The 72,089-nt window shown below is 38.0% G+C and overlaps 2 long non-coding RNA genes across 3 annotated transcripts in view; both read left to right on the top strand.

Annotated features, from left to right (window-relative positions):
* The window catches only part of LOC112848282 (uncharacterized), a 15,972-nt gene extending 9,336 nt beyond the window's left edge, over nt 1-6,636 (top strand). The window contains exons 2-3 of the long non-coding RNA XR_003222326.1: nt 4,653-4,788; nt 6,536-6,636. This is a non-coding gene — a long non-coding RNA (uncharacterized LOC112848282). The remainder of the gene's footprint in view (nt 1-4,652; nt 4,789-6,535) is intronic.
* Nucleotides 6,637-22,576: 15,940 nt separating this feature from the next.
* On the top strand, nt 22,577-32,832 carry LOC109204060 (uncharacterized). 2 transcript variants are annotated; one of them, XR_002063640.1, is made up of 2 exons: nt 22,577-22,613; nt 31,913-32,832. It is a non-coding gene; the product is annotated as an uncharacterized LOC109204060 (long non-coding RNA). The 2 variants fall into 2 exon arrangements; XR_003222083.1 differs by lacking the exon at nt 22,577-22,613 and adding an exon at nt 31,098-31,404.
* The last annotated feature ends 39,257 nt before the right edge of the window (nt 32,833-72,089 follow it).

Below are 72,089 nucleotides of genomic sequence, written 5' to 3'. Positions count from 1 at the left end.
TCTTGCTGATTGTACGGGATTACATATGTCTGGTTATCAGTTGTCAGAATTCCTTTGAATTTTTTGCATCACCATTCTTTACAATGTAATCATGACGTAAAAAGTTAAGAAAATACCATAAAGTGTATATAGATTAGACATTGTTTGTATAAAACATTTTGAAGTACTAACGCCACACAAACAACATCTGCACTAAAAGTAATGGCACACACATTTTCTTTCACTTCCCAGTTCCAAAAAGGAAATTCTAAGTGTCTTACTTTCACCATTACGATGAAGTGAATGTTTGGTTTGCTACTTTGCTCTCACTCCAGTACTTTTACCTTTGGCAGTCATCTAAGACAGTATAGTAAGCACACTCCACCACACTCAAATATTCTGACACATTATCTGAACCAATCTAGGCAAAAAAATAAAAAATAAAGGTTGTATGTGTGCGCTCACAACTGGTAGACTGCAAAGTTGCACAAGAAAGTCAAGTTGCAAACTCTGACAGAATCTCCTTAGGTAGTGTTTTTACTCTCCACTGTGATATCGGTAAAACAGCATTGCTACAGACCCAGATCAATTTTTCAGGCAACACAGATGAAAAGAATGTAATTTAGATCCACTGATTAAGAAAACATTTGATATAAATGAGAATTGGGATGAGCACATTAGGTATTTTAATCCCTGTTATTAAGTTTGAGAGTGTAAAAGAATAAAAGTCTTGACCCTCCCTCTCCTACCAAAATTGCGAGACCCTCAGACCCTGTGTGAAAGGTGAACTCCAAAATTCAGTTACAGGTTTTATCCCTACAAATGGTGTGGACCAAAAGATATTTGGATAAACTGCCATAAAATATGCAACAGATTTGCTATTTGCTATATATTAGATAGACTGGATAGATAAATGATATCTGATTCAGGCACAAGATCTGCCATCTGTTAATATATCACTTAGTGTCATCGTCAAGCCAAGTTTTCACTTGTTGTATTGCTTGCTTAAAAAGAGAAAATTAGAGAAAAAATGATGAATATTACCTGCTAAACATTAAAATACCGACAGTGAGCATCATAAAAGGCTGACATTGCTTCAATGCTAATATCATTGGGCCTAAGTACAGCTTCATAGAGTCATTAAGTGGGCTGTAGTCTGGTTAGAACTATTTCAATTTCAGCTATTCCATCTTCTTTGTTTCCAAGCAGTATAATTAGTAATGTCTGTTTTTAGTAATGCCCCGTTATAAAGTCCAATAAAAATCAAATAGACCACACAGTGTAGCAGGAATAACACTCAGTTACCACTAATTATGTCCCTCTTTGACTTTCTTAGTTGCTGCCTTTATAAAATCCCTCCCCCTTAACTCCTAAACTACCCCTGTGTAGCTGGTGGGACATGGTGGTTGCAGGGAGACACTATTGACAATGATGGATTTGACAAGAGGAAAGTGTTAATGATATTCCCGCTTTGATGGCTGGGGCTACTTCACACACATTTGCATTTCCATTCATCATCCTGGCATTTATCATTATGGGGTTGCTGCCAAATCTAATTACAGTCCTGGGCAAACGGGGGTGACACGCCTGATATGAGGGCCTCCAGCCCCTTACTCATCTTTATTTCTCTGTGTTTGTCACTTCCTATCATTCTCTCATTTTTCCTTTAATTTTTTTCTCATCTGACTTTCCATCTTTTTTATTTGTTACTTTCTTCTCAATCTATATCTGTTTGCTTTTAGATTGCGCTCTCCCTTCTCTGTGTTAAAATCAGGAGGGAAACATAAGAAAGTATCCAGGCAGGAAGTGTAGCACCAAACCCAATTAACTTCACTCTAAATTAAGTCATTTGAGGCCTCTTCATTAGAATTACTTAGAGAAGTGAGGCTAAGCATGGAGGGAAATAAATAAATGAGGGATGAGATTCGGTTTCATAACTCTGTTCCCACATGCCTCCCTCCTCTCTCCCCTCCTCTCCTGTGGGGTGATTTAAGCAGTGATCCAAAGAGATCACATTAGGAGGTTGGTGATTATCCCCTCATAAGTTTATCAACACTAATTATTCGTAACGAATCACTTGTTACAAAAAAGGTGTTTGCTTCGTTTCCTTTAGAGGTAAATCCAAATTTCTGCCTTTTTATTTTAAAGGATGAATATACAAACTTTTTTAACTTTTCAAATGTTAAATAGTTTCCATTTATCTGCCCTAAACCTACCCTCATCAAAAGTTTCATGCACAATGTTATGATAGTTTTGTGTTCCAGGACAAAGCCTGGTACTGTGCTACCACAGGGGTAGCGAGGTCATGGTTGGACCTCCTATGAACCAGTATAACCATCTCTCTCTATTCATCATGTGCACAGCGTGATGTAGGCAAACATGGGAAGAGTCATCCTTCAATAGTCAAGAGATGTTTACACACAGACACAAGCACACAACACAAAAACAGACTGTTAGCCAAACTGTTACCTTGAGGGTAGCTCAGGCAAAACTGAGAGTCCTTCGAAAAATCACTCGAGTGTCTAAATCGAGTGTCTAAACTTTTGGTTTTTAAGGAAAAATGGTACAGCTCATTGGCCAGTTTATAAAAATGACTGCATTCAGAAGATTTAATTAGCGACTACTGTTTTAAAGAAGAAGCCAATTGCATAAGGATTTAGGGAAAGCAGGAACAGTGGAGAGAAAATGTGATTGTCTTGGATCAAGCATTACTACCAAATAAAGACAATCTATAATTAACAAATAAAGAAGTCGATAACTGTAGGACCAAATAAATAAATACATCATGTGCTGAAGCAGAATTGTAAAAATAAACTACAATTCAAAAAATATACATTCATCCTTTGACTCTATATTTTCTACTACAAAAGAAAAAGACACAGTAAATGTCGTATATTAAAGCTGTGACATCCATAAATCTGACTCTCATTCATTAGGGTTTTAAGTCAATCAAATATAAGAAGCAAGCCATTTAATAAAAAATTCCTTAGATAATAAAATGAGGGGTGGTTTAGGTGCGGAGGGTGGAGCAGGAGACCTTTAGTAAGCCAACCCATGCTGGACAAATTGCCAAAAGACCTACTAAAAAAGATAACGGCAGCATGAATCGAGGAAAAGCCCAGCGTGGAGGAAATGAAAGGTGCCCTGTACAGAGATAACCATCATGTCGACTTACACAGCAAATTACTGAGCTGGCTGTTATAACTGGCACTGGATGCTCCATCGTTAGATGTAACATGGCTGGGGGAGGAAAGGAACAAAAGTCAAGTTCTGAAAAACAACTTCAACTAAGTTGTTTCCTTTTGCTGTTTGGCCGTCATTGCAGACAGGGCTCTTTGATAAGAAGCTAGTAACCTGAACAGCAGATAAAACGATGTAAGACAAGGGCACACACTTACACGCGGACACACACACATGCAAACACACACACACACACACACATACAGCTGCCATATGTTTCAGGAAGCCAGAGACCCTTCAAGATGAGAAGGGGGCTCTGAATTATTGATCAGTGATTAGCAAATGCAATAGAAATGTTAGCCTTGATGTTGGCTGTGTGTGTGTGTGTGTGTGTGTGTCATCACTAATCTACTGTTTGTTCTGCCCTTGAAAAGTGCATATACCTATGCTATTTGTTTACCAAAGTGAACATTTAAATGCACATTTTATATTCTAACATTTTATAATTACAGTTCCAAATGTTTGTGTTTGTGTGTGTGTGCATGTGTGGGTGTGAGTGTGTCATTAGAGGCTACAAAGAGCGTCACCACTGCATTTGAAGGGGGATCTAATTCATTATTAAGTCAGGGACAAAACAGGCAGTATGGGAGGCGGGTAACAGTAGGTGATTGCCGGCCTGTATTGATTACTAGCAACACCAGGAGCCAAGTGTAGTGTGACGGGTTGAACAAAACCCGCTATACCAGCCACACATACACATACACCTACACACACACCAACAAACAGATCGTGATGGCAGAATAGCCATTGTCATTGCCTTTAGAGCGTATTGTCCTGGCTGATGATGCTCTTTCACAGAGGTGACTCATTTGGCTGAGGAGGGTGGTAGGTTACCTCAGTCAGGAAGTTGACATCTAGCTAATGTGGTGCAGTGTTTTTGTTTGCTGTCAGGTGACTAATTGGTGTCTATTCTTACTGTTAGGTGGGTGGAAGAAAAGATAATTTGTACATTCATACAAATGCTTTTTCGACTAAAGAAAATGTTTAACTGAAAAAGCATGGACAAAAGCACTGCTTGGACCTAACAGGAAAGCAATGATGATGCTCAAACTATGTAATCTTGATCTCCTTAAGATTAAATACTATAGATACTGTCCATAAATGACAGTTTATAAACCCTAATCAGAGTCCTATTGGTTTAGCTCTCTCTGCCTGTGCAGGGAAAAGAGAAAGTCATTGAATGTGCAGGGTTCACTTGCATGCAGTCCTCCAACAAGCCAGCAGTGCAATGTCTTTGGGGAATGGTGCTGCGCTTACTTTGAATTCTAATTGGCAGAAGGTTGGCTTGAACTGGAAAGAGAACAACCACAATGCAGTAATATTGAAGATGCAAGTAGAGAAGCACAGACAGTTTAGACTATTTTTAAAACTACGTTAGTGTACAAAGAACTTTTCCATACACAATGACAATGAATTTCTTTTTTTCACAACAGGGGTAAAGCAAAAGGACCGGGAGCTGCACAAATGTGAACAAGCAATGTCTACCTTCTTGATGGTGCCTCTGTCCAGAAGTGGAAGCAGACAATCTCCAAGCTGACAGAACGATAGACATTTGTCTGCAATCTCTAGGTGCCCTTTGACGTTATTCTTTCCTAAAGTAGGAAATAAAAGTGCATTTAAAAGTTGAAATTCATGCCACATAAATTGAATTTTGTTGAAAACAGAACTAGGAAGTGATGCTTACTGTGCATGCAGCAGGCATAAAGTATTTTTCCGAGGTTAGTGCCGAAACAATTATCCAGTTAAGTGACTGTTAAATCAATAGAAAGCTGATCAGAAAAAAGTCACTTTGTTTAGGCCAAACTGTCCTGGGTCAAAGTTTTAAACTATGAAAATTAGTGGTAACCTTCTGCAATAGATGGAATATAATTGAATTCTGGATTTTTGCTGAAGCAAATTTTAATAGGAATTTTACACTTGCTTCAGACAATAAATAAATGAATCAAGGAAATAAATAGCAGACTTACTGATTATGACATTTCCTCCAATTTAGTAAAAATCCAGTACATTACAAAACCCTCCAGTGATCACTTTTGGTTTGTCATTCACCACAACCAAAATGATACGCTAAACTGGATTACATGTGCCCCAATATCTGATAAGTGTGAAACAGTTTTATTGCATTTGTGTGCCTTTTCGGAAGATGTATTAGACATTAACAAAATTTGATCAGTGCGTTTAGAGCCAAATTGAATTATATGTGTGACTTGATAAGGGCTGACATATGTTTCAGTATCTCCCAGAGAGGGATACATTATTCTGTGGCCAGTATAAAGACATAATGAAATATAAATATCCATTAATCCTCACATTTCAGTCACCACACAGTCCAGCTCAAACTGTTAACGTGATGTGATGCCTGTGTGTGTGTGTCTCACTTGAACAGAGTACAGTTGTGTTGTTGTAAGTGTCCTGCGCTTGCTCTGTTTCTGCGTCTGCGATCATAGTTGTGAGAGAGCAGTTCACACTGTGAAAGAGTCATCTTCATTATAATGTGCCAGAAGTAGTGGGAGCTTGGGAAAAGAACTGCCACAGCTAGGTAATCGAAAGCCGCAATGCTGGGATGCAACAAGGGGCACTTTTGAGACATACCAGCACAACCCATATGGCATATTGGCTTGGCAAAACTGGCAACTCTCCTGTCTCTATCCAAACAAATGTTGCAAGCCCACACGACAATTGAGTTATTTTGTCAGACTGACAACTTGAGATTACCAAGTGAACAATTCTGTTTATTTTTTCCTCCTTTTTTTGTATCTTTCTCATTTTACTTTGGCTTCTCCGTTCTTTGTTCTCCAGTGCTGATATAGCTCAAGAATCACTAAAACTGTGAAATTTGCTTTAATATCTCAACACGCACATGATCTCCAATGTTATTTAAGCATGTAGTTTTCTGTAAGCAAACAGAAATCAGGGGAGAGAATTATATGAAACTTGATCACATTAGTTAAACTGACTCTCATTTGACCCCAGCGCATTAGCTGTAAACACTAGGGTAATGCAAACCAAAATAAATATTAGCATAATGCTGGGGGCAAGAGAGTGATTTTCCCATATAGTGATTAAAATATGAGACCACAACGCAACACAATGTGAAGTCCCATGGCATGATTGCAGTTAGTGGAGAAAAGCTAATTTCATGATAAATTAAAAAATGATGTGGTTTTTCTCATGAGACATCACTCCCTTGTATTTACTTCATGAAAAGGAGTAAAATTAGCCTCATCAAGTATATTATCTTAAACATAATTAATAAAACATTAATTTCTGGGGGAATTCTTTATTGTAATATTGTCTTTCTTTTTCTTTGCTGTAGGTTCAACTCGCTTAAGGTCCAATTTGCATATTCCACAAACACAAAAGAACAATAACTTGATGTACTGTACAAGAGGATTTGTGCTGTGCTAAAGAGTCAGCTGAAGAGTCAGACTGATAACCAGCATGCATTGAGTTTTATCAGTGTTAAGAAAATCACTCTTTTTTTTTATTTTTTATTTTTTGCCTTATGTGAGAAAAGAACCTTAAAATGTATTTAATTTATTTTATTTTATTGCTGGTGTTGTATATAGTAAATAGAATTACTGAATTTTATTTTTCTTTTCAAAATATCTGTTCACATTTCAACAAACAACTGGGCATCTCGTGTTATTTAATTCCCCGCTTTTTTTATGAATTATGTCTGCACTGCATTCTGAGCCAAACTTACTGTCTTTACCTACCAGGGTAGAAATGCAGTGAATAAAAATGGAGTCAATAGATCATGGGGGATACTTAACTGCAGACAGCCATGATTATGAGGTGCGGGGATGTGCCACAAACTTACTCGGGGCCAATATGTATTGCTTACGCTTATAATAAATGTTATCTTTCTGAGGAGAAAAAAAGCTGTCAACTTGATGAAAGACACAGATGAGCATCTATATGGCTGACCAACCATGCATAGATATGCACAAATGCAGTTTTCACTGAGGGAGCGATGGACGGGGAAATTGTGCTGCTATATCACCCCTCTCAGTGAGCATGAATAATTGTTTTGACTTGTTTGGATGTTAATTCGCTTAGTTGTGAGATAAAAAAAAAACCAAGCATGTGGGAAAAAATATCCAATGATCAAATAATACAAGTATGATACACAAATAATTTTTTATCTTAAGATGCATCCCAGTTTGGACAACTGTGTGCTCCCACTGTAACAATGTTCAAACCCTATGATTCTATTCTGTCCTTTCAAAACAGCAAGAAATCTTTTTCCCGGTCCATTATCTGGGCCCAGATCTTAGCGAGGCGTGTTAGAAGCTGTACTATTTGTTTGTAATGAATATGTCTACTTTGCCTTGCGTATCAAATAGCAGTGTTAACATGACGTAGAGCAAACATGAGATGGTCTGGAAACTAAAACCTGTGTCGGAATATCAGCGTTGTCCTTCTCTCTCCTCACCTGGCTTAAAGGATCATTCATGTAACCTCTCATGACTAACAGGAATTAGCTGTCCTCCATGTCTTAACCTCAATAGTGGAAAAAGTTTTTAAAAACCCCAAACAAAACGAACAAACAAACAAACAAAAAAACAACAACAAAGAGGCTTGATACTGCTGGATTCGATCATTCTGGACTCAGTGGTGTAAAAAAAAAACAAACAACAACAAACAAACAAAATAAAGCAATGCTTCAAAGACAAACACAGGCCATTTCACTTTAAAAAGGACTATTTGGGGTTTTAATTTATACAAGTGACTTGACCACAGTGTTCAAGATGTCGATTGATGCCATGTTTGACTATGGCCTTATCTTAATAATAAAAATGAGTAATCATATTCTATAAAAACCAATGTGATAAACTAATATCAGAATGTTGAAAAAGTTGTAAATCCTGGAAGAAGTTCAAATATATCTACAAGCATTTTTTGTAAGAGCTTCCTTGCCCCCTGAATATGCTACTGGCACTGTAACAAGGGAGTCCCTGTCCTGTTGTCTGGTACCAGGCCCCAGGCCAGCCCTAGAGGAGCCCTTCTTCCAACATCAAGAGATAAATACATTGTTCCCTGTTGTATTATTTCTGCCTGAACACAGAATAAATACAGTCTGTACTCCAGTGATGACAGTAACTTTAAAAGAAAGTAAAAACTTAAAAGTTCAAATCTCCTGTAAGCAATGGGGACATTGAAGAGACAGATCAGACAATGTATCAAGATGTAATAGCATGTTGATACATGAACATGCAAATGTAAACGTCTTAAACTGAAACACCAGTCAATGGGTATAATTTTATGATGATAATATGAATATAAAATATCCATACAGCAACCTAAAGGCTAACAAATGGACCACTTTGAATATTTCATAACTAATCAGTGAAATATTGGTGGAGAGTTATCTAAAAATCACTCAAGATCTTTAAATGAAAACATGTTGGTGGCAAACATGGTCATCAGCTCAAGTTAAAAAGGGCACAGCATGTATGATACAGTGCATACTGCGGTTTTTAATTTTCATAAAAATTTCTTTTTTGGAAAAGCCCTGCAATACCAAAATAATTTATAGAGATTCTATTACAATAATTAACCAGAAGAAAACTTTTCCAAAGCTTAATGATGTAATAATGCATCGCCCAAATACCGTTTTATCTCAGTCTCTTTATATTTATGTTTATTTTAGTCTAAAACCAGCTACTCCAACAATTTCTTCATCCAGATAACCTCAGGGAAGAGGATAACATGTCCCAGTGGAAACATGTTTCTTTGCTTTCTCCTTAATTTGAACTGAAAGGAAAATTGTGTTGTCTCTGTATTTGCACCCATCCTGCATCGTGAGTATTTGCATTTTTGTAACAACAAAGCCTGTCGGTGTCAGATCACTCATTGCTGGATATTGTTTGCCGATGTAATGAACGTGCTTCTGAAGTTCTCAAATAAGAATCAAATTCCCATTCAGGGAGATTCTAATTTAACTCATGGAGAACAATTGTATGCAGATTGTTAGGCTGCCCTTGTCAGACAGTTTGACTGTATACTGTTTATAATGTGATATTTGATCATGGACCGCAGGGAGGAAAAGAAAAGTCTCCTTTGTTTTTATGTAAAGCTAATTTGATGAACTGAAAAAGCAAAGAGTAAACTCGAATTGTTAAAAATATGTTTAGAAGATTTAGAAACCTCCTTTTTATGGTTCTACATTTAACTGGTAAACATGATATTTTCTTAAAATACATATGCTTGCCGTTGTAAGTATTTGATAATAGACAGGCAACAGTTTATCTTGTAGTTTGTTAAGAATAAAAAGGTATATACACCCAAATTCCATTGAATTATTTGTTGTTATAGTTACTTATTTTAACAGTAACTTATTTTAATTACTTGTAACAAAATGAAATGGAACATTATGGAATTGAAAGGAATTCAGTAAAATCTGTATGTTAGGGTTCCATAATGGAAATGCAGTGAGAGTGCCTATATATAAGTAAAAAAAACAAACAAAAAAACAAACAGAGAAGCAGTGGAATGAAATGTTGCAATTTGTAACAACATTTGCAGTTGCCAAAGACATTTCTAAATTCTTTGGAATTACCAGTATATTGGCATAGATTACCCATAAAAAGTGGTCTTCATCTCAGTATTGATTACTAATTCTGTCTGAACTAAACTAAAACAATGGAACGCAGTTTATGTGTGTGTGTGTGTGTTTACTTCTTTACTGAACACCTGTCACAGTGTGGGCTGAAAAAAATAAATAAGCAAATTTTGGTGCTATTGACCTCTCCATAAGTTTCTTGATATAAGATGTTCCAGTTAAGAAGACGGGATTGGACGTGAGGTGTAGAAGTGCCCCTGCCGATAAATAAAACACACAAACTGGTTAGTGTGAATCATACCTTAATCACAATAATTTCCATGGGACCTTACAAGAAACAATATGCAAATATACAAGGCGTAATATGGTTATAAAATAATTTCTAAAGACCTGTACATAAAACCATAAAATGATGTGCAAATGTTGTTAACAAGAGCACAAAGTGCTGTGTTTAAAGAAGAGTAAGTTAAAACAAAGGTTATAGAAAACAGCTGGAGAAATCTTTACAATTTGCTAAATTATTAAGTGCTGCATGTGAAAAATATTATGAAAGAACACCACATCAGTCCAAAGCAAAATAAATTAGATAAAAGAATAAATAACAATAACTGATTAATTATTATTATTTTTATTATATTAATAACTGTATCAAGAAATCTTACAGGTGAAAGTCATTGGAGCAGTGTAGGATGAGAAGCTTAGAAGAAGCCGAGTAATGTAGCACATGGCATAAGATTTTTCTGCTAAATTGAAGATTTTTTTTTTAGTCAACACTGGAAGTGGCTCATTATGTCCAAAACACAACATGTATAATCATTTGTGTGTTGCATTTGTGTAGCTGCACTTATAAAGAACTGGCTATATTTTATGATTAATAAGTGCAGAAATTCTGGTAATTTCCAAGGATTCATAAATGTTTGCATACAATTGTAGATTAGACAAAGTGGGAATAGTCGTGTTGGACCAAGTCAATTTATTAACATTTCCACATTAAAGTTAAAAGACTGCAGTGTTGGCTCGTTTCAGGAGCTAAATTAAGTATTAAGGTTACTGAAAATTGTGATCAACCCTTACATACTGATAGAGGGATAAACCTGTTTGAGCATGTTTGTTTGTGAGCAAATTATTCCCCTCTTACACAAGTTAATGTGTTTCATCGGTGTCCCAATTCCAAAATATTAAGATAAGGTCCCACTCAACTCATCACACAGGCTCTGTGAAATCAGAGATAGGATTAAGTTTCATGGACACTTGGTTTCAGATTTGTTACTCAGCTGTTGTATGCATCTTTACAAAAGAGGGCTTTATCAATACTCACCATGAAGTGTTACCATATACCTTAAAATGAGTTTCTTACCTCATCCTGTCTGTCACTGTAGTTTGACTCATTTGGCTGGATAGTTTCAATTAAAGCCTTGTGAGTGAGTGAGTGAGTGAGTAGCAAGTAGAGCATTAATGTTTGCATTTGCTTCTAGCAGGAGTTATAAATCTGAACATGTCAAGTTAAATTTATTTGATTTCCGAAAAGGCCATCCTAATAGGCGCAGTGACATACTACTTACTTGCATCCTTTATCCATTTAACATTTCAAAATGCTTTGCGCAGCAGAATTTATTTGCAGTTTGAATAATAACCTCAAATAACTAGCCCAGGTTTATTTCCTGGCTATATTTTTATCAATTCTTTCAGATGTACAAAGGTTTCTTGAGTGTACCTGTACTTTAACCAGCCTCTTTATCTCAATAATGGAGATAGTGCCTATGAAATCGGAAAGCATAAATAAAACAGAAGTCCCAAAGCAAGAGAAAAATATTACATTACTTATAACCCACAGTTTATAAGACCAATCTCTCCATTGATGTTCATGCTGTGATCTATGCCTAAGACAAGAGTCTGCACTGTACATACCGTAACAGTTCTTAATAAGTCTGTCTGAGTCAATACTGATAAAGACACTTTCTTTATATTCCCATTTATTCCCTAAGCAGCCGTGAAGGAAAATGCTATAAACTCCAAGCAAACGCAGCAATTTCATTTTGAAGATGATAAATATTTCAGAAGCACCGAGAGCATATTTAAACTACATTCAAGATTTCCTTCGCTTGGGAGATGATGATCCTCCTCTCGCCTTTTAGAGATAATCAATGACTCCTGTTATCCCTCTCGCTAGAGCCTTCTTTGAGTTTTGAATGGTAAAAATTAAATGTGTGTGTGTGTGTATGTGTGCCATGAATGCCCAAGATGTAACAAGCTGTGAACACCATTAATCTACATGTTCTGGAAATATAACCAATTGTCAGACAGGCACTCACAGACATTCCATCACCTATCCAATTGGCTTGTGCCGAGCTCTACATTTCATTTGCAATGTAATGCGCCCAATAAAATGTAATTCCGGCTGCTGCATTGATTGAGAAAATAGCTTCATCTTTTCATTGAGAAAGAGATGCATACCACTCAATTGGGTACATTTAAATTATTTTTGCTCAGATGTATGCAGCTCTTTTCACCTCTTCTGGTTTATTTTTATATTTTTGAATGTTTAGAAAATTAACTGTACATCATGAAAAATTCAACAGTACGCATTGTTATAGTATGCTGCAAATGAGCATGATTTAAAATCAAAAACAGTAAAATTCAAAGGACAGCTCATTCAGACAAACCATTTTAAGACTCACTCATTATTACACTACAGGTATTAATTGTATCTCTGCATAACCAGATGTGAAAGACTGATTGGTCTGTGGATGGATCTATGCTAAAGTTTCTGTATAAATGTTTATAAAAAAGAACTTATTAATGACATGAAGATCCACTCTTTGTCTCTCGTTTTTCCTGCTCTTTTAATCTCTCCCTTGACTGCTGCTTTATTCACTCTTCCCTCTTCTTTCATATCAACCCTTCCTCTCCCTCTGTCACCCTGCCTTCAGTATGTGTGTATCATTAGCTCCTTTTCTCCATTATCTGCAGCCATCTAGTGTCGACTTTGTGCCCTAGAAATTATCCTGCCTCTCTGCCAGCTTTTATTGCTTCACAGTAAAGATAGTAGACAAGTACTCTGTTCAGTCCCATTTTGAAGCTGGTCTGATTGTTAAAATGGGTTAATCCAAGAATAGTGAGCAATTTTCGCAATAAAATCTGGGTGTTTGTTAGCACATAAACATTTGCTTCATAATAAGTTAAGCGGGAGCAAGAGCTATGGAAGTTATGGGTTAGTTCAGAACAAGCATTAGTGTGTGCAATACTCCATATGTAGGTGTGTGTGTGTGTGTGTGTGTGTGTGTGTGTGTGTGTGTGTCTGCGTCACTGGGTGCGAAAAGTCAGAAAGAACAAGAGCAAAAGCAGAAAATCAGTCAGACAAACTTGACAGACTGAGAGCACAACCTGACAGCGAACGCAAACATTACATTTACTGATATTGCTGTTCTCTCCCCAGCCGGGACAGACAGTCAGTAATAACAGTGAGCACCTGGGCAGCCTCCAGGCTCTACACCCCAGCCCCTGGGGCTCTTCACCTGGGACAGGAGGCCCTACGCAGCTTTCCTTCCTGCTCGAGAGCTGCCTGGAGCAAGCAGATTATCGCTCATCGCCCAGAAGGGACATGAGACCTGGAATTCTGTCAAATTCTTTTACATTAATCATCAGGAAAGAGTGACAGTGAGGCAAGAATACAGATACATATCGTAAACGTAGCATAAAATTCTTACAGTGTCAAAAAGTCAACTTCCTCAAAAGTTGCAGTGAAAATAAAGTAACCTTAACTATTCATCTTACACTTTTTTGTTTCCTTTGGTTCATCTATCATTATGATTCAACAGAATGTGACCACAGAAAATTAACCCTTTAACCATAGCGTGTCATAAAACCATAACCATATTTTAACCATAATATATAAAGCACAGAAATATGCAGATATATGGTGAACATCCTTTAATATTGCTAAATGTTTTTAATACTGCTGCCATGGAGGGCTTTAATAGCAAAAAACATACACACACACACAAAAAAATCAATGTACAGAATGTATGTTATTCGAACTGCTTTCAAATTGTTTCAGGTAACTCTGTGCTCTGGACATCCATTCTTCTGCACTGACTGTTTGTGATGCCTGTAGAAACAGACTCGTCTCCATCTTGTCCACTTTGCATATGCGCCATCTGCCCTGTGCATTCCAGGTAACAAAGACTGGGAAGTGCAGAACCAGTAGAAACAACGCCAAAACATTAGTAAAGTCATAACTTTTGGCTTATTCAACAATAAGAGTGATAATGATCAGCATACACTACAATTAACATGTAGTTAATCCTGTGTATTTCAATCCAAGCAGGAACTAAAAAGAGAAAGAGATTTAGCAGCATTGCAAATGGGACGACAGTCACATTTCAGGGTACATTAGGAAACAATGAATTCTGTCACTTAGGCATGTGGAAGTTTTGCACTGTGTCAATTCCAGGAAGAGCATAAGGAACAAAAGTTGTTCTACAGACAATCAATCAAGTCAGTCAGATAACTGGATGACTCTATTAAAAAAATATGTTCTGTTGTTGCAAAACTAATACAGCAACCAGTCACTGAGGCCATCATTACCATAGTTTTGTGTTCACTAATATCTTGGTGGTCAATATTTTGACAAATTAGGGCAGGAGAAAATCTAAGTGAACACATACTGTGCATTTGGGTGTAACTCATGCACACAGAAAATTCACTACACTAACTTGTCTGCCCATATTGACATAAGGCATTCAGGGCCAAATGAAAAACTAATTAAATGAAAACATATGCTAAGCTCGGGAGTGGATGGACTTCTACTGTACACACAGAGCTCTGTTAGACACTTGTAACCTAATTCTGTTATGTTTTAATTATCATGCACACCTTTGGAGTCCACAAGAAGGTCAAGCAAATATGACGCAGTATATATACTTAAGCTTTAGGTGCACAAAATTCAGGCCTAAATGCCCCTGTCTTTCTATTTAATTAAATTAAGGTCCAGACTTGTGGCAAATATGAGTCTGGGTTGTTTTTGAGGCAACTGGTAATTTGTGTTGTGGCCCAAAAGGTTCAAGGTCACATAGAAGCCAGACTCGCTATATCACACATCATTTGTTACTTTTTTATCAATGCTGTTAATGTCAACTTTGCTCATTAAAACTACAAATTCTTAATTTTATCAGTTCCCAAATATGGTTGTTATGAGCCCTGTGATTATAACATTTTTGGTCCAAATCTTTTCTAAAGAATTCATGTTTATGCAGTAGAAGAACTGCACAACTGTATCAGGAACATAAAAAGGGATTATATTTAATCTTAGTCCAGGCTATGCTCTGGTGAGTCTGCTGCAAACGCATAATCACGGGCAAATTATTTTGCCTTCTAATGCCGTTATTGTATTGAATAATTGATGATACGTCTGGCAAAGGCTGTTATGTGTTTACATGATGGCCACCCCCATTTTATGTTTGGATAGCCTTCAAACCCTTTTATGAGAAAAATGAAATGGTGGACCACCAACGTTCCATTGTATCAATGAAAAACAATGACATTATTCAGCTCATTAGAGTTTTATGAGCTGTGTGATTCACTAGTGAACAATCTAGTCTGTCATTAAAGGTATGAGGAAGTTTTGTACTGCGTTTGTGCAGAAAGAGAATGAGGAAAAAAATAAATAGTTTCAACCATAAAGATTGTACGGACAAAAGTGAGTCAACCATCGTGACTGGATGGCTCTATTCAATAAAACTGTTAAAATATTGCTAATTTGTAGGACATTTCTGACAGAAATAGACTCATTGCAAGTAAATATATGTTTCTCTCAAATTTTACTACAGAAAGTATTTTTATTTTCATTTTAAAATTCATAGCGATTTACCCTGGGGGGCACTGACAGATGAGAAACAAGTCAGACACCAGTTGCTATGGCATAGAGTTAAAAATCAACTAAAGAACAATACAAATGATCATTTTTCAGATGTGAATATGTCATGAAACGTATATACACACCAATTCTTCACAAAATTTTACATTAAAAAACTCACTATAAAAAAATTGAGTCAACATCAGGTGAGCTGGTCCTGATGTTTCTAAACAAGGAATGGAAGAATTGGAAATTCTGGGTTCATCCAGTTCTGAAGCTATGAAATTCTTGGTTTCATGGTTTGATCCAGGAAATAAAGGATCAAACTGGAGCAGCTTGAGCTTTTGTTGGTAGAGTTGGGACTGCATTTGAGGAGATGGAGAGATTGACCTGGAGCAGCTAAAAAAAGGTCTTGTATTTATATTTGCAAGTTAGTGCAGTGAACATAATCAATGTTGGAGATTGTTAGTCAAAAAAAGAAAATACTCCATACGGATTATTCTTCTTAGAATGTGCAATATGGTACTGAATGAAGAAAGTCATTACGTTACTTTCTTTTGCATTACAACATGACCTAAACGAGACCTAAAATGCATTGTCAAACAATGACCAGTTAGCGGTACAACCTTGCCGTAGGTTACAGTCCAGCACACCAGCACAAACTTATATCATAATGACATGAAATATTCACAGGCAGAAATGGATGCTACAAAGCTACAACCTGGTCTTCTCATCACTACTTTTGTTACCTGTTGAAGTTCAGGGCCTAGCTGTTGGGTTGGGGTCGGTATTTACTCAGCATTAACATCACTCTGGGTTCTTTATGCAGTTTGTGTTAGCATGCTGTCTCTTTGCAGACAATTGCAAAGAGACAAACTTTTGATAAAAGAACACATTGCAGTTCTTTCTGTCCTGGGTGCAAATTCCACTTTATCATTGTTTTTTTCCACTTTTCCAACTTTCGTTCTGTAAAAATAAAGTTAACCTCTATATTTCCACTCCTCAAACGTTGTAAACCGCTCCACCGTTTTCCTCCTCCCTCTACTCAAACTAGCATTATCCGACATAGTGCAAGTATGCAGGAAGAAAAAAAGCATGTTGGGATGGGTTTTTTCTGTTTATCTTCCCATCATGCAGATAACTGACATAAGTAAAAACATAATTGTAACTGTAACTTGATTACTGAATTGAGCACAGTAATGCATTATTTTACTGCAGTACTAAAAAGTGTAATATCTTTACAGTAGTGGATTACTTTGGAACATGTTCACCTAATACTTGTCATAATGATTCTCAAACTTCCCTTTATGATAATTGCTTAAGAGATTGCAAAATATAATATTTTTTACATGCCACAGTTTTTTAGACTCAATATTTCAGTATACACAACCCATAATACAATATCTAACTGTCAGGTACTTCGATTATTATTATTATTATTATTATTATTATTATTATTATTATTATTACATAGCATATTTCAAAATTACAAGTTGTCATTTCAGGCATACTGAAGGAAATTGTATGTGATACCTCAGCATCCACGCCATTCCAGCTTTCCTTACACTACAGAGCTTGTGTTTCCCCATCCCAAGCTAAAAGGGAGAGATAAATGTGATTTAAATTAATAGGTGCTACCAAATAACTCCTCGGCTGGTAAACGATGCATTCATCAGATACAGACAGCCAATATCCTGTGATTCATGGCACTCTTTACCACGTGAAGGGTGCCAACAAAAATTGTTATTACTTTTTAATAAAGTGTACCAGTCACTAATCCTCTCATTTATCAGTGGAAGGCAGTTGGTATGGAGGAAGTCAGTGTGAACCGGTGTGCCTGGTTGCTCTGATGAAGAGGAATGGGAACTGTATGAATGAAAGTGTATTTAATGTAGAGTGCTCCTTTACAATGCAACCTTTAATATGGAAGCGTCAAAAAGTCGGGTAATGGTAGGCATCACTATTAATAAATACTTATAAAATTTCACCCATAAAACGAACAAACATTTTTTTTCTTACACTGGTGCTGTTTTTATATGAGCTACATGCAAAATAATGGTTGTCACATAGATTGTTACAACTGCTTTTTACTGACAGGATATTATGGTAATCCCACTGAAATGTTGGAGGATAAAGCATTTTGGTTTAAGTTAAACCTGAGCCCCAGCCCCCTTTTATTGTTTTACTGGAAAGGTTTTGTCAGCAACATCCCACTTATCTATCTATCCACCCATCCATTTTCTACTGTTTTTTCCTTTTTTAACTTAGGTTTAGGGGTACTGGCGCCTATAGTTGACAATGACAGCTTGTAACTCTATTTAATCATTTTAATATCTGTCTTTTTTACTTTTACCTCATTGATGTAGCTCAGTTGCTCTTCTGTTTTATGTTTTTGGGGAGTTTTTTTGTTTGTTTTCAGGTGGCAAATCTGCCCAATCATTGATAACGATGTTGACCTGATTGCAACTGTGCTTCCAAAGTCAGTGACAAGAAAACACAACAAACCTTGCTGTTTGTTGCTATATTTTGCCACAGGGGTTCTTCACCAGCAGAGAGCAGACCACTGAAGACAAACAATGTTGGTGCCTCATCAGCTTCATAGACTGAATATTAGACAAGTTTGATTAATCAACCAGTAATCATTTTAGTAAATAATAATTGGAAAACTTGCCATATTGCTTATGAGACATTGCAAATATGTCCCATTTGTTAAAGTTCAACCATAAAAAGCAGTGACCTGTGGTAGTGGACTTGCTGCCCATTCAAAGATATATTTTATTATTCCATGCTGACATTGTATGCTTCCGTTTTTGTGTTGTTATTCCAAAGTTTTATTTTTCCCATTAGTCTCTTCAGGACACGAATACACCACAATATGTTTCACTACGCAAGATTGTTTAATTTTTGAATACTAAACAATTATTTGATTTAACAACTTCTAAATACAAAAATGGATTGTTTGAATTGAATGTTTGAAAAGTCAAATATCTGACTGCTGACTCACTGACTGTGAGGTGTAATTGATGTTGGTTTCACAGCACACATATTTCCTAGGATTATGTCCAGTGTGTACACAGAATAAAGTAAAAGCACCACCCACCACCTCAGGATAAAGCCATCACTGTGAGGTACAGTGATTAAAGACTGTGTCTTGACCTTGTATCCTGGACTGAGATAAACCCTCCAAAATTCCTAAAACAAACAAGCCGCAGCTCTGTTAATTTAGCCCTCCAGCAGAAGCAGCGAGGCTGTTGAGGCAGCCACAGATGATTCCTCTTGTGTATGGGCCAATGTTAAGCTTCAAGAACAGGTAACAGTCAATCCATTAACCTTAGCTTTTAGTGGGCGCTTCATGTCACTACCTCTGAGTCTTGCACACACATACAAATGTGCACACTGCCATGTGGACACAAACACATCTACACTTACACACACACACACACACACACCCTTCCCTGCCTTGATACATTTTTTTAATCGTTGCTATGCAAAGACTTGAAAAGGTCAGTGCAGCTCCTCTTGACATTGACTCTGCCATCGTAATAATGAGCTCTTTTCCTTTTCTTTCCTCCAACTTTAACAATACCTTATCACTAAGCCTGAAGCCATCCATCCACCTCTCATATATTGGCCAGCTATGGTCACAAATCACACAGCTGCACATATTTAAATACATTCAAAGGGACCTAAACATCCAAACAATCTCAAGAACATAGCATACAGTGGACACAGTGGAAATAGAGATACATGCACATAGATAAATACACACACACACACACACACACACACACACATGCAGGCTCACAAACCCCTTTCCCACCCTCCCAGCCCCCATCCCTTTAGGCCTAAGTGGGTGTCAGCAGCCATCTTCAGCTAGGTAATATGAAAGGGCTTCCAAAGGCAGGGGTCATGTTAAATTGTAACGCAAATGTTATTCCTCAATTATCCTTCTGGGGGAAATGTCAACTGCTTCAGGAGGAATTAGACTGGGCCCAAAGACCGTGTGTGTGTCTATGTGTGTGCTGCCTCAGGCCAAAGAGTGAAGTGACTGTTCACTCTTCCACTCTTGTCCCCACTACTGTGCACAGCGCACACAGCCACTCCACAGACTAATTAAAAAAAGTATTTGTGAATTATAAAAGCTTTGTTAAGATGGAGAGATAAATATATCCTGTTTTTAAGTCTTCATATGGGCTGTTACAGAGACATTAGACTATTTTTACAGTAATGTAATTAAATAAAATTAATTGAAACATGTAGCTGTATTAAATCTGTGTATTCTAAACCACAAACCCTAATTTTTCTCCATATAGTTTGTTATTTAAATAAGTTATTTCAGATTTCATTGGAAAAGTATGCTTCCCTTTGCTGATTTTGGGAATGTTCAAACATACCAGTAAGAACCGGGTCAGCATTTTTTTCTTGGTTATTTTCAGATGAATACCCTATCCCATGAATTCTTGTGGTGGCTGCCCAGTTGGGACCTGGGGAGTTTATCAAATGAATTTAATGAAAAACTCTCCTTTGACTGGCAGCTGAATGCCAAAGCTAACAATGAGGGGTCAGAAGTGAAACTACTATTGCCCTTTTCCAGTGGCCTCCTCTGACTGCCTCAGTGGATATTACAAGTTACCACATTTATATTTGCAATAACAAATTGACTCCAAATGGTCTAAGTGGGGATCAAGACCTGGCTGGAAATTTGCAGTGCCTTTAGGAAATCAGTTTGTGGACCTTTGTGGAAATAAGGGGTCTAAAACTAAAACCCAAGGGTACACAAGGCCAAAGAAAGACACACATGTGCTTATTATATCTCTGCTCAGTTTATGCTTTTACAAACAGTTTTTTAGAATATTTATGCACATTCAAAGCACAGATGTACAGTGTATCTGGAAACTACTCACAATGCTTCACTTGTTAAACATTTTGTCGTGTTACAAAATGGATTAAAATATTTTTTACCTCAAAATTCTGCATACAATACTCCATAATGGCAAAGGGAGAAAGGTCTGCTTGAAAGTCTTGCAAATGTATTAAAAACAAACACACAGACACACACACAAAGTATTCACAGTCTTTACTCAATACTTAATACTTTACTCAGTGCAACTTTGGCAGCGATTACATGGCCAGGTCTTTATGAGTATGATGCTACAAGCTTGGCACACGTTTCCTAGTTTTCGGGAGTTTCTCCAATTTTTCTTTCAGAACATTTCAAGCTCCATCAGCTTGGATGTGAAGCATCAGTACACAGCTATTTTCAGATCTCTCTAGAAATGTTCAATAAGGTTTAAATCTGGGCTTTGGCTAGGGCACTCAAGGACATTTACAGGGTGGTCCTGAAGCCACTCCTTTGTTATCTTCGCTGTGTGCTTAGAGTTGCTGTCCTGTTGCAAGATTAGCCTTCACCCTAGTCTAATTTTCAGAGCACTCTGGGACAGGTTATCGTCAAGGATGTTTCTGTCCATTGCTGCATTTAGTTTTCCGACGACCCTGAGTAGTCTTCCACTTCCTGCTGCCAAAAAGCATCCCCACAGCATGATGTTGCCACCATTCTGCTTTATTGTTGGGATGGTATTGACCAGGAGATAAGTGGTGCCTGGTTTCCTCCAGACATGACACTTGGTATTAGTAAGAGTTAGGTAAGAGTTCAATCTTTGTTTGGTCGGACCAGAGAATTTTGTGTCTCGTGATCTGAGAGTCCTTCAGGTGTCTTTTGACAAACTCCAGGCAGGCTGTCATAAGCCTTTTACTGTTTTTGTATGGCCACTCTAACATACAGGCCTGACTGGTGGAATGTTGCAGAAACGGCTGACCTTCTGGAAGGTTCTTCATAGACAAATGCTGGAGCTCTGTCAAATGACCATGGTGTTCTTGGTCACCTCCTTGATTAAGGCCCTTGTACCACAATTGCTCAGATTAGCCAGGTGGCCAGTTCTAAGAAAAGGCCTGGTGCTTAGAAACTACTTCCATTTATGGGTGATGGAGGCCACTGTGGTCACTGAGAATTTCCATACTCAGAAAATTGTCTATACCTTTCTCTAGATGTCTACAGACATTTGATTTCCTTGGTTTGTACCTTGGCATACATTGTCAGCTATGGGATCTTATTTAGACAGGTGTTTTTTCTTTCCAAATCATGTCCAGTTAATTACATTTACCACAGGTCAACTCCAGTTAACCCTTTAAGACCTACCATAGAACCAAGTCCGCCAGAGCTTATATTATATTTTTACATGCTGTAGTGCCATTTTTGGGAGCATTTCAAGTTGATATACATCAATACAACCATTATAGCCCAAAATTTGATAATATGTATGCATTAAGTGCATAGTAATTACATAAATTGCAAAAAAGTGCAATAAACTACAAAAAAATTGAAAATCGTTTTTGTTTTTTTAACATATATTTCTAGTTAGAAAAATTTAAGAGGCTTATCCCTCAAAACTGTAAATACAAAAAAGTTGCACAAAATAGTTTCCCACCACAGGAAATTTATTTTGAGTGTCTTCATAGTTTTATTTTTGAAATACACCAATTTTTATATACTGCAGGAAAAACGAAAATAAATATTATAGTGCAAATTTGCAAAAAAGCAGCATATGCATCAAAATAAACTATTTCCAGCAGTGCAATTTGAGTTCTAAGCATCCCAGAAACGACACAGAAAGTCATAAAGTCAAAGATAACTTTTTAAAAAGAAACAGTATAGGCTCTAAGGCCCTGATAATAAAAAAACTACATTTCCGCGAAAATGACGTCACTTCCGGTTTGGGGCAGGTAATGGCGGACATGCGAAAGTTCACACTGACGTCTATTCCAACGTAGGAAGTGTTATGAACAGCTGATCAGATCGGCAAAGCGTGTTTCTGGAATATTATGTTTTTGTTGCTGCAAGTGCTTTTTATGCAGTTTTTGCAAAGCTATATGTGGAAGGAAACCGTGACCTAGGACAAGCTGATAGCATAAGATGTAAGTAAAACTCCTCCGGTTTCATATGCAAAAAAAATTATTGCTCTAGCTTACATGGTTGCAGTGCTACCAGCATTTAAAAATAGTTACGCAAAACGGAGCGTGCAGCTCCGACCGGTTTTAAAGGGTTAAGTTGTAGAAACATCTGACAGATGAACAGTGGAAGCAGGAGGTTAAATTTGAGTGTCATGACAAAGGCTGTAAATACTTATGTATTTGTTGTACTTTTGTTTTTTATCTTTAATTTGCCGTTTGCCAGAATTTCAAGCATACTTTTTTCACTTTGTCATTATGGGGTATTGTGTGTAGAATTTTGAAGTGAAAAATACATGTAATTTTGTAATTTTGTACATGTAATTACATGTAATTTTAGAATAAGACTAACATGACAAAATGTCAAACAAGTGAACTGCTGTAAACACTTTCATGCTTACGCATTTTCTCTTTTCTGAATATACACTTTCTGGTCAATTTGTAAGATATACCTGTTCAACTGCCCTTGAATTATATACACTGTTTCTAATAATCTAATCTTACAGAGAGATGTAGACATGGTCAAGTCAACCTGCTGAAGTTATCACTAAGCATCAGAGTAAGGAGAAAAGTAATTGAAGTGATTTTGAATGTTTGTTAATAGCCGGATGGACTCGTCTATGTATTACATTTCAGAAACTGCTTATCTACTAGAATTTTCCCACACCACCATTTCTAGGGTCCAAAAACAAGTAAATATCTAATCGGAGCAGCTCCGTGGACAGGTTTCTTGAAGATGATGATGAGTTTGCTGTACCCCGCATGGACTAGAATTCAATTCAGTAGAGCAACTTTGGGATGTGATAAAATGGGAGATTTGCATCATGGATGTGTTGCCTAAAAGTCTGCACCGTGTGATCCAGTCATGTAAATATGGACCAGAATCTCTGAGGAATGTTTACAGAACCTTGTTAAGTCTATAAAACAAAGGATTAAAGCAGTTTTAAAGGCAAAAAAGAGCCCAACCCATGTACCCGAACTGGGTGAGTGTATATAAAATTACATCCATACAACTTTGACTACCTTCACACAAAACAGTTTCAGTTATTACAGATAATCAGTGCTTTAAAGTGAACAGTTTATGAAATCCCATTTCCACTCAATTGACAAAGCAGATTTGATATCCGTCTTTTAATATAGAGCTATTGCTCAATGAATATAGTGCACGCATGTTCCATTAAACAGAAGCCACAAAGAAACGTAATCAAAGTGCCCTAAAAATGGGCTTAAGAATCATAATTGAAAAAAAAAAGAGCTTATAACACAGTCTCCTGTGACTAATAGCTAAATAATAGTAATTATGATCATCTTGCTACAGCCAGATTTCTGTCAGAGACAGATTTTTTTCAGCACTATCCTATCTTCTCGCTTTTATTCTGTCTTTCACGTCATTTTTCTTATCACTCCCTTCTATTGTAAGCACCGTTGGTTTCGTCCCCATGGCTACAGCCGATGGTATCGTGTTATCATTGTAATAAAACTAAAGTGCTGAGCAGGAAATTGAAAGTGTATTCGTACAGGAAATAACAGTGCTCCGTCATAATCTACAGTCAAAAACATGTGTTCATCCACATATTGTGTCTTTATCTGATGACGGAGAATACGGCGTGGTCAGCCATCTTTTTTTTCTTCTTCTATCTTTCCTGTTCTATTGTTTTTCATCATTCTCATTCATATACATTTTGACCAATCAGGGCTTAATATGGCAAATGATGAGACTGCAGTATAAGCCTAAATCACCTCTCAAACACTTGTACAGATTTTTCTGCACTAAGTTTAAGTTTAATATAAAGCAGCAGATCTTTGAAATAAGCGACTGTTGAACATGTAAGCTTTTCTGAGAGTGTGAAATATTAATGCTGCACCTCAGACCAAAGTTACTTTAAAGGTTAGAAACTTAACCAAAATACCATATTCATTTAATTACATTGTGACTGCTTTTGAACGTAAACGTAAAAGAGTTCTGTTGTTGCCGTTATGTAACTGCAGCAGTGTGACAGTGTAAAATTAAAATAAAAAATACTGCACACTGAAATTAACTATAAGCTGTTAAAATGAAACAATATAAAAACGTGACGATAGATAACAGAAACTTCTTGTTTTAGAATAATAGAAATTGTAACTTTCATATTTGGTGGTAAACCATTTAACCTTGTTTTTCTTCCAAAGATAGAAACCACCTCCCAAAACAGGTTCCTGGATCTCACGTGTTCCTCTTATCTGACTGAGTGGGAATGAAAGAGAGTGAGGTAGCTGACACAAGGCCGCCCTCTGTCTGAAGTAACCGAAAACACCCTCTACTGTAAATGCTTTATACAGATATTTTTCAAATGGTCTGAGCTTGTATGTATGTGTGCCTTTCTAGCAATGTTCACAGTGTGAGTGAATGGGGGGACTCTCATTTGCACAGAAGGGAACTCCACTGTTGAGCCTATAATGACTAATATGATTTAGTAATGAATATAAAGTTAATCAGGGACCAAGAAACCAGAAGGATGCTTTGAAACTCAATTTGCAACACATTCTAAAGAGAGTGGCCCAGACAGTTATGTTATATAGGCCAGTAAATATAGTAGATCAAACACCAAGAACAAGCTAAACAAGGCAAGGTAAAGGGGAGGCTATGATAAAGAGAAGGCTCATAAAATGTGTCCTATCCTTTTGTCTTTCACTAGTGACATATGGGTCACTGATTGACTGATGCAGTGCGGTATTAGCAAAGTTACTGAAGAATCACAGAAACATAAAGCAAAAATTCCAAAATTCCAATTTCCATTAAATTAATTACAAGACCACCCGGAGCTATATTCAAACTCAGATTGGCTAGAGCAACATATATAGACTCGCTCGCTTTCTCTCTCTGCTATTCTCTGTATCGTTCTCTTGCTAATCTACACATTGCTTCTGTCGTCTCTCTCCCTCTCTCTCACACACGCACACACAGGTCTACCCCACTAACTGATGTAAATGGAAAGAGTAAAGGAGGCTTGGTGAGGGTTGACCTTGTAATATCAGGGGCAGCTCACCCCAATTAATCACAAGATCCTTGCCCAGATGCTTCAAGCTAATAAACAGCACTCTGAATCAAAAAGTCCCTGCAGTTGTACAGCCACTCCAATGATTGCACCCCCTGCCCAAGATTAAAGCCCACTGTGAATTGAGAAAGGGCAAGTGGCACTTCTAACAATCCAGGGTGGCAAGATGAGTTAGTTAGAGGCAGATGAGAAGCCCATGGAAGCTTTTTTTTCCTCACATTTAAGCATTTTACTGCAAATTGCATGTCAAATTACCCTTGCAGTGAAATACCCTTAATGATTCCTTCTTTTCTTCTGTAAATAGTAATTTTCCATCCATTTCTTACCCTGTAATACTTACTGGGGGATTTTAGGGATTATGGGAACAAAATTATTTCACACATTTTAAAAGGATTATTTTCACAATGTGGGACATGTCAGTCTAGTGTGCGATATACAATGGCCTCTCTGTGATACAATTTGAAAAACACTACGAAAGCGCAGACAATTGAACCTGGTGAATGGCACACACAATATTAGGAGCTACAATGCGTTCATAACATAATTACATTGTATATGGCATAAACTCTGACATTTGAAAAGAAGGCAACAATGTGGTATTAAGGTGTGGAACATACATGCCTCTGTGTATATGTGTCTGCGTGAAGCTACTAACCTTGCGTTAGTAATTTCACGGAATATTTGAAAGGTTAACATCTCTGATTGCAATGTGCCATGGCGGCTGGTGTTTGACGTATGGTAATTCGCAATTCCTACACGTTGGGGCCTCTGAGACTGTTAAGTCTATGATGTGGAGTCGTTCCTCTGTTCCTTAATCCACGCTTGTCTCTCTACCTCTGTGTTTATCTGAAACTTTAGCTGAAAACAAAGCAATCAACTCTGTGAGGAAAACAATCTAATCAAGGGTATTTTGAACCTGAACAATCTTGTAAATCAAGATTTTCTTTCTGTATCATCTTAGTTAATAGTGACATAGAAATGTCTGAGGAAATCAAGAGCTGGACTGCTTAATATAGGAAAGTGCAGCAGGTGTCCTGTTCAAGCTGTTCCTGGAGTTCATGCTGTGCAAAAAATGTTCTAAAAAAAGAGCAGGTTCATTGAACTTGAACATGTTTTCTGCGAACAGAAATATATTTGCAACTAAAGGAATGTGACAGTCATTATACAGGTATGTTAAAGTCTCTGCACTGTAAATAACCATAGTGCATTTCAGCATGGCTAGAGTTCATAGTCACATGCATACTTCACTGACAAGCTGCATATTTTCTAGTCACCATGTGCAGGTAATACAGTACTGCACTGTAAGCTTAATGTTGAGTGTTGAAAGTACAAGTGTGGAAATTATCTTTTTAGTGTCCTATCCACTATCCACTAGGTAATCTTGCCACAGCTTGGTTGTTTTTTTGTTTGTTTTTTGGAGATTTACTTGTTGACCTATGCTAAATAGGCTATATATTTCATTTTATTTTAAAACCCTTTGTAAGCTTTCACCTCTGTATTTGTAATTCCGTATTTGCCATGGTCATATGATCTCCTGTTTTAAAATTCTAAATAACTTTATTCTTATAGGTTACATATCATTAGTAAATACCCATATCTGTTCATGAGAGTAGCATCCAGTGAATGATTAATTCCTAATGTGAAGATTTACCACAATTCCAAGTAAAAATTAAGACATTTTTATTTTTATTTATTTTTTTGTTTGTTGGAAACATTCCATGAAGTATTAAGCCAGCTTGTATACATGCGTATAGCTAACTCTTATGACGTGCGAACGGGGTATCCTTGGCTCATATTGTGAAGAAGAAAAAGAAAATGACAAACAGTCAGAGACAGGTCAGGACATAGAAATTTACATTAGGTAAGGGCAGCGAGTGTAAGCAAGAGGGAGTGTAGACAAGGGATTGTAGGTAATATGAAAGCAGATGGGAGGTGAAAGAGAGAGTCAACATCCTGGCCAGGATCCCAGGATGTACCAGCTGTTGCTGTAACTTCACCCCTCACGTCCCCTTTCTCCCTTCCACATCATCTTTTTTCACTGCCTCTTTTTTTTTAAAGCTCTTTAGGCCGGAAGATGTAAGCGCTCTTGACAAGTGCCTTCTTTTAAGTATCTGTCATATAACACAGAAGTTAAAAGAAACTGGTGAAATTCCTTAGCAAATTTAATAGACTGACACACACACATACATGAATATAAAAATATATAGTCTAAGATGTTACTGAATTATTTTAAATTTCAATCTTTTAAATATTGTCAAATTTTCAAGATGATAAAAATATTTTAAATAAAACAAAGAAGAATGAAGAAGGGATGAAAATATTGGCATTGGTCAATTACCTGCTACATTTCCTGTATACAATAAAAGTGCAAACAAACAAGGAAGCACAAATGAAAAGCAAGTAGCTGAACATAAGGAAACCAAGGAACTACTTGAAAAATTAATGAGCCACTATAAATGAAGTGGATCGCCAGCATTTGCATTGTGTGAGTGTGTGTGTGTGTGTGTGTGTGTGTGTCTCTGTGAACAGGTGGAGGCTGGTACAAAGAGCTCACATTTGGAACAAACACTGATGTCTGTGAAGCACGTTTATGTCTCCCTCACTCTCCTGCTCTCTCTCCAGTGTGAGTCACATCAAAGTCTGAGGCCTGTTGGCTTGACTTACACCTCATCCAATTAGTCGGCAGTATCTCAGCGACCCTAAAGAATAGCCGGTCCTTTTCGAGGCTCCGCCGTCACTTGATCCCGAGTAACACAACACCTCAGTATGCGGACACGCGCGCGTACACATAAACACACACACAAGCACCTGATACCTGCGGCTCATGGTGTAAAGATAAAATGAAGCAGCGAAAGGCAGTGGGCACAGACGTCAAAAGCATTAGTGAAACAAAAACACCTGCCCCCCGCCCCGTCCAAAAAAAAAAAAGAAAAAGAAAAGAGTAAAGGAGAGAGGGAGGAGAACAGAGCCAGGTACAAAATTGATGGCTCACAATACAGCCGGTATTGTAACAAAATGAATTTGTCGCCCTATTGTCTGTGACAAAAGGCCTAATTGAATTCAGGCCTCCTGTTCCTTGTCTGTTGCTCTTCTTGGCATGTTAAGTATCCTGCAAGATATGCTGATTCTCACTTGAACTGAATTATTTAGATGGGCAAGAAGCTGCTACTAAGCAAGGAGAAAAGAAAAGATCAGACCTGTGTGCACAGGTGTGTGTGTTGGAGTGTGTGCTTTTTTTTTTCGTGGGTGGGTTGGGGAGACATAAACATTGAACCTAATAAAATAGATGACAATTTATTACGAGTTAACAAATGCCACATTACAAACCCACATTCAATTTGAACATCATTTTATTTATTTATTTATTTATCACAGCTCCCTCACCAGATACCATGACACAGCATTATCAAGCTTGCAAGGACATCTCAGCTCTCTGTACCGCATGCCTGGAATCCAATTACTGGCCAGCAATTTATGCTGTATGAGGATACATTACTATTTCAATATTGAGATGTCAAATTACACACATGGCCTCTAATGCACTCTGGCAATCATAGCCTACTGCTCAGACTGCCAGCAACAAACCTGTCAGAGGACCTTGTCACAGGGGAAAGGAAATCTGATTCGTCCATATTCTCTCTTTCCTTCTCTCTCCCTCTCTTTTGGACCATGACTTCCTTCAGTTAACCAGCGCCACTGTGTTCTCTTTCGTCTGCTCCCTCTATATAGCTGGTGTTCCTTGGAGGGGTTTCATTGCCCAGAGCACCGTGGCAGGGCGATTGATGAGGAGGCCTCAATTCTCTGACAGTTGACATTTACCAGGAGACTCTCCTTGGCATGCCCACCGTGAACAAACAGACAACGAGACAGCTGGAAATGCCTCTGAAAAGAAAGGACAAAAATCCCCTGCACCACAGTAAAGGAGCAAGCTCCATTTAACAATAATTTAAACTATTTTTGTTTAAATTGTAAGCACATAGACTTTATCATGATCAGAAAATAATCAAAGATCACCAAACTGCTGCTTATTTATCATAAGAAAAGAAAATGCCTGAAAATCAACCAGAAAATCAAGTTCCCGCTTGCTCTTTTCTCCAGCGCTTACTGTATTGCTGTCTGAATTCTCCCTCGCTGCCTGTGTTAGTACCGAAAGTCTCAGCAGTGGACGTAGTACAAAAGCTGATGTGAGGGCTGGTTTACTTAGAAGAATGCTCACCCGGTGAACACAAAACAGAGATGGTTTCTGACATCTTGTGAAGTTGTCTCCGTCCCCGAGTATACCTTTGGGGAGAGAGAGCGGGTGGGGAGCGGCGGCAGCACTGAGACCATCAGGGCCGTCTTTACTTGCCAGGCACTGAATCTTTAATGCAGAAGGCCCCCACAAATGCATGGGCAGCATGGTGTTGTCACCCCGGCATATTTTATCACTGATCAAACATTAGTCGGCAGCTGTTGTAAACTTGTAGCTGTCTCGGTGGCAGTGGTGGTGACAGGCTCTGACACACTGCTGAGAGACTGAGGCCCAGCTGGCTGCTTTTACTTGCTTACATTCTGGCATTGTGTAAAAATAAATAAATAAAAGAGTGTCTCCTCCATCTCAAGCAGTTGACTCGCTCTAACTATCACTCATTTCCTCATTTGGTCCTTCTTTCTTTTATTCTTCTCTTACACTTTTGCTTGTACTTTTCTGTCACATGCTTGTTTGGTTGCATCTCCTCCCATTCCTCCTCCTCCTCCCTTACTTCTCTGTAGTGTCTTGTGATTTCCCCAACTGCATGTTTGGTGTCCCTGCAGTGTTACTGTATGTGTTGTACAGCTTACAATGGCTACCTGAGCGTGGGGAAAAAAGAAAAAAAGAATAAGCAGTAGTAGAGTTTTGGCAGGGCTCTGAAAGAAAACACACGGGGGGAATAGTTTGACAGCGCGAAGAAAGTGTGAACAAACTGTGACACGGCAAATATTGTGTGCATTTCAGTTGTGTTCCAAATGCAATTTTGAAGAAATTAGAAATTGGGATAGCTACTGTGCTTGTTTGAAATCTTACTCACCTAAAACAACTCATGTGCCATGTTTTAAGGTGTTTGGAATTCCTGTTAAAATGACCAGCAATCATATTCAGTGGGAGTTGTTGCTGCTAATCTAATGCTTTGATTGTCTAAAATCATTTATTATAAACGCCTATAAATGATTTGTTAGTGTTGTTCTCTGTATGAAAATTGCTTGCTTTTGTGTGGACATATTGTTAGAAGCATGTTTATTCAGAGTAAAACATCTTTCCAAGCAAATATATTAATATTTCATTGCTTCATTTATTATGTAAATTCTTCAACTGAATATTTCAGTAATTGGTTAGGACATGAGACCCCCCACACCCCCTCCATGTGTCTCTTTTGCACAAAGGCAGTGGTTGGACAGCTCACTGGAGGGAATTACCTTTTGGCTAGCACAAAATAATTTTTATTTCTAATTTATTTCATGACAACAGGCACACGCAAAGGGAGAGACCCTCAGCCAAGTGCCTTGTTGGCAAAGATTGATTACCCAATATCTAATTAGCTGAGATCCAATCACTTATTATGCAGAGTACGAGACAATCAGACTGAAGTCAACTGCCAGCCAATTGATTGATGACACCCCCAATCCAGCTTTTGTTTGGTCTAATGTCCTGACGCTTGTTACAACCACCAAAGCTCGCTCGGACAATGCAGTCTGTCACTCTGACGGTGAGTTGCCGGCCTCCTGTCTCATTTTTAGTTTACGTTTGTTTACAAGTGTGTGCGGTTTTGTGTAAGTGGACAACACTGGTATATACGTCTCTATTTGTGTGTGTTTTTCGTGGTGTGGAAATGTGTATTTGAAGACAACAAAAGATTTGTCAGGTTGTTGGCCCTATTAAAGACAGGTCTCCTCTTTTCACCCTGAGGGCAGTTGGTTTTTAGTGAAGGTTGAGAGGGGAAGGGGAGCCATATCGTGATTAAAAACAAGCAGTGATGAATGACACAGCAGTGACTTCTTTCAGCACAGCTCAGAAAAAATGTTTTTTTTTTTACAATTTAAAAAATACTTTAAAAAACTATGTATTAAATGGAGATTTAAATTATTTTTTAAAGATTATAGATTGATTTATTTGTGGGAAATCACATTCTTTTAATTTTTAAAAGTAGCGTCTTCTATTTTTTTTCCTGTCCTTTATTAAGATTTTTTTATTTTGGATTATTACAACCATAACAGATAAGACTGGGAGTGGACCAAGAGACCTGAGACCCAAGGGCACCCCAGCTCCCAGAAGGGGGCCGACAGAGCGGCCGCCGGGAGAAAGCCAGTATACACCCGAGCACCCAGCCCTGGACACTGAGAACTACCAATGCACAGGCAGGTGTGAGCACCAGCCACTGGCAGGAAGTTTGGCAGGGGGAAATAGCCCCGCACACCTGGGGAAGCCCGAGATAGAGGGGGAGTCTAAGACGAAAACTAGCCTCTTCTAAAGAAGACAGACTTTTGGACATGAGAAGGCTGTCAGCTATAATTGAAATGAGTGAAAAAAAATTATAATTCTGTCTGTAGGTCAAACACAAAATAGGGGTAGTTGTTGTGTTATGTTGAGCTTTTGTGCATGTCAGTATCCCTACTCAACTCTTTTTCAGTATACCTTGAGCAGTATACCACTGTTGCTTAACTATCTGCCCTGAGTCTAATACAGTCAGTTTAAAAAAGTGGTCTGTGGTATCTTAACTGTTGAATGCAGAGTATTTGCTTCCCCCTTTTACCAAGGAGAGCAGTTACATAAATATGTTTGTGCTTGCCCTTGATACATTAATTTTTACTGTATAGTAGAGAACTTTCTTAATGTTTCATCTGATGATTTTTGTGCTTTTTGCACAAAATGCAAAAAGCAGTTTCCCGTTTCTGTTTACTTAATAATTTCTTGTGGTTTTGTATGGTTGTTACTTAGCTTTTGCAGTTAATGGGCACAAATACTGTTAACTGAAGAAACAAATAATTTTTCCTTTAGTTATATCCAAGAAAAATGGTGTTCATTGTGTCAAAACGTAGTTTATTTGTGTTTGATTCAACTTTTATTTTTTCCTTTTAACAGCAAACAGTAGAGTGAAATGACAATTTGACAGCATTAAAAATGTATAGCAACTCAAGGGCCTCAGAGGTTTCCATTAGTAAATAAGGTCGGAAGCTCACATAAATGCACACACACACACATAGAGATGTGGAGGGTGGGGGGTGTTATCCAAAGCTGACATGTTCAAGGTTCAAGGCTGAAGGCCTCTGAGATCCAGCTGTAATTTATTGTGAGATATTCAGCATCTGATCTCAGTGACAGTAGCCTCTGGCTTTGTTCATAAGAGCTAAAATGTCTCTCTTCTGTGCTTGCTTCTGTGTAAGTGTAGTGCTTGTGCCCGTGCATTTTCTGCTTGTGCGTGAGAGGTCAGACGGTATGAAAGCAAGGGTGAAATTCTCTGACATACATCAAACAACTGAAGACAGATGCCTGGACAGTATTAATCAAAACTTTCCCATTTCCTAAAGAATTAATCATTAAATAATTAATTTGGCAGCTACAGGCAGCAGTTAAAGGGGGCTTGTGCCTTCCTGCTGGTTAGAATTAGTCCTTGTCGAGAGGCTAGATTGATATATTTATTATTTATCAGATTAATCATGGCTAGAGACATTAGGATCCACTGTCGAGATCATACCAGTTATAGCATAGGAGGGGGTGAGAGAAAGAAGGCTCAAACACATGAGAGAAAAAGGCAGGTGGCAGCTGTGTGCAGTGATTACAGTGCAAGGTGGTCAAGGATACACTTCCAGTCCTAGACACACGTATACACATTCACATGCACATGCACATTAATACAATGTAGAGAGAGGGGTGGAAGCCAGGACGTCTGTGTAGCCCCAAGCACTTTTTTTTTTTTGCTAAAGCCAGAGCAGCAGAAAGCAGTAGGAGGGGGAAGAGCAAAGATGCCTATGATACAACAGCTTTACAGAGGTCAGGGCAGATCCTAGGGTCATTTCTGTTCATATTAAATATTTGGGGAGTACCCCTGTGGTGGCAGTGAATGACAATGTCATACCAAAATAATATCTATCCTTCACTCATTCATTAACCCCCACAGTAATCTTAAACCAATTTTCCTTTTTACCCTTTAAGGATATGTGAGCTAGCTATGTTTGAAGGTTGTAAGGTGGCAGTGACTGATATGTCTGCCAGTGTATCAGTCTTTTAGTTTAGAGTTTCAAGCAGATACATCCATTACTGTCTCTGGGAAGCAAAGCTCTGCAAGCACAACTCCTACATTTAGATTAATTGTGGTAGTCAAGTTCTGACCACTTGTATGTGCATATTTGCAATGCTTGCTGGATCTCCTTCACTGTATTAAAAAAGAAACATTTTGACTTGAATTTAAGTTTACGGACGAGAATGAAGTTGCAGGAAGCCAAATCTTGTCAATAAGGCAGGTGACAGATTTTCTTGGTGTGGCCAAGAAGTTCTATGAACATGATACGTGCCACAGTGCAGACAATTTGTTGGAATGTTCTCTCCCGAATGCTTTAGGAACTTTAAGTCCTTGATTTGGGAAGACTGGTTATATCTCAGAAATATACATAAGGTGTCCTGTTTGGCATGTTGTAGTGTAGTGTCACTCCCAAGTGGCCACACATGGACATTTGGTTAAGACCCATTGGCAACAGAGCGAACCCACTGGTTAGGTTTACTCTGGAGCCTATTGGCATGATTCACATCTTAAACTTTAACCAAAACCATTTTTTTTATTACCAAGTAGTTTTGGTGCACAAATATAAAAAACTAGCAAGTTGGAGTATGGGAGCTAGAATCTAACCACTCAGGGCTTAAAGTAGGATTTGGCAGGTGGAAGATCCTTAAGATCAGATGTAGCATTCCAGCATGGTGAAAATAATTATTTATAAAAAAATCAGAATGTTTTATGAGCTCTAGTACACTTTTTGGTTGTGCAGAAACTCTTATATCCAATGCTCTTTGTGGATTTAGCCACTAAATCGTTTGAATACAACCCAAAATTTGTATACTTTCTGTAGCTAGCTGCTTAAGTACTATGACTGCAATTTACATCTGCACTATGATCGCATCACAGCGATGAGGAGAAAGGTGTTAGCAGGCCATGGGATGTCATCTTCTTACTTTACTGAGCAAGTTTCTGAATGTCATCAGCAGAAGTAACACCATGCTGCAGCACACCAAAAATGAGCTCATTTGTAACATACATTAACCTGTCTATCTGATTTTTTTTTAAATGCCTGACAGCTTTCTGACTTCATCAGGACCAGTGTAAGTCATTTAAATTTCTTTAAATGAGAGTTGAATGTTTGACTCCTTGGTGAAAAACTGTGTTATGACTTACTTTTCTAGACCGAAGTTTCTCAGCACCCTGCTAAAGAGTTAGGCCACAGGAAACGCTGCTTTCGGGTCAGAGTGGAGCTTGGTACTGAGGGTTGTGCTTGATTGTTAAAAACAGACTCTGCCTGAAGCTCCCTGCAGACCCAGCCACCTCTTTTTATGTTACAAATAACCTGCCCATCTTGTATATGACATAATTTTCAGACTGTTTTGCCTATGTGGCATTGTTCAAACTTTGTTCAACCACAAGGCTGCTGCTTGTTGATGACGTTGCTTAGACTGAACTGTTTGCACATGTTGCTTGCTTGAGTTTATTGCAGAATAATGATTTTCTTTTCAAAGTAGTCTGTCATAGGTGTTTTCAGTTACACACGATCAAATAAAAAAACGTATTTTGCAATTATGGTTTTGCTTTCCTTGTGTTGGGTTGACAATAACGATACTCTTAATTATTAAAAGTCCAAGTTTGTGAATGCCTCTGTATGCAAAAAAAATTTAAATTCCAGTGATAATTATATTTATTCGTCAAAAGCAGAAGTAAATAAAAAATGTGCATAGGAATTAGTTTGAAGTCTTGTAACTTCAATGGCTAATTTACAGAAAGCTTCAGAGCCATCTGTTACATTTTCTGAAAAGTCCAATGGATGTGGAGAAGTTACACAAAGGCAAGAAGGCAACATTTTTATTAAACTATTAAAAAAAAGAGACATCCCAGTCACTACCACTATTAAAAGAAAAAAAAACAACGGAACCTAGAAACTGGTCACTAAACTAAAACAGTGAAGAGGTCACTGGGTCAAAATACAAAATGCCGTAACCATATGCTGTCTATGTTATGCATGTTAAAGTTGCTTTAACTATTAAAACATCCTACTGTGCTGTTTGGTATATTATAAAAAGTTCACGTCAATGAGCATGCCCATTCTATTGAAACAGTCAACATTCCCATTGGTGGGATTCCCTCCCAGACATTCCATTAGGGACCGAATTTTTCATGCTTTTTATATGTTGTATAATGAAAACACAATGCTTTTGTCATTACCCACACTGCATATTACCAAACTCTTGTGCTCATGTCACACCACCATACTACAGGAGATGTTTCAACAGTTCAGCACAGAAAGGATTTGTACTTGCCACAGCGTGTTTAATTGAAGCATACAGAGTGAAATTATCATTCTACTCCATTTACCTTTCATCTTTTGTCCCCCTTTTCTTATCTCACAAATGGATCTGGGCAACAAATTTATGAGCATAATTGTACATCACAACATAGATACTGAAATGAGAAGTGAGTGGGTGCTTCCTGTTTTATACTCAGCTCATAGTCATTCACAGAAGCAATCAAAAACGGGTTCATGTCAGTGTGAAAAACCCATTTGCGTTCAAAAACAAAACATATCCTCTGCTAATAATGGGCCGAGTCACTCTGTTATCTCCAGCCATGCAAACCGAGACCTCATCACGAGGCTTCCTAAACCCAGTTCTTCTTTCTCGATTGGAAAGGAAGAGCGGCCGAAACTGAGTTGGGGTGGGGAGTGCCACAGTGGAGGATGGAATAAAAGGTAGGAACTCAAAAAAGGATACTCCTTTTGTGGAAAGGAATAACCCATTTTGTGAGATGATTTGGCTTCAAATCTACAGGGACTAACCCTTGACATGAAGTCATATTGTGTTGGAGATACGGCCCTAAATTCATACATCAATTATTTACTGTCATTGCCGATTGTATAAGTGTAGGAAATTACAAGGGATGGGTATTTTCTCTCAGGCAGAAAGAATGTGATACAGTGGATACACCCCACCTAATGTGAGGGACCCAGTGTCCGTGCAGTGTCCAAGGGACAAATTATTTATGCATTAGAAAACAGTGTGGTAGTGCAAGAGGAAAAAGGCAGACACATTATTTTAAACCTTTCATAACATGCATCAATATTTCAGCAGAAATAAATAAAGGATGGTGGGCTTGTTTGGAGGACAGCTGTAGCTCGCTCTGCTTGGCTAGCTTGGAGCAGGGACTCTTGGGATGCCACGCATACCAGCCCCCAGTAAAACCCCTCCATTTCTTTTTAATCATCCACTTAGAACAGGGTGACTGGAGGAGCTGTCAAGGTGAGCTCCTTTGACGCTAGAGGATGGGTATATTGTGGGAAGGAATCAAAAGAGTAAAGTAGAGTGAGTTTTTGTTTAGAAGCCAATGAAAAAAAACAAATGTTGCACTGTTCAGCAACAGTGCGCACAACTTGTAGTAACTAAATACAAGGTAAAGATTATTTCAAAAAGAATGTATTAACTTTAGAAAAGTAAGCAAGCTAAAAAAAAGTCATTTAAAGTGCTTTACACTGCACAAAAATGGACTAATATGTCTGTTGTTTCACTTTAAGTCTTGTTTTTTAGTTATGTCAAAGTAAACAAAGTGAAATGGCTTTACTGTGTCTCTTTAAATAAGGGGAGGTGGGGGGTGGGGGTTATTGACATGGTTTAATTCAAATTAATTGTTGCTCATGGAGAAAGAGCCTTGGCAAATTAGAAATACAGAGATAACCCTACATGACTCTTTCAAGTAGTGCATACAGTAGTCTTTATTTAGAGCATGGGTAGAACTGCTGGCTGTGATTATGCATATACAGTGGTATTCAATTACATTTAGTCATGACTATTTTAATGCTGGTGCCTGTTCCATAATTTACTTCTTGACATCGTCAAAGGCTTCACCAAATTAGTATACCTGTTTTTGTTTATCAACTTTGTAATTACAACACAGTAATGTCTTGCTAACTCATTACATACTAGTCTACAAAATCTTGTAGAGTGAAGGAAAACATTGCTTGGTTAATAGTCAAATTGATTGCAATGCCGTGTCTACTGTTTCTCTTTGCAACACAATCATTCTGTCCTTTGATTTGTTCCCCTGCATTTGGAAAAATCAATTCTCCCAGGACTTGGAGTGAGGGGGTTCAGAAAGAGGATGAAAGAGGGAGAGGGAGCTTCTGTTGCAGGACAAGGTGCAATGTGTTCTATTACAATCCCAATTGAGCCAGCAGGATGCTAAATTAAGGCTCATTTAAACAGTCCACCGCAGAGTGAATTTAAATCCATGGCTGTTAGCCTGCGAAATGTGTGTGTGTATGTGCGCGTGCATGGGAGGACAAGAGGAGTTTTCCTCCCCCGTCCTTCTCACATTCATGCACCCACACAGGGATCCTTTCTTTTTTTTCATGCTGACATCTCTTAAAGGTCAAAACTCTGCAAGTAAATGTAGAGAAAGGACGGCTAACATGAGCTGGTTTCTGTCCTATGTGTTTGACAGCTCTTTTCATTGGTTAACTTCCACAGGAAGAAGACCGTTGCCAAGAGAGATGCATTTACATCATCGATTAGGCCCAAGTACCGCTGTAAATATCAGGTAACAACACAAGTGACAGAATGTGACAGTGCCTCTTTGATATTACTGCATCTGTTACCTCAGTGGAGTAAAAGTAGCTTTCTGTTTTGTAGATATGCCATCACTAGTCAGACTGAAGTTACAGAATGGATAACAAAAATAATGAGGGGGGAGGCTGTCATTGACTTGACACAGCAGATTATTGCACTGCATGATATCATGTATATAGATTTTGAAAACGAGAGGGAAAAATATTAAAATATAGCTAAATATCAGTATTATTGTCATGAACATGCACGATGCTACAAATGAAATCATGTTGTGTACTTGGGCCTAAATATGTCAACAAAAGGCAAACAACCTACAATCCACTTACTTCCTCTGTGTTATTGAATTGGTTTAGTTTTAAACCTAAAACCTTCTTAAAGTCTACATGAGGTTGCTTGGGTGCATTTGGCTCATGTTAATGCCCCATTAATCTATACAAGGCCAGGGGTATTTAGTGACTGTGATCCTTTCATCGTACAAAGACAAAGAAGGGTTGTTTTTTTGTTTTTTTTAACAATCCTCAGTGTCAGAGAGGAAGGCCTCGACTCCAGTTTGTCTAAGTAGCCCCTTCTTTTTAAAACCCTTGCCACTTTCCAACAAGCCAATTGGATCACAGCTGCTTATCACGGGCAGAGGCAAGTCTTCCCTGAATATAAACCAGTTGTAGTACTGCCCTCTAGGGATTCGGTAAAGGTACCAAATCTCATTCTCAGCAACAAATGTTATCATGGACCTTCTTCTGTGTCTGCTTTCTCTGGGGGTTCTGCACTACACAGACTATCTGTATGGTCCGGCACCAGAGTGTACTGAGAGGATGTACTTCAAGGGAAATATGATGTGAATATGATTACTTTGCGTGTTTGTATGAGATGTATGTTTATTTTTGACAAGTTCACACATGTAGACTGGTGACCACTTGGGAATAGTTGCTGTTGATGATGGATGTCTTTTAGTTGGCATATTTGACTCATTTTTGTTGTTTTTTTTCTCTTTACATCTATAGAAATTAATTGCAACCATTTTCTTAGTTGCTAAATATTTTGAAAATCATTTTCAAAAGTGCTGACACTTGCTTTTGTAAACTCTTATTGCGACCCATTTCATTGTAGCTGTGACCTAGCTTCTAAGACCAGTTACTCCAGTTTTAGACTCCAACTTTATTGACTGGAAGTGCAATTTAGAATATAATGTTCAAGTGATTACTCTTGACTTTGTGCAAAGTGCATGATTTAATTACATTTTTGAATTCTGTCCATAAACTAACTTAAAGTCTTTTCGATTGGCTACTGATTACACAACAGTTCAAATTAAGATAAGGGTTCATTTGACCTAAACTTATTCACTTTTCAATCATCCCAAATAATAGTAAGCAGAGAGAGCAGGGCAGTAATGTGTAGTCCGATTACTTTTTTCAAGTAATGAGTAAAGTAAGGGATTACTATTAAAAACAAAAGTAATTAGAGTACTGTTAATTTCCCATAAGCACGCTGCGTTACTGCGCTACTAAACCGTGATTTTGTTGGTGAGAGTGTCTCATGACATTGACATGAGCGCGTGCGACGTCCGTGGCAGCAACAGATGTGTGCAGATCAACAATGGATAATATGAAGTGCAGGAGAGAGTACGACCATGCAGCGTTTAAAGCTTGGAAGTACTGACCTTACTTTGAGTTTGATTCCATAAAAAGTGACAAAAACATCAGCATCTGCTGTACACTCTGTGTGGGAAGAAAACGTCTTTCTACAGAGAATAATTAAGCTTAAAAACTGAGCAAGCACCTAGCACGCTGCCACAGAAGTTTTAAATTCACAGAGAACCCCCCGGGTGTCTCCCATTGACATGACTGCTATGGCACCGGGGAAACCTCCACCCACCCCACTCTTGCTAAACAGGTGAAAATAGATTTAAGAGCGACAGGACTTGGTGCTGCTGAATCTTTGATTTTATTTATTTTTTGCTGTATTTTACTTGCATCTATTTGAGTGCGTGTAAACCCAAAAAATTATTTTATTTTATATGGTGGAATATGCAGAACAAAACAACAAATTTCTTCCAGTCAAAGACTGTTGCATACAATTTAATTTTTGCTTGATGCAGTGTGCATAAAGTTAAAAGACTAAAACTCATAAAACTATTTTTAAAAAGACACTTTTCCATTTGATTCAATTTCATAATGGATTTTGCAGAAAAGATAGAATTGGGCTGAAAGGTTTATTGCTTTATTACATATTCAGGTTGTGTATCATGTTTTTAAAAAGTAACTAAGTAATAAAGTAACTAATTACTTTTGAAAATAAGTAATCAGTAAAGTAACAGGATTACTTTCTTGGAGAAGTAATCAGTAATTAGTAACTAATTACTATTTTCAAGTAACTTGAACAACACTGATAGCAAGTAAGAGTTTTGTTGATTGTCTGCTGGTTTTAAAGTGAAGCGTTTTAAAACCTCTCCTTTAGAGAAGGATATGTAGAAATTTCTGCACATTATATGTGTTACAAGATTTTTTAGTACTCACACCTAAAACAAGTGATGACACTGAAGCTGATCTGAGAGTGAAAAAGTGTGTTTGGCATTAACATAGCTTTAGTATCTTGAAGGTAACAAAAGATATACCTAATTTAACCCAGATTTCAGAAGCAATTTTGTTCACTGATTGATTTGTTCAATCAACCAATCAATTAATAAATTAATTAATCAGTAAGCGAAACAGAGTTATATTAATAAAGTCAAAACTAATCTGAAATCAATCAAACTACAACAAAGTATAATAAGTATTCAAGTAAAGTAAGTATGAACGTATGAATTTCCATACAAATAACTGGTTTGGAATGAGAGTGAAAAACTGTGTTTGCAGTTAACATAGCCATAGCTATAGCATGTTTATTTCATCATCCCCATGCACATGCACTGTTATTAAGTGGCTTCATGTGTGTTAAATGCTATAGCAGGGTTGAAATGAACTGCTACCATGAGGTGAAAATGATTGTCGGCTAGACTGATGTGTTGTATTATAGCACAAAAGACTTTCCAGATCTGTTCTAATGGCAGTGGAGCTGAATCAGTCGGTTAGAGAAGGTGCTCCGCTGCCTGTCCAGCAAATGGTATAGAGGACGGTGAGTATGCATGATAAATTTCTTAGTGACCTCTTCTCCACCACAGCTTCAAATGTGTCCAGTTTGTAGCCAGTCACAGAGCTGGCATTCCCGATCAGTTTATGGAGTATCACCAGCTCTGCTGGGGCACCGCCAGCAAACCACAGTAATCTACACTTTACTCATCACAGCACGGTGATAGAAAATAGCCAACATTTTGATACACTTGTTGAAGGCTCCATAAAATAAAAATAAATAAAAATTAAAGCAAAACTAAAAAAACAAACAATAAAGCTGAACACCAAGTTCTATTTTGAAATATGTCTTTTATTTTCAGATGTGCTTGGCATTGCATCACACTGTGCACAGCTCTATGGGCCTGTGCTAAGGAGAATGGATGGATGATTTCTTCCCTCCTGAATGCCTGAGGAGAATAAAAGGTGCCAGTTTGAGTCTTTCAGATCTTTACACCCTCCTCCGGAGCTGCTTTCCTCCTCACAATAAACTGTCCCTTTTTATGCCTTTTAAGTTCACCCACTTATAATATGGATGAGATAGCTCCCTCTCCATAGCTGTAAGCGGTATAACTCTTCCCTGCCTTGCTTTATCTCCATGTTCCTACAAGCCAGCTTGAATGGGGAAACCATTATCTCGAGCCTCACAAAGGAGCCAGACGTCCACATTCAAGATGTTCTATACATGATATATTGATCAATTCGCAGAGACTAATAGCATTGTAATGAATGGAGAAGGGGACAGAGTTAATGTCTCCAGGGTTCATGCAAACTCCAAACTGCAAATGAAGCACTTGGTGACACAAAGGGTCTGGTCCGGTGAATTACAATTAGACCCTGGCCTCAATAAAAGTCAAGGGGTTGTTGCTCAGCCCTCTGCTTAATTTACTGCTGACTCGAATGACAGCATAAGGAAAAGGCTGCAATTTGTAGAGGGTAAGTCGCTTGAGTCATTTAGAGTGCTGAAATAATAGAAGCAACATTAAGCTGATTGTCAGCTAATATTTTAGGATAAAACTGTTCAGTGAGTTGCTACTCACAGACTATTGTTGAGCAAAGGCTCACTAGTAAATAATTGTAAAATTAAAGGATTGGCTGCCTGTTGTTTTTACCATTCCTAAGTGCTTAAGAGAAAAGCAGAGGGAAGCTCTATGAGTGGAGAGATGAGGCAAAGAAAACAGGGGAAAAAAGAAAAGTGCCAAAAACAAGATTAGCCTTTCAAACACTTGTGACTGAAGTTGCTTACAAGCAAGCAACTGACTGTGCTGGAAACCATATCGTAAACACATGTTTGCACAGAGGAGCGTTTGGCCTAACAAAACTGGTTAAAAGCCATTTTATTAAGTCTCTCACTGAGGCATAATAACTAAAGCCCCACAGACTAAAAGGTTGAATTAGTAACAGTATTAAAATAAAGTACTTAATTTGATTTGACTCCTTTCGCTCTGAATCTGAACAAACAAATAAATGCCTAAAAAAAACACTGTTAATGTGACAGGTTCAATCATAAAAGTTGTACAAAAGTTGCCTAGCATTATAAAACCCTACCAGTGTAATTTGCACCAACTGGCAACAAATCTGATAGGGATGGCTTATTATGCCTATCATTTGTTTTGTTCATATCAGTACAAAGACATGCACAGTGTATACAACCCTAGAGATATATATTTCTTACAAATGCAATAGATAAAAAACCACATTAGGCCATATGTAACTCCTGTGTCAGCATAACAGTCAAGTACCCTTTTTCAATACCAGCCAGCACCTTTTAATCTTCTCCTCTTCTTTATGAATAATGCTAAGTATATTACTCACTGACAACAATGCCTCTCCCCTCAATTTATGTTCCAGCAACCTTGCAGCACGGGGGACAATTTGTATCTTTCCATGCAGGCTCTCAGCTATAAGTTCAGAAGCAAGAGGGAAGGGATCTGTAGGCATTTGATATGCTTTGGTTTAGTAGGTAAGACAATGGGGGGCTCAGGAGTAACGTGTGATTTTCTTTTTCCCTTCAAAGGCCCCTGGAGTAATATTATGAGATTTCCCTTTTTTCTTTATGGAACCCACTTGCGGTAAAGCCCACCTACAACTCAATGTGTGAACACGCCTCTTTGTTTTAATCCACTGCCATTTACTCGTAAGGAGAACTAACAAAGACGACTTTTGACAACCCGAGAAATCAAACCGCAGGTGTCATAGCTTTTCTTGAAGAAAGGCGAAAAAAAAAAAACATGGAGCAAAAGGAGCAGCCTACACAGTCAGCTCTCTTTACACTTAACACACACTTTCCTTAGCCAACACTTACACACAGACACACACACCGAATCACTCCTAGAAGCATCCTGCTTCTCTGCCTCTTCTCCCGCTCAACAAGAACTTTTGCTGACAATTCCCTCAGAAAAGAGGGTTTAAAAAAGGGGGACAGGAGCGAGAAAGAGTAAAGAGAGAGAGAGATGAAGGAAGGAGGGTAAGCAAGGACAGAAGTGACATAGATAGAGAGGGAGAGAAAAAGCAGCTAAAAGGATTAAATAGAGAATTAGCTCACGTTTCAGAGGGTTCACTTTGCTGATCTGGTGAGCATTTCAGTCAGAGAACCCCTATCCTTCCCTTCACTCTCGTTCCCTCCCACAATCCATCCCACCCTCCTCTCCTCCACTCTATTTTCCTGTCTCAATAGCTTGGTAGAATTAGTGAGACTCTTGGCAGTCACTCCAGGTGTCACTTCATGGGTTCACTAAGGGCACAACTGCTCCTTTTCCTGGGGCTTGAGGTCGGGGAGACGATGAAATCTCTGTGTGGTTCAAGAGGAACAATGCCCCCCACCCCCTTCCACCCCTCCCGAAAAAAAAAAAAGTCTAGCTTGGGGGTGGTGGCTTGTGAAAAACTATGTTGTTCTGGGGCCCCATGCTCCTTGAATAGATTTGTTAAAACCCCTATGGTTGGTTTATGCTAAACGGAGCAAAGACATGAGGGAAAGGCCAAGGCAAGCCCAAGCCAGAACATCACTACTGCATCTTCCCCCACCATGCAGAACATACTTGGATGCTTTTTTTTGGGAGTTGCCAACTGAAATCCAAATCTCTTTCCCCTTCTCTTCGCTTTCCTCTCTGGTCCCTCTATCCTCCTCCTCCTTCCCTGCTTCCCCCTTTTCTTCTATTTCTGCCATGCAAAGATAATCAGGTTTATGTAAAGTATGTGTGCTCTTTTGACAGTCGGCAATACCTCATTAATTCAATCACACCAAGCACCATTGTTCCCAAAGTGTTTGAAATGCGTACCAGGCAAGGGGGCCTTTTTAAATCCTGTCAATCAATGTTAACATTTTTCTAGCTGTTGCCATGGCTGGGGCCAGAGTTCATGAAAACAGAGAATATAAGCCAACAAAACAAGAATAAAGACTTATTTGAGATCGGCCTTTTTAAAAGGACATCTACCATGCACAAAAACACGAGAAGCAAATGTAGACAAGTTTGGACACTATAGCGTGGCTGAGAGCGGGTAAGAGAAAAGAGCATTTGGAAACCAAACAGGCACCATAAAAACTTGACCCGGGAGGGCTCTGGGAAAAACCTGATGAATCGCTCTCCGGAAGGGCTGTGATTTTTCTCCCCCTGCGTGTACTCCAGTGGCACAATGACTAATACATTTCAACACATGATTCTGGAAGAGTTCTACACTCTTGTAATGCCCTCCTGGATTGCTGAATGCCATACTAAACCGTGGAAAATGACTTTTTTTCTTACATTTCAGAAAGCAAGTCTATAGTGAAATCATTAAACTCAAAAGTTTTTTTGCTACATTTTATGGTTTCAAATCAATAATAATGTATACGTTTTTAAACGTAATCATAAAAAATCCCATCCACTGGTCGCATATTTCCACACATCTGCACATATTTTGACAGCCAAGAACTTGCACACATTTCACAGTGAAGACGGATGTTCATGTCTGCCCTCTAGTTGCCAGTAAGTCAGTAACAGGACTGTACACCTCACAGATACATACAACACATCAATTAGGTAAGCCTGCTGTCCATTCTTATACAACTGAGCCTTCCAGGTTGCTACGGCAAACCAAGCCAATTCTGAATTTATGATTAAGGGAGGGTAAAAGCATTTATACCTGATAATAAGCAAAAGCAATGGATAAAAAGTTCTCAAATCAGCATTTTTAGAAACACATTTTTTTTAATTTAATCTGATTATTTTTTGTACAGGGTTTTTGTTATTTCAAGAATTTTAAAAGTCGTCACACGTGTCAAGCACACACAAAATATTCAACTTTTCACAGTCTCATCAAAACAGACATGGAGCTCATAATTAAAAAAAAACAAAAAACAAAATCATGTAAAGGGGGAAAGTTCTAGTGTCGGAGAGATCCCCAGCCCTTCTTCTCTGTGGATTTACAACCTAATCTGCTGTGAGAATGTGAAAAAAGTAGAGTGAGAAGGAGGAAGATTAAGCCATTGAAGCTCTGGGGGTGCTTCCTACGCATCACTGATTCCTTTCAGGCCAATTTAAACACTGTTTGTTTATTAGTGTCTTATGCTTGGCATTAGCAGCCTAGCTTATCTCGGCACACACACAGAGTTGCACAATACGGCAGTGTTCAAAGGCCAGATATGTGTCTATGTGTGTTTGTGAGTGGAGCGTCGCTTGTTCGTGTTGCTGCTATGACCTTGTTTAACTAGTGAAAGACCATGTGAGACACGAATTATTGGACACTGATGCTCTTATGCTTTGTGTAAACATGCTCAACACACCCGGTTGCTACACAGCCTCTGTGGCACTGACAAAAGACTTAAAGGTGTACAGAGGAGATTTGGTTTAAACTAATCTCTCTTCACTATTTATATATGCATGGACATATCAGCTGCTCCTGCCATAGGTTGAGAAATACCTATGGTTGCTATATCTGATAATAGCAAATGTAAGCCCCTTTTTCCTCTCTCTCTTTGAGCCCCATCACCTCGAGATTCCTGTTTTTATAAGTCAGTCTGTTCTATTCCACCCGTTTCTTTCTTTCCCTTTTCCATCACTTTGACCGCCTGCTGTTCTTTTCCTCTATTTTTTTCTATTTTCCTTGCCACTTGAACTGTGAACTTTTTTGTTTTGTAAAGCTACAGTGCCATCATATTTTCTAAAATTATATATACATAAAAGTCAAACATGTTTGCAGGGTGATCTCGGCGGAAGTGACCACTGCAAGGCAGTGTTGTGTGTAAAATAATCTTCCTGCATTTCAGACAACTGTACAAGGAAACAGATGAAATCACAGGTAACAGACACACACACATTTTCCTGATGACACTGTTAATTTTTTTAATAGTCTTCAACGTGTCCTTAAATTGCAGTGAAAAAACTCACTCAGTCACTTTATTCACATACAAAAGAGACAAAGAAACAGCCCATGTTTGGTTACCATGTTGCTGTGATTTACCTGTATTTAGAATGATATTTTCCTGCAGTGTCTGATAATAACTAACCTGTTAACCAGCAACAGACTTAGATCTGTCTTGTGTGTGAGAATATGTGTGTGGCATGAAATGTTGTATCTAATCTTGACCTTCAAATGGCTGATTAGCCATTTACCCATATATATATATGGGTATATTTAAATAATTTTGCTCACTACGCTCAGTTTATGTTTACTCAGAGGAGCAAAAATGCTATAATACTTTACAATAAAATTCCACAATAGTTTTCTATAAAATGTACTTCTGTTTTATAGTCCTTCTCTTTTTATGATAGGCAGCTTTTGTACACAACACTTGATTTTTGCTGTAGTTGTATTTAATGATTTGCTAAATGACTATATTATATACGTCTATTGTAATCTATGTACTGACAGGCTTTTAGAAGTTTGAAGTATTATGTTTGACTGTGTGTGCAGTATGGTGCTTGTTGTAAATACAGACACGTCCATAAATCCAAGTAAAATTTTGTCTTTTCAGAATACAATGTTTAACTACTTTGCATGTAATAATGTTATTTAAAAAGTCACTAAACAGCAATGCATTCCACATTTTAGTAATAAGTTTGATTCTGTCGTGTATGTTTCTGGTAAAATTTCATGTAAATAAAGATATGTTCATTGTAATTACAAAGGTACAAAAGACTACATAATTTTGAAGACGACACCGATGACAAAAACAGACAGAAACACACTAAAGAGACAAGATATAAAGGTAATTTCATACACTGAATGGGAACCACGTATGCTCCAAGGGATTCAGTATGTCTAAATATTTCATCTGTTGACCAAAAAAGTAACACATATTACAGAAATGTTTCCAATCAGAGTTATTTTGGTATGTGTGAGTACTCTTCAGGGCCGAAATATACGGAACACACGGCATGTAACACACATGTCAGAAGCCATCTCTGCCACAGCATCTCAGACATCTTCATTGTGTGAGTGGAGACAACATCCATCAACGTTGCATGAGAATAATTTGCCAGCTTTATTCAATCTACATACGTCTTCGCCCTCCCTCTTTGCTCTACCTCCAAAACTCACTCAGATGAGACGCCATGAGATTGTTATCTTGCCTCGCCTTTGTATGAAAATCAAATTGGGAATTGCTTTTTTCCCTGATTCACTTCCATGCAAACAAAGAAGTTGTTTTCTTATTTTCATGTAAATGTCTTTTTTATAGGAGGCGACAAGTGTAATCAATCTTCCTCAAGACAAGGTAGGAGGGCCTGCCGACGGGGGATTATTGGTGCTTAGTAGCCTGGGGATCATAAAACAAGGAAATTGAAAGTGATATTTAATTGACACTGCCATTTCCACTGCAAGGCGATGTCTCGTCCCCCCCTTCGCTACGTCTCTACCACACGCCAGGCCATCTCGCTTGCCGCAGGTGAAGCAAGAGGAGGAAAGAACTCGCCGGAGCAAATTTCCTTTCAAACCCTCCCCGAGAAACCCGAAGAGCAAGCTGTCAATCTCAGAATACAGCGCTGTGAAAGAGGCAAAGAGGAGAAAGTTTTACGCTGAGAAAAATAGATTTCAAAATGTCACCTCATCGGGTTGGTGCACCATACTCCAGTGAAGTGGAACATGGTCAACATTGTGTATCTATCTGAATAAATAGCTTACCTGTTTTATTCAGCTTTGCCTGCACAGACAATAACAAAGAATCTAAAGTCCACATTGTAAATATGATAGAGTTATGATCTTTAAATTGCAAGATGATTTTGTAGGTATAAAAATTTATTCATATATACAGTTAGTTTAAATATAAAAGTCATTAAATGACATAATTTACTATGTTACTGTAATACATAAGTCCCGTAAAATGTACCCATTTTTGAAACTGTACACTCTATGTACCTGTCATTTTCCACCACCAATTTCACCAATTAAAACGCCCATAAATTAATCAGCCTTCATTCAATTATAACTCAGACAGTCTCTGGTCTCTCACAGAAATAAGAGAGAGCGAGAAAGCAGAATTACTGTCAGAGATACTGTCCCTGAAATGAAAAGTGACACTGTCTAATTAGAACCACCTAATGAGATCAGAAGGTGTCTTTGTCCAAAGACGTGTAGTGGAATAAGCAGAGATTTACCTCTATGACCCCTGAGCGACAACTTATGACCCGTGTGAGAGGTATCGGCATATTCTATGATATATCTGGTCATTAAGCCCCGCACACACATACACACACATGCACCCTTAAAAATGAAGTTTTCCAGATGGTATTGCATGGCAGCTCCAATTCTGATGGCTTTTTTCTGCATTCACAATTCCATCTATTCCCAACACCACTGGCAACACCAAACACAGACCCAAACCATGACAGAAGTTCCTTTGTGTTTTACTGTTTTACCTCTCTGCTGACAACCCTAATCCTACATACTGATGGTGAGGATTTGAACCAAAACTTTAAAATTTTGATTAATCGCTCTCTATAAGATGTCCTGCCAGTGATTTTCAGTTTAGCTCTTGTGTAATTTGGCATACCTCAGCCTTTTCTCACTGATTCCCTTCCTTAAGAAAAGCTTCTTCCACAGAAACCATTTCAGTGGGAGAAGTTTTCAGTTTTCAGCTGACAGCTCTTTGGGAATCACCTTCACCTGGTGCATACTGTACCATTTTATGGCTGTCAAACTGTATCATCTTTTAAGAAATGGGAACAATTTAAGTGTTTTTGTGACAAAGAGCCTAAAAATACAATTTAAAATTAGTTCATCGCTAAGTCTTCTGTTATCTGTAGGCACAACGCCGGTTCATTCCTCGAGTTAGGTGCCTTTCTTATACTTGATTCTTAGGTCAATGTGAAGTGGCTGTTGTAAAATGAGTGAAACATCCAAAACTCCTTCATATTTTTTTCAGGTATCTGCTTATCCTTCTATTATTAATCATTTCCATTGGAGTTTAAAGTTATCACAGAGCCATCAAATATGGTTAGACTTTTTTTTTAATATGTAGTCTTTGGGGTGACACAAAGACTACATATGTATAGTGACGTCTATATTTACTATTTAACATTTACTATTGCAAATGGTTGTTGCATTGCAGCAGCTAACCATCTTGCCTGTCTGCCTGACGAGACATATTTAAAGAGCTTGCTGCTGACCTACAGAGGCTTGAGGAAAGCTTTGGGGACAGGCAGCAATTGGTGTCAAGGGGAGGCAATGATTTATAGCTAGGAAGATTTGACTGGCGAGAATCTGCTGTTGCTGCTGCCACAATTACTTTTACCGCTAAACTCACACACTGACTGCGTGGTATCCTGTCTGCCACTGCCTTGTACATGCACTGACTCACACCAGCACACACGCACACACTGCTTTCTCTTTCTCACAAGTGCTATTCATGTTTGAGTGGTTGGGCCTCTGTGTCTTTGGCCTGCCTTGTCCACTTAAAAGGGCATTAATCAACAGCTACTTTATAAATCAGGAGGTCCTTGCAGGCTCAAAGCGATTATGAGGTCAGGGCTCTGCAGAAGTACTTAACCAATTCCCAAACCCACCCCGGACTTGATATATTTTGCTTCCTCGCAGCTAGGTGATTCATCATCATTCTACCACTGAGGCGTAATGGAACAGGCAGGGAGGGAGGCCGGGATGTTAAGCAAAGGTATAGATGATGAGAGGAAAGCAAGAAAGGGAGGAACAGAGGAAGATCGGCCAATAAAGTGCTACATTTGCCAGCCTTTCTTCCTCCACTATCTATTATTTTTCCCTCTTCACTCAGTTTCATTCTCCCCTCTCTGCTCAAATCCCTGGACACTTTTGAGGCACTTAATGCCAGCCAGGGCGATTTATCCTGGCCTATAAACTAACCGGAATTATTTCAGGCAAGGCTGAGACAAGTGTTTGGGAGATGTAGCTTCTGTTCTGAAACTGGCTGAGCTGCAGGACAGCAGGATAATCAGCGCTTTCGGTCTGTATCTGGTTTGAGGACTCTAGAAAAAAAAAGATCTTTGAGCTGCCTGGAAGAACATTTAACAGGAAAAACAGATGAAAGGAAAATACAAATGTAAAGATGGAAGGAGATTAAATAATCCAGAAATGAAGTCAGTGAAGATTACAAAGTGAGAGGAACAAGGATGATTAAACCAAATTGCACAAATCACAGTTGAAGTCACAGTGATAGAGAGAGCTGCAGTCAAACAGAACAAGAAAGGAAAGAGGGAAGTTATCTTATGGTAAAAGGGGCAAATGTCCCATTGGTAGTCTCTTTACTCATGAACAATACCAAACTGAAATGAAGCCCACAGGGTGGGCATTGTACCCACTTGTAGATGTCGGCAACCACAACTGCAGACCATGGACAAGTAGTCATCCCTATTACATTTTTTCAAATCTTCTTTGAGTCCCCCAAAGAGTGCACACTGTAGCATGAGGCTGAACAGAGTCACAAATAACTAGACGGCTTAAATCAGGCTAAAAGGGCAGTCCAGCATGGCAATAAAATGGGTCAAATGGAGAAATTGGGAATTCAAAAAAACTAAGAGGCATCCAAGGTTTTTAATTCTTGGAAAACTTCTTCAAAAACACAATAACTTAGCAGAGAAGGGAAACAAGGGTTATCTTTTCTCTGTTAGTTAAACAAAAACGAGTAATACAGTTCTCTGTACACTTTTCCATCTAAATTCTCCTCCAATTACCAAAATGTGCAAATTAGCACAAAAACAAAACAAAAAATAAAAGAGTGTCAGTCTGTAGAAAAACAATGAAATCCTTCAAAGGGTCGGACAAAAAGGCACAGTAATGGGAATAATAAAGAAGTATGGGAGCTTGTCAGAAAACCAAAAGATAGTGAGGAGAAAGAATAAAGGACAGAAGGAAAAATATTTAGAACAATGGAGGGCATGGACGGCAGCTGTGATTCAGACCAAGAAGGAGAAGCACCAAATGGAAAATGGAAAAGACAGTTTCCATTACCTCTGGCACCCACCAGAGAATAATTTGCTGAGGTTGGGTAAATTGTGATTTAAGAAGTCTAATGACTTGTAATAATTTTATGTCACTGTATGCCAGTTAATAGACAAGACAGGTCTCATAAGTGTGCCTGTGTTTGTGTATGTGGTGGTTGTGAATGTAGGGAGAGGGAGGGGAGAGGTGCTTTGGTGGCTTGTTGGGTCACCCACAGATCCAGATGAGGGGACAGACTGTAATATGGGAAAAGGCAACACAAATTAACAGTGTTTTGTCTATGTAAAAGGAACAGGAGACACACTGGTATAAGTTAGAATACATATTCTATTACATAGTCTACAGGTTTTTCATTAATAGACTCAGAAAGGCACTACTTTTCCTTTCATCTGCAACACTAAGCTGTTAATTATTTCTAATAAATTAAACTAATTATTGCTGTTTAGTTAGCCTCTCAAAAAAAAAGCTGATGTTAATTATTTGTCATCTTCCCACAAGCGCCCCCTGCTCATGCTCATCACAAATTCGTGATGTTTAGAGAATGTTTAAATTTTTGTATCAAAACCTATTTTAACGAAAAAGTGTCATCAGAATATGAATCTTTGTGTGAATCTTTGTTAAGCAAGTGTCTTGCCGAACCTATAGGCATTCGACAAAGGAGATTTATCTTTGACATATGTAATTTATGAAAAATAAAGCACCGGGCTCTCTGTTATTAATGCCTCGTCACAAGGTCCAATAGAGCAAGGAATCGTGGGCTTTGAATGATTATGTTATCACTTTTAGTGTATGTTTTGCATAGACGTGCACAGGTTTCAAAGGGGCAACTCAGAGAGAGGAGAAGGCAAATGTGAAACAATATCTCAAGACACAGATGTAATATATTAAAACATTTTTTTGTATTTTTTTTACATCTGCAAATCTATTTACTTTTATCAAAGAAAAGGGAAATTACCATAGCTGACAAATAACATCTAGAGTTTAGAGAAACCAATGTAAATGAATCCAATATAGAGATGTGGCAACATATTTTAGGGAGCAACTTATTTGAAATGGATAAACGGGGACATGGAGTCCATTTCAATTATTCAATTCAGTTTATCACTGAGAACATGTGGTGCAATATAATAATGTCAGCAACTATCAGTGAAGTAATAATTGTATGCATTTTTTTTTCTTTTCAGTGAACTGCACCATGTAACTACTTACAGTTATCATTAAATCATCATTAATACATTCTGAGGCATGAAAACATCAGCTCAGCAGATAACTGCAGCTTGCCCAATGTGTGTACGTGTATCACAGTAATATCTATATTACAAGTCCTTTGCGCAACGTAAATGCATAATGCAACCATGTAGAATACAAAATGTCATAAATCAAAATGAATATGCAATGGATTACAATGCTGCAGAGTAAGTAGGAGGCTGTGACAAGGCTAATACAACATCGTTCATGGTCAAAGACAACAATTACTGCATGTGGTTTAATACTTTTTCTAACTTGAGAAAAGAAGGGGAAAAAGCTATGCCTTCTTTTTCTTTAACCATTTTTCTAATGATATCTTCTTTCCTCATTCTGTCTCAATCTGCTTCCAAAACAAAAGTTGTTTGATCATAAAGTGTTGAAGTGCAATGGCTTGTCTCCTCCACTTTCACTCAGTGGTCCTAGTAGTAGCAAGAAAGATTAGAAAGTCTGTCACACTACCCAACCAGTCCCAGCATACCATTAGCATATATATGAGATTTGAGACATTTTCTAATATTCTCCAGCAGGACTCATCTGTCATGGCCCGGTGATGAATTATCAAATGCTTGTTTGGGTGTGAGGGAGCTAGCAAAGTGGCAGTATGACTCCCTCTTTCTCCTTACTTTTATAACCTTTACTATAACTATGTTTTTTTTTAAAAAAGGTAGGTAGTGGAATAGAGGGGGGATTCAGTGTTGGGACATTTCAATTAATAATGGACCTCTGCGATTGGTATTACCTGCTTACGTGTTTTCAGGTGTCACAAAGTAGCAGGAGAAGTAAATGAAGACAACAGATGGAAACCGTTACAGCTGCACATACCACTGTATCTTGTGACAGGAGAGCTGTTGCTATCCAGGTTTTTCGCTTTACCTCATGTGCACTTTGCTCAAGAGTTGACTGCTGAATCGGATGCAATACAACCCACTGACATGACCTTTGACACTGTACTCATACGTTGTTTACGTACGAATTATCACTTTTTTTGTTTTTCTGTTTTTTATGCTGGTGCTATGATTACCTTGGTCACTAGGCAAATTGCTATAATCACTTAATTTGTATAGAAAGTGCCGACTTGTTTGCAAATTCTCACTAACTACTAACCCAGCTGTAGTAAAACTTGCAAAAGTGTGACACAAAACAGAAACTGAGACTGTTGCCTTCAAAATAAAGTTGTGCCTCGTAACTGCAAACATGATTCAAAAGGTGCAAGTTTTAAATTGAAGGCAAATATTCTCTAGTTTTGGTTTATGTCACACTTTTCACTTTTTATCTATTTGCCAGCTAGTTGGGAAATATAGTTTTAGCTCATGACCAATGGTTACCAGATTGTCACTTGGCCTGTGTGACTTCATGATCAAACACAGCTGCTTGATCCCAAAGAGCTCAAAAGAACTTTACTTGGGACACAAACCACAGTGCCAAGGGTCAAGTGTTTTTCACTTGATCCTGCAGCATCACACATCCAAAATGTCAGACAAATTAGCATCACGTGGTTGCATCATGGTCAGGTGCAACCAGTGGCGGGATTGTTAAGTCAAAATAAGTAGTTTATTACACATTAATTGTTATTTTTCTTAAAAATATGGCAGTCGGTTACTTATTTACTTAGTGTAGAAAGTAATTCATTCCACTAGTGTTTGTATTAATTTCTCATTACTCCGTAAAATGACCTGAAACACACTGTCACATAATTAGTAGTTAACAATATGAACTTTATGCTACAATTCCACACGTCAACACAAATCTCTTTCCTAATAAGGACACACATATAAACTTTCTTTTAGAGTTTAGATAAAAACACAAAGTCGAAAACACAAAGCAAAGCTGAAAACCAGTTCAAAGAAACTTCAAAGCGATCTTCAAAGTGATCTCCACACTTTCGAAAGAGGTAGAGTTTAGAAGCGTCACTGTCCTGGATGCAGTTTGCAATTTAACATCACGCTCTTATTTTTTTTGTGCTATGAAAAAAGTAATGTTCATATCTTATCCTAAAAAGCTGTATTGGTATCAGGTTTCCTCCTCCCACACATGACTAAAATCATCAGATTGTAGCAGAAACATGTTAGTTTTTTTTCTGTCTGCACAGCATTCAGATAATTAAAGATCCTTGGTAGCAATAATAATAACATAATAATAACTATAATATGATTACTGGATTTAGTACAGTAACATATTACATTACAGCATTACTGAAAAATAATGTAACACCAACAAGCACTTCTCAATAAAAGTTCAGGATATCCTCAACAACTCACCTTAGTATTGCTGTCATCCAGAATTCAACAGAAGTGAGCTTCACTGACTCATATCTGACTCCATTCACAAAGTTTTAGGCCTCCGCCAAAGTAAATAGACACGGATGCTTCTCACCCGGCATATAGACAGCTGAGGTAAACAACACATTAACAGCCTACAATCACTACAAATTAGTTTTTCAGGTGATTGGGGATAAAAATGTAAAATAACAGCAAATATTTGTTTGGCACATATCCGTTTTTATTTCTGATTTATTGTGTTGATCTTTTTCAAATATGTTAGAATATGCTGTGTTCAAAAATTTTGTACAGAAACTGTAGTAGACACCTGCTAGCAAGCCGTGGCTATTATGGGGTGCATAAGTTGGTGGATGAATTGGTGAGATCGTACTTTGTAAATCATTTCTCTTTTAGCACACAAATACAGGACGTTGAAATAAATAAAGGACGTTGAAAAGATTGTGCAGAAAGCTGTATCTGGTCAGATGGCAAAAACACACAATCTTGAAAGAGTTGGCCCAATTTGTACAAAATGAAATAGCTGGCAATGGACAGATGCAAGGAAACTGATGGTAACACCATCGTGCAATAAAGAGGATGTATGATATGTCACAAGACATAATAAGATGGCTGAGCAGTGTGTTTCAGTAACTCATCTACACAGGGAATTTTGTAGAGGGTATAGCAGGTGTGGCAGTTTGTCTTGCAACAACAACTTTAGACTTTTTTCTCAAAAGAGAATTTCAATTTTAAGCTCGAAATTTCGACTTTATTCTCAAAACAGTCCATTTTTTTTCTTAATGTGGTCCTAATATTCCTTCATAGGTCACAGCCATTATACATTATTAAAATAATTAAAACTGACCAGTATTTCTGGAACCAACTAGAAAGGATAGCAAGGTTTAAACACCTGACTTAAACATGACGTAAACCACTCGCTTACTGAACAGCCTGTTTCTCCTTTTGTTCTTTCTGTAGAACGATGGTAAATATTTTTTATTTACATGTTAACTAGAAAATGTTTTCACTAATACTAGTCATCATAAAATTTTGGGTTAGCAACTACAGTGCTTAATTACCTGAAAATAGACACATCTAATTCATTCAAACCACATTTTCTACCTCATAATAAAAATGTGGAAGACTTTATAATTTAGTTTCTTTTAGTAATGAAATAATAATTGGGGAAAAACAGCCCTTAAATGTTTGAAAGTGCACTTAATATAACTGTTATACACCTACAAGTCATAAATGTTTTGAGATATTAGCTCTTATTGTTTTTTGAAATTTGTAAGACAATGCACTGGTCAATGCTTGACCTTTAAAAAAAGATGCAGATAATGCAGTTTATTACATACATTAAAAATTAGCTCATTTATAGCTTACACTATGCATAATTTACCTTTCAGGGAGTTTAGTTACCACATCTCATGGTGTGACAGGGGAGGTGTAATACTTTATAAAGCTTTATATTCCAACTCCTTGCAAATATCCCATGTGTTAATTAAATGAGCAAAAAGTGCAGTGGCCTGTGTCCTAAATTAATTACTTTCTATTAGATTACATTACTGTAGATAGACCAAACCATATTATTAACATTGTTGTACATTCTCCTACATTCAATTTCCTTGAACATTATTATTGAGAGAAATCACTCTCTTCTTTTTGTGCTGCCTCTCTCGTTCTCCCTTCTCAAGATTGTTCCAAATTTCTGTCATGGTGCATTCTGCTCAGTTAATTAAAGAGGGCTAAAGTGCAGTGGCCTGTATCCTATTGACATCAAATCCATAACTTAGGGAGAAACATTTACATTAATTTGCCATTAATACCGCCTATGCCAACTTTTCAATTCCCACTAAGTATGATCTTATACAATAGTTAGCTGTTGCCGGTAAGACAAAAAGGCGAGGAGGCCCATGAGGGGTACAAGAAAAAAATGATGCTACTGTTAATTAAACGAATAAAAGTGCACCAGACTGTGTCTTGGAAAACAGCTTTCGGTAATAAAAATATAGCCAACAATCTCTCCATCTTCTTGCTTTCAATTCAGTTTTGAATGCTATTACACACAGTAATGGAGTTTGGGAATGGAAACTTCTTGATAGCTGTCAGAAAGAGCGTGCTACAGAGCAGGTAGAGAATGCCTTGTATTTCTTTTCTTTTTTCTTTTTTAATAAAACAACTAAGCTCAGCAGTCTGTATCCTATCTCAGCTATTGCATCTATTGGATTGGATTATTTTACATTTTGATTGAAATGATGTCCGCCCCAGATAAAAGCACAGACCCCAGCTGTTGTAATTGAATCAGGGTGGAGTTGTTTATTCGGTTGATCTACAGCAGTGATTTGCTTGTCCTAACACCCAATGCATAAAAGATCCACTCTTGTTTAACACACTGCTGATTAGATCAGTTTAAAATGGCGAAACAAGAGTCGTCCATGTCCAGAGATGGGCAGGCATAAAGATAATACATATAACGGCATCAGGAGAAGGGGGAGGAATCCAGAGCAGCAGATGAGAGAAAGGAGGATACAAATGGGGCCCCGTCTCCCAGACTCTATTGATGAGCGTGTGTGTGTGTGTGTGTGTGTGTGTGTGTGTGTGTGTGTGTGTGTGTGTGTGTTTCAGTGTGTATGTTTATCTTCTGAGTGCTATAGATGGACCATCTGCTAAACTTTCCATGTGTGACCAAAAGTTTCACTACATAAATTTCGCATGATGCAGATGCTTGATGCACAGAGATGAGACCCTCAGTAATATTTAAATAAGATTTAATAAGGCACCCCCAACAATGAAAAGGTCTTCACTGATTTGAATAGTAGTAAATCAACTCTAGGATGATTTGGGCAGAATGAACATATAACAAATGTGAAATTAAATGCCAATCCCGGGTGTCCAAATGCTTCTATTTCATGTAATATTGCTCACGATTTAGCGAACCTTATTTGGGGACTACTAAATACATGCTTTACAATGGATGGTTGATCATCAAATAATGACTCTTATCACTTTGAAGTAGGATGCACATCCATCATACTGAGAAAAAGGTGAATGTACGCCCCAGTGCGCAATGCATGCTGATTTTCGTATCACTCCTAGAGGGACCACATATGAAAACATAATCAGCTTAGATTGTGATACCACTGGTACAACAATAACTGTGTCAAGGGCATAGGCAAGTCTCAAATTTGTTTACATTTTTGCATATCAAAACTGAGATATGAGGCCCTCTTTTAAACAAACAAAAACATCACAGTACTACACATGCAGCGTTTTATTTTAACTTTTGGATGAAAAAGATAATAATGCATCAGTTCTGATCTATTATTTCTTCCAAAAACCCAGTCTATTGACATGTTGATAAAAGTAACAATAGCACATTGACTTTGTGTTTAGAGCACTGTAGTGTGGATGTAAAACTCACAATGACAGTTCTGTGTTGAGTGTGGCAACAGCATTTTTGTGCATATCGCACTTAGTAAAACAGCAATATCTCTTCATTGAACTACTAGAAGTTAACTTTGTGCCTTATCGTATTATTATGAAAGCGGCATGTGTGTATTAAACATATAACAATCCTAAACTGTTCAGGTCTGACACAAAAGAATGAAACTGCAATAAGCATGTGTATCAAGAGTGAACTTTACTTGGGACACAAAAAAACAGCTGTAATCTTTGACATTTACTGACATTCAGATTAGGCCAACATTTGTCAGAAAGCTTAACCTTTGTCCTTCCTTGTCCGTATATTATCTGCATATTAAACTTTCGCATCTGACTCTATCATTTCCAAAAACAGCTTTTATGAAAGATTTAGACAATGTGTTTAATAATTTCTCATGTTTCAGACGCGTTTGGGCCGCCGCGCTATAATCAATCATCTCTATTAATGCCCATATCTCGTGCTCCACCAGCCGTGACCCTTGGACAGCTGAGCTCAGTTTTTATCAGCACATCCCTGCCGTGTTTTACTTTCCCTGACATCCCTATGTTGCGTTACACCTCTCTCTGTTGTCTGCCCATGTGGTGTTATAAGCATCCTGTTGTCTTGTAGTTGTTTTATCAGGCTGGTACCATTGCTTATTGTGGCCCTGTGGTAACCTGAATAACCTGAAACTTATCAGACAGCTGAACTCCATACAGATAACTGAATACAGAGGCAATCGCTTTAATAAGACCCTAGCCTAAAATTATAATATGTGGAGAGCATGTATGGTACATCAAAGTCCGGCATTATAGTAGAAAAGACCAAACCTATGTACAATAGTCCAGCAGTGTAAAATATAAAATAAATAAATAGAGCTTATAAGTTGTACATGGACAGTAGTGCAATGGCCAACAGCAGCAGGTATGACAGCGGTGCAAACGGTTGCAGTAAAGATAGTTAGCAGCATTTAAAAAATGAAAGTAACATCGATTTTATTATGTAATAGTTCTGTTTCTAGTGTTGTTTTTCAGTATAGATCGGAATCTTCGTCTCAAAGATTAAAATAATTGCAAGTAGTAAAATGTACGAAAATGTGTACGAAAAAAAAAATGTTGCTTTAGAGCATGTGTACTGCATGGATTTCAAAGCTGCACACTACAAGTAGAAGCTTGCATGGTAAGAGGTAAACCTGCAACCTGTTCAGTGGAATTTTGACAGGTATAAATACATATTAGTTACTTGGTTATTTTTCAGAATGACATAGTTTTTGTGTTTTATTTAGTGTTATTAAAAACAGTTCTGTACTTTATGTTAATTACTTGCAGTGGAGAGTTAAAAACATAATAATCAAAGTCCGTGGCTCTAAACTAATTAGATGAAGAATTGTTGGTATAGAAAAATATACTTTTAGAGACTCCACATGTTTTTTTTTTCTACTGTGAATATTGTATTGCTCCAGTAATAATTTATAGTTTACCAGAGCTTGTTGGCCCGTAGTGACAAATAGGTTAAGCAATAATTCTAATATCTGAAACCGCTGTGCAATGTGACTTTAAAAGATACAGATGGCGCGTGCAGCCAGCATTTGCTGTTTATTCTGTTTAGATCATGGTATATCAATCTGAGGTCTGTCTTGTTGGAGATATTTACATCAGTCCACATCAGAAAGCAAGAGAACAAGAAATGATAAAACAGAGATGTTCTCAGCTCATAGACAGCAGTGGGTGACCTTTTCTCTCACTGTCGGTATCAATCCTTCAAACACCACACACACAGAAACACACAATATGCGTGCACACATACATACCCAAACACACACACTTAGAGGGAAAAAAACAGAAAGCAGTAATGTGGAAATGTTAACAACTTACAATTAAAAATGTGATTTATGTTCCATGCAGCTATTAAATGACACTGTGGCCCAACAATATCGATTTCCATATCATTAGCATAATAGTTTTATTGTGGTATAATTACTGAATAAAAAGGCTCTTACCTGGCAAACCTTACTGCATATCAGGGACTCTTAAACGAGCAAAATGTTGCCTCACACAAGTTACATGGGTCAATTGCAGCCGGGGATAGTCGGGGGTAATGATTAGATCATTAAAATTTAGTCTATGCTTCACAGAGCATAGAGAAAATTAACTTCCCCCCACCAAGCTCATTTTTCTGCTGAACATGAAATAATGATTTTCTGCCAGTATAATTACAAAGCTAACATCTGATAGAGTCAGCATCCAGGGGGGATTATCACATGCATGAGTATTAGACCTCATTACCAGCTTGACTGCAAAATTATTACATCTTGTAATTGGATGGCGAGATTTATTCACAGATTGGGCTAGGGTTCCTCGGTAAGATTGTAATTACAGGCTTCACTGGTTCGCTACTTATCACACTGTGTGCAGGAGGGAGGAGGACCGAAAAACAAGCGGAGAAGAGGAGAAGGAAGGACCATTTCATTAAGCAGGACTACCCTATCAATGGCAGGAAGGCGTTGTGGTGAGGCCGTGCGGATGGCTGGGGCGAGTGGGTAACATCTTCCCTCTCCTTCTCTATTTATGAGGCCAAACAGTGGAGGTGTTTGCAGAGGGGGGTGCCGTGAAGGGGGGCATATATTATTACTGGGGTTCCTCTCCCTGACAAATGGGATTTCATTTATTTAACCTCTGCTGATCTATTCCAGTGAAACGTATAAACAAGCCATCCGTTTTTTACGGCCGCCGCAGAGTCAACGCCTCAATTATCTAAAGGCTAACTGAGTGTTAAAGTGAGCCATCTGCCAGTGGGAAGCCCATTGATTTAATTTGCCATGTGGTTTTACCCCTGATGCAACTGGGGCCCCACTTTGTGCTTTTAAAAAAAGAGAGACAACAGATACACATATCGCTCATTGAACTCGAGTTCAAAGAGAGTGGTCATGGGGCGTTTCTGGGAGAAGGCAGGTTTTGCCGTGTTGTCACACAAGATGTGAATTTTCATCCTCGGTACATATGTATTTATGTACTTCCACTATGCCCCACATTCGTCTGCAGAACACGAGCAAAAAGGAAAGACAGAGAGGAGAAAAGAGAAGTTAAGAAGAATCAATACCTGGGCTTTAATTTGACAAGGAGGATGTCAGGCTGCCAATGGAGGGGACACCTTTGTTCTCCTGTAGCCAGCTAATCTCTGCCTGCATGCTGAATGAATATTGACACAGTATGTATGTATGTATGTGTGTGTGTGTGTGTGTGTGTGTGCGTATGTGTGCATTTGTCTGTGTTGTCCATGCATATATTTTCCCCAATGCCTGATTGGATAGCGCACTGAGTATTATCTCTAAGCATGCATGTTTTATGTGTGCCCGTGTGTGTTTGTGTGTGAGTTTGCAACCTGGAGGGCTCCTTTGCAGCTAATTTTATAGTCGGCCCCACACACTAATCAGTGTGCCAGCAATAATGGAGTTGTTATTGGAGTCCATTACAAAGACCCAGGTTGGATCAATGCTCGTATCAGTGTTCACAGATGCAGCTGGTTCAACCTATACAGGCGCAGAGTTTCAGAGGGGCGTCTCTGTGAGGGTTTAAATACTTACCAAGCGCATTTAGAAATTCAGACTGGGAGTTTGTGCTGAGAAGTCTGTTATATGATATAAGGGATGTTATATAATTTACCTTTAATTCTGAGTTATATGCAATTAGGTAATTAACATATAATTTTAGTAAATTCAAAAACAGACTAATAATTGGTTTAACACCAGAAATCCTGACCTAGTTGTTAATGACTCACAGTATTACATAATAATTATTTGTTTTTAATATTTTATGAGTAGTTTCCTCTTTCATATCCCTCTTAAACATTTGTTAACTCCCATAGAAATTAGGGTAACTTATAATATGTTGCAAATGATAACAATGGCTAAAACAATAAAGCAATTTTGCAATGCTCGATACACTGTAAGAAATTCCTCTCTCATCATTGTACCTCTCAATAATTGTGAAGAAGACGAAGAAGAAAAAACTGTGAACTACCCAAAAATATGTAGAGTATTAATATTCTCTTTAAATAATTTTCATTTCAGTTGATTAATTCTTTGTTTTTTGTTCCTCCTCTGCCTGGAGTTTTGGTGAAGTGTTTGGGCTCATTATTCTGTTGCAGTAAGAGTCCTTCTCCTCAAAGATGCATGCCAGAGGGTGTAGCATGTCTTTAGAATATTGGGTGATGTCTCCTTGTAGTCGATTTGGTGCAGGTGAACATTCACACTACCATGTTTCACTGTGGGGTTTTTTAATTGTCCACTGTCACATATTATAAAACACTGGCATATTCTAGTTCATATCAGTAATCATAGGGGAAGTAATTAATACAACTGTTTATATGTGTTTCTTCTACAAATTAGCTAGAAACGACTCAATACCCCCTTTTAATCCATGCTCTGTCTGCCGTGGCTCTAAAACCCCAATGGTGGGCCCCATCCCGAAGTTTGAGAACAACAGATTTACAATATATTTGCGCGTCACTCCTTAATCGCAAATCAAAATCATGTACATTTTCCCGCTGTATTTGTTTTTTCTCACCTAACCACTTCCTCAGTCCTCCTCTTTCCCTCCATCCTCTCTCATTTATCTCTCACACAGAATTTATTATGTTATCCACCCTTTTATTTATGCTTACTCTTTCTATTTATCTAATGACAACATGTCATCTTTTCATCCTTCCACTCTGTTCCCCGCCCCCACTCCCCCCATCTTTCAGTGAAACTTCCTTTCCCCTCTTCTCTTCTTGATGCTGCTCCCCCCCTCCAGCTCAGTTTCCCCAGAGTCACTCATATGGTATTTAAGTGGAATGGGGCCCATTAACCCTGCCAGCTTGTGCCTCTTCTCTCCTCCATTGATCAGAATACACACTGGAGATATTTTATTACTGCTGGTTGTGGGGGACTGACACAGCCATTTAAGCAACTTGAGCGGGATCATCTGTGTGTGTGTGTGTGTGGGTGTGTGTGTATTTGAATGAATATAGGAGTTGACACAGATTGGAAGAAAAGTAGTTCCTTGGGGAACTGTAATGAGTGCAGTTAGGCTTGGTGGAAATATCTGTTGAAAACAGCTTTGCTTTTCCTTTGTTTTTATTTATTAGACAATGTCTGATTACTTCATTCAGTCAATATCAACGGTTGCTTTATTGTAGCCTTCAGTTTTTATTTAAAATATCATTGTATCTCATGTATTTACACTAAATATGACTTTTTTTGCTCATTTTGCTAATGGGTTTGCATTTAAATATTCATACCATAGTAGATTATAATATTATTGATAGAAAGAATTATTGGTAAATGTCAATATGGAAGCCGTTCTAAATTTTAGAACGGTTCCTGGGAGTTCTGTTATGCCCACTTATGCTTGTATCTGCTTAATTTCATCTCAAACATCACACTCTGTGTCAAACTGACCAGACTATCCCTGGTGATTCAGACTGGGTTTCTGCTTGTAACCTAAAGAGTGTGATCAGCAGCCAGCACATTGTTTTTTGACATTCATCGGATTTAGCCTGGAAAAGAACCACAAATAAACACCTCTCTAAAATGTTTTTAACTGAAGCAGAACATCGTAACACTCACAAGGAAGATGTTAGAGAAGTATTCTAGTTGCCTATTTGTCTTAAAGCTAAAGACAACAAATACCAAATACTATACAATAGTATTGATCTTTTGATAGGTAGTATGCATTAGCACCGCTCAGTGTAATAGTTCGTGGTATATGGTCATATACTGTGATACAGAATGTGTCTATCTTGGATCCCGATAAACCATTTTTGAGCACTGAATTGGCAACAGAAAAAATGAAAGAGGTACAGAAAGACATTCAGAAAAACTCTCCAGGTAAATGTCAAGAATTCTCAACTCCAACTACTTATAACGCTGCAGAGATAAGATTTAATCGTGGCTCTACACAGAAACCTATAGCTCTCAGTGCCTCTCTGTTGCTGTGATATGCGGTACTTCACCTTACTGCTTCTCTTTTTTCATTCATGGTTATTCCATATCCTTACGGCAGGATTGTATGACTGAAGAGTGGATGAGTTGTAATAATTATGGGTTGAAGCGCTGTGCAATTATTAGAGTACTAACTCTTCTCCCTGTAATATTCAGCCTGTGCTTTTATGCTAAAGGCCTGCCAATAGAAATATAGCATAGAGGGTCATCTGAGGACGTCTCACTCAGTTTCTCTCGATGACATTAAAACTGTCTTAATAAATGGACTAATCAAATAATAATAATCATTCTTCTGCACATTATACTTTCTATTATTATAAGAAGAAGAACAAACACATTTTTTTGAGAAAGCTTAAACATATGCAGTGATGCTTCCTTGGGTGGGGGAGAAAGGTCTAAGGACAAAAGAGATCATGATTGGTGGAGTCTGACCAGCCAGGTGAGTTTCCAACTCCAAGTGAGAAGCAGAGGACTTAATGAGGACAAGGCTGGCACACTGTTAATGAAATAACTTGGTAAGGAGAGGGTGGAAAAGCTGGGTTTGGCGGTAATTTAGTTGGCTCAAAGGTTTTAAAAAAAAAAGGTCTTAGTGGCACAACGGGACCATTACAAACAACTTCTGTGTCAGACTCACCTGACTTTACAAGATCATCAGTGCTAATGAGCACTGGATCTCATGCTGTGAACCAAAGACCACAAAGCAGTGGAAGTGAAACATAACTGGCTGCTTGGCCAAGTAAGCTATGGGTGTTAGTCTTTCAGGAGGACAGTTTGTACTGCAGATGCTGATGAACAATTTCCAGCTCAGCAGAGACAGGACTTGTTTTGTGTGCACAGTAACAATCTGTGAAATTTGAATATCTCGGCCTCCTAAGAAACAACAGCTGAAAGTGGTAGCTTTTTCAATGCTTTTGAAAAAACTATAGATAGAATCACAAGATTGAGAATAAAAAGTTGTCTGTTTGTTAAGTTGTTAAGTTTAATGATACGCCATGTCCATGGAATGTATTGAAGAAATTTTTTGAACTCACTTTTTAGTTTCTTTAAAAGGGATATCGTGGTGACTTCTCAAAGTTTCCTTTTCTAAAACTGTGACAACTTTCAAGATTGATAGCAGGTTGTGTACTGTGAGTTCCCTTTGAGGAAAGGAACAAATGAGGAGATAATGAAAGAAGCGAGCCTGGGGAGTAAATCAACCCAGTTCATTGAGCTTGTACTTATTTGTCCTTAGCTCAGCAATCCTTAGCGTGTAAATTTGACCAGATTCAACACGAGGATAAATGTCAGAACGTAGGGAATTTTTCTTTAACATGACAGAAAACATTTCAGCTTACCAGGTAAGCTGAAAAAACAGATTTATTAATGTACAAAAACTGAATGTTGCTACTTTACATAAAAAGCGCTTCTAATAAAAGCCAATATGGTGATACAGATTCACTGTAATTGTAATTTTAGTGTAAGCGCTACAAAATACATAGCTCACATTGCACGGTATTTCAAGACTTGACTGTTCACCCAGTTGTGTTTCATTCTAATGTATCTTGTATGACATCTGACCAAACTGAGATCTCAATCACAGAACAGCTTTATTGTTATTGTTGCTGACATCGACATGTTGACACATTGTCAGCAGTAAAAGAAAGAGAGGGAGCACTTTGGCAGCTTGGTTGCATGAGAAAAAAAAATCTACTGGACGTGGAGTCTGCTCAGCACAAGGAACTGGCCAATTATTTCTGAAATGGCAAGGGAGTTTTTGAAATGTGAGAATGTTTCCTGGGATATATACCGCAGACAGCAAATAAATGACAAGCACATAAACAAGATGTGGAGCGATGACTTTTTCCCCTTTTCGTTTCCCCAAACACACGCAAACATACACATACGCAATGGAGAGAAAATTGTTTCTTATATCAAAATTATTGACTCAAAAGCTCTGACCGCTTAGTAAAAGCATTCACCGTGTGTGCTTAGGCTACTGTGTGGGTTTCAGCATGTTTATTTGTGTGTATGCGCACAAATTCTGTTCGCTTGAAACAGTGATTCAAAGGTTGGCTTGTGTATCATAAACCTAAGCTGTTTGACATTTGATTAAATAGCATTACTGCCAATCAGCAAAGCAAGATGCTGAGCATCAGTTCATACGGACTGTGGATTTTTTTTTCCAGTACTGTTGACAAGCATTCAACTTAGTGTGTCATCACACGTTTCCCTATGCAAGTTCTCTGAAGGAATTACTCTCCAAAATAAAACTGCAAAACATATGAAAATTTCCTGATAAGTTATTCTTAAAGATCAGCACCTTGAAAACTAAGGACATAGTAACTGACTTCAGGAAGCTATCCCCCCATCCCATCCTGCACTAACAGTAGCAAACGGTGCAGCCATTGAACTGGTGGATAGTTGTAACTATTTGGGGGTTGTTCTTGATAATGCGCTGTCCTTTGAGTCACATTTTGCTGCTAAATTTAAAAGGTACTTTTTAAGGAGACTGAGAGTTTTTAACATTTCATTTTAAATGATGACCTCTTTTTTATAAAAGTTTTTTTTTGAATCTGTTTTAATGTTTTGTATCATTGCTTGATACAGTAATCTGTCCTTAACCAATAAGACCACACGTGGTAACCTGGTTAAAGTGGCCATTAACATTTCAGCGAGGACTCAGGTCCAGCTTGTCCACTTTTATAACAGGAAGGCAGCCTCTGTCGTGTTCAGACCATCCTCTCTTTAGAGATTTTCAGCTGCTTCCCTCGGGTCGTCGGTATAAAGTGCCTGCAGTGAAAACCAAGAGACATAAAGTGTCTTTTATACCTGCTGCTATTATCATGCTTAAAAACACTAAAACATAAGTGTTGTTGCCATCACTAATGCAATTTGTTGATCCTACTGATAAAACAGGGGCATTTCTTTATTTGTGTGTTTTTGTTTTTGTTTTTTAATTTATGTGATGTTTTATGTGTGGACATGCTACAAATTAATTTCCCATTAGGGAGAATAAAGTTACCATTGACCAATCTCATTATTCTTATTATCTATGTATAACAACCTTAGCGTATGTATGTATATGCACTGTATATGTTCCTTACAACTTTTAAATATTATCTCTGTTTGCATTTTTTTCTTAAGTCACGTTTGACGTACTTCACCCATGCATGACTTAATGGTGACTAAAATGTATTGATGGTGGAATTTTGTTTGAGTCACCAATAAACATGGAATGAAGAAGACCTTGCAAAAACCACCTGTAGGGTTAGTTCTTCTTCTGCTTCTGCTCATTATTATTATTATTATTAGTAATAGTAGTAGTAGCAGTAGCCACCTATCATTTTTATTTTGTTTCCAAGGAGCCAGATTTTCTTTTTTTAAAGTGATCTAGAGCAACTTAAGACTGACTTATCAATCTTTTAAACTTAAAAAACCCAAAACTCATGAGATGAACAGTTGTTCTGTTTATACATTATAGACAACCCATTTTTGTGTCTTCTTGTGTCAACAGATCCCCAGATTCTCATTTCTTTAGGTAAATCTATAAGGAAATGCGTAAGATAACACAACTTGACAGACATAAAATAGTGTTTTATCAGTATTTTTGTACCCAAACATTGATTCCCAAAGAGGAATTAGCTGAAAACCTAGCACATCTCTACATGGTGTATGCTGTGTTCTAAACAAATCAAATAAATTTGACAAGTAGAGGACAAAGGAGGAAGTGATAGCTCTAAAAATCTATCTACAACAGATAAACAGCAGGAAATGGGAAAAATCCAGCAAAGACCTAACAAAGAACCTGCAAAATTCACTGGGCAATCAGCTGATCCATCTACTGTTCTACGGTTGCCAAGAAGCCATTCTTAAGGAAGGAAAAAGCAGAGAAAAGAGGGATCCCCTATTACACAAGAACTGGCACACATACAAAGTGGCAAAAGGTCTTATAGAATGGTGAAGCCAAATTTGAAATTCTGGGTTCAAGTCATCACCAGTATGTGTGGAAGAGGTCAGGAGTGCTACAACAGTGAATATCTACAACCATTTGTGAAACTTTGTGGAGGCTCTATCATGTTTTGGGGCTGCATTTCAGTCAGTGGTGTTGGAGAGCTCATCAAAATTTACGGAATTGTGAACAAACTTTTGTACCAACAGATTTTGATCCACCGTGCAATATGATCTGGAAAGCATCTGATTGGCAACAGTTTAATTTTTCATGATGGCAATATTCTCAAGCACATTGCCAGTGCAGTAAAAGTAAACCTTAATAGAAAACACTTAGTGGAACACTATCATGGATTGGTCTCTTCAGAGTCCACACATCAATGTTATTGAAGTAATATGGGATCATCCATCCATTTTCTTCTAGTTATCCAATCCAGGGTCAAGGGGGGGGGGGGGGGGGGTTATCCCAGCTGCCAAAGGGCAAGAGGCTGGGTACACCCTGGACATGTCACCAGTTTGTCTCAGGGCTAGTGTGTGATCATCTTGACTGAAAATGTAACAAAAGGCACCTAACATCCAAGGAAGAGCTCTGAATGTACTTCATGAAGCCTGAAGAACTATTATTGAAGACTATTCAAATGAATAAAGGTGATCATTCCTATCAATTACAGAGGAATGAGGGGTGGCTCAAGCCATTTTGGAAAGTATAGTATTTCATATAATCACATTTAATGCATATTTTCTTTTTGACTGTTTATCCATATACTAGGTCCACTGGACCCCACTGGCTGGAGTGTGTATAAGCTGTCTTTGATCAGGGACAGTACCTTTAGACCTAGTACCTCAACATGATGCGTTCCTGTACCAGTGTTTGACTATTCCCAAAAATTCCAGTTATGTGCAGTTGACCTAATTTCTCCTGTTTAGCAGCACAGATCAGTTTGTAATAGCTGATGTGTAAGCCCATGTCCCATATATGCCTGCAGAACTTCACACTAAGAAACTCAACTTGGAAATCATTAAAAAGTCAAGTCGTTTTATAATTGCTTTTACCAGTGCAATGTAAATGGGACATGGCATGATACAGTAAAATACCTACATATACACACATCCATACACAGTGAGAGTTTAAACCAGAGCAAATCATTCCAGCAATTACAAATATATCACATTATGACATTATGCAAAGTCGTGGCTGAATAGAGGATAGAAAACAGATAACGGGGAGAGTCAGTTGATCAGAATCTGTGATTTCAATATTTTATAAGCCAAACCTCATGCAATGCTCTTTGAATTTCTAACCTAGTTTTGGGGCAGCTGTTAGAAAACCACATTATCCTATTTTTGCTTTAACTATTGACTGTTTGATCAAACCAAAAATTAAAGTACCAAGCCAAGAAAAAAATAGAATTAAGGAAAGATAATCAGTATTTATTTGTTTTTGTGTTAAGCTTTGTCTATAATAAGAGCTTGACCCCTGACCCAGCTCCCCATTAATCAATGTAAGATGAATAAACAAGTGGGATATGTGGCAGCTGGCCTTCCAACAAGCTGTCTACAACTGTCTAAACCACTTCAGAGTCATTTGGCATGGGGATAACAATAGATCAGCCAAATGGAGTTTGAAACCTAAAGAGTGGCCAGGGGATTGGAGAGGAGCAAAGAGCAGCATAGAGGAGAGGATGATAGCACAGCAATCTGCTGCTTGTGTGGGGGGTCTTGCTAAGGAGAGAAGACACAGAGACAGAAGAGACAGAGTGGCCAGGAGAGATACAGAGGGTACTAAAATATTTTAGTGGAGTGACGAAAGGTGGGTGGGAGTTTAGAATGAGAGAAGAGGAGATGACTAACAAGTAATCAGACAGAGATACTGGATAATCTGTTGCTGTGGGTGGTCTACAAAGACCAACAGGCAGGCAGACATGGCAAAAGAATTACTTGAGTAAAGAAGTGAGGGAAGGGGAAGTTTGTGATATTGTTTTCCAAAGTAAGAAATATTTGAAATAAGTGACAAAACGTTATGAAAGAACCTTTAAGGAGGAGGATGTGGATATGCTTGATTAAAAAAATGTAATTTAATCTGACCTTTTGTGGAAAAAGTAATGGTAGAGTTAGTAGTCAGATTCAACTGGGCGATATTTACAAAATCTACAGAATCCATATTAAAGCTAATTGTATTTCCCAAATGTATGTGAAGCTGTGGTCTGTGGTGCTAATTTGACTAGAAATGGTTGGGGGTAAAATCAGTATGAGTGAGAAAAAGTTGGGTTGAGAGAAGAGTGGCAGAAATTGAAGAGATATCTGAGGTATGGAGAACAGTGGGAGCCAAAGAGCACTCTATCCTTTCCATTATTGATTATGATCCCATCCCACCAGAGGCACCAGATGTCAATTAGACAGTTTAAGTTTCAACTGGCCTGTTTAAAGGTGCCAAAATTAATCTCCCTCCATAATAACTTCTGTCAGTGCATAGTATACAATGCTTCATATCCTGTTAAATCCCATACTGAGTCTCTTCCACTGCCACTGATTTTTTTTTTACAGCAAAATCCACTATGTTTGGAGCAGAAATCAGAAGAAATGAATCAAATCATGTGACTAACATTAAATAAGATGGAAAAGTTTTGTAAAATGGATAAACCTGTGGGAGTTTCACTATCAAACAAGCAGAAATGGTGTCTACATAAGACCACATAATTCTAATAGTCCAAAACAGCTTTTTAGCGTGGAAATGATCGAATAAATTGTATACCATGTACACACAATAGAGATTCATGTACTGTTTATTGGAAATGACCTGCCATTTATTAAATGATAACTGTATTCAACCATCAGTAAAGTTGAGTAAGATGCATTCATTCAGTCTCACTATTTTGAGAACAATGTAGGGTGTAGTTAATTTCACAGGTATTCATTTTGAATTTTGCCTTACAGTTACAGCTACAGTTGCAACTGTTTCTTATATCTTCACATTCAACATAGTTTCTGGAAAAAATGCAAGGATGTAGTGGATTTTTTTTCTGTAAAAGACACATTTGTAGAAAAAAACACTTATATTTTTGGAAAACCAACCACTCACCTCTTTTTACTCTCCATGTGATTATATGCCACTATTACTTTGAATCAGCAGTAATTAATTTTAAACTCTGGCTCCCTCCAATGAGTGTCTTTTGTTCTTTCTGCCCCTGCTTTCTTATCTTTCCCCTCACCTCAAACTGTTTGCGGCAACAGGCCCCTCCCTAAGGT

The sequence above is a fragment of the Oreochromis niloticus genome, linkage group LG11 (genome assembly GCF_001858045.2).
Source record: "Oreochromis niloticus isolate F11D_XX linkage group LG11, O_niloticus_UMD_NMBU, whole genome shotgun sequence".
Lineage (NCBI taxonomy): Eukaryota > Metazoa > Chordata > Actinopteri > Cichliformes > Cichlidae > Oreochromis > Oreochromis niloticus.
The sequence above is the reverse complement of the archived record's forward strand: the minus strand, read 5'-3'. Positions and strand labels throughout refer to the sequence as shown.